This window comes from Vigna radiata, chromosome 6 (genome assembly GCF_000741045.1).
Source record: "Vigna radiata var. radiata cultivar VC1973A chromosome 6, Vradiata_ver6, whole genome shotgun sequence".
NCBI classification, from domain to species: Eukaryota; Viridiplantae; Streptophyta; class Magnoliopsida; order Fabales; family Fabaceae; genus Vigna; species Vigna radiata.
Window position 1 is genome coordinate 1630407 of NC_028356.1, and position 69921 is coordinate 1700327.

General features: G+C 31.6%; 7 protein-coding genes across 17 annotated transcripts; 3 read left to right on the plus strand and 4 right to left on the minus strand.

The window, feature by feature from the left end:
* Positions 1-937: 937 nt before the first annotated feature.
* LOC106764748 (splicing factor, suppressor of white-apricot homolog) lies at positions 938-6095 on the minus strand. Of its 9 annotated transcripts, XM_014649115.2 has the most exons (5): positions 5716-6025; positions 4385-4425; positions 4096-4247; positions 2787-3596; positions 938-2434 (listed from the first exon to the last, which is right to left on the minus strand). In XM_014649115.2, the coding sequence occupies exons 1-5, from the start codon at positions 5871-5873 to the stop codon at positions 1043-1045; spliced, it is 2553 nt and encodes an 850-aa protein (XP_014504601.1). In that variant the 5' UTR covers positions 5874-6025; the 3' UTR covers positions 938-1042. The 9 variants fall into 9 exon arrangements, with proteins under 9 accessions (XP_014504601.1, XP_014504600.1, XP_014504602.1 ...); XM_014649114.2 differs by lacking the exon at positions 4385-4425 and having other exon boundaries at positions 5716-6095; XM_014649116.2 differs by having other exon boundaries at positions 4385-5851.
* A 1659-nt stretch (positions 6096-7754) lies between these two features.
* On the minus strand, positions 7755-24078 carry LOC106764707 (UPF0505 protein C16orf62 homolog). 2 transcript variants are annotated; one of them, XM_014649052.2, is made up of 23 exons: positions 23877-24078; positions 23054-23248; positions 22209-22239; positions 21940-22124; positions 20905-21064; positions 18896-18992; positions 17726-17895; positions 16230-16396; positions 15678-15863; positions 15490-15579; positions 13713-13793; positions 12491-12634; positions 12284-12366; positions 11311-11449; positions 11117-11200; positions 10880-11038; positions 10706-10793; positions 9954-10031; positions 9737-9803; positions 9502-9598; positions 8712-8828; positions 8577-8633; positions 7755-8301 (listed from the first exon to the last, which is right to left on the minus strand). In XM_014649052.2, exons 1-23 carry the CDS (start codon positions 23988-23990, stop codon positions 8152-8154), a joined length of 2739 nt encoding a protein of 912 aa, XP_014504538.1. In that variant the 5' UTR covers positions 23991-24078; the 3' UTR covers positions 7755-8151. The 2 variants fall into 2 exon arrangements, with proteins under 2 accessions (XP_014504538.1, XP_022637550.1); XM_022781829.1 differs by lacking the exons at positions 22209-22239; positions 23877-24078 and having other exon boundaries at positions 23054-23161.
* Positions 24079-24712: 634 nt separating this feature from the next.
* LOC106764708 (U4/U6.U5 tri-snRNP-associated protein 2) lies at positions 24713-31209 on the plus strand. Its single transcript, XM_014649055.2, has 10 exons — positions 24713-24954; positions 26043-26419; positions 26505-26749; positions 27737-27821; positions 27920-28105; positions 28185-28352; positions 28451-28669; positions 30122-30293; positions 30377-30548; positions 30646-31209. Exons 2-10 carry the CDS (start codon positions 26051-26053, stop codon positions 30737-30739), a joined length of 1710 nt encoding a protein of 569 aa, XP_014504541.1. The 5' UTR covers positions 24713-24954; positions 26043-26050; the 3' UTR covers positions 30740-31209.
* A 3830-nt stretch (positions 31210-35039) lies between these two features.
* Positions 35040-36892, plus strand: LOC106764212 (cytochrome b561 and DOMON domain-containing protein At3g25290). The gene is made up of 3 exons (XM_014648454.2): positions 35040-35944; positions 36042-36299; positions 36392-36892. The coding sequence occupies exons 1-3, from the start codon at positions 35270-35272 to the stop codon at positions 36698-36700; spliced, it is 1242 nt and encodes a 413-aa protein (XP_014503940.1). The 5' UTR covers positions 35040-35269; the 3' UTR covers positions 36701-36892.
* A 2409-nt stretch (positions 36893-39301) lies between these two features.
* On the plus strand, positions 39302-46438 carry LOC106764514 (CCR4-NOT transcription complex subunit 9). 2 transcript variants are annotated; one of them, XM_014648792.2, is made up of 10 exons: positions 39302-39619; positions 39931-40002; positions 40709-40798; positions 41015-41057; positions 44309-44415; positions 44930-45025; positions 45468-45658; positions 45758-45827; positions 46023-46129; positions 46216-46438. In XM_014648792.2, the coding sequence occupies exons 1-10, from the start codon at positions 39461-39463 to the stop codon at positions 46217-46219; spliced, it is 939 nt and encodes a 312-aa protein (XP_014504278.1). In that variant the 5' UTR covers positions 39302-39460; the 3' UTR covers positions 46220-46438. The 2 variants fall into 2 exon arrangements, with proteins under 2 accessions (XP_014504278.1, XP_022637551.1); XM_022781830.1 differs by having other exon boundaries at positions 39305-39619; positions 39934-40002; positions 46023-46438.
* Positions 46439-46828: 390 nt separating this feature from the next.
* Positions 46829-48600, minus strand: LOC106764472 (ribonuclease 3-like protein 2). Its single transcript, XM_014648753.2, has 3 exons — positions 48048-48600; positions 47312-47712; positions 46829-47205 (listed from the first exon to the last, which is right to left on the minus strand). Exons 1-3 carry the CDS (start codon positions 48513-48515, stop codon positions 47034-47036), a joined length of 1041 nt encoding a protein of 346 aa, XP_014504239.1. The 5' UTR covers positions 48516-48600; the 3' UTR covers positions 46829-47033.
* A 10809-nt stretch (positions 48601-59409) lies between these two features.
* LOC106764543 lies at positions 59410-60169 on the minus strand. Its single transcript, XM_014648813.2, has one exon. The coding sequence runs from the start codon at positions 60086-60088 to the stop codon at positions 59579-59581; it is 510 nt and encodes a 169-aa protein (XP_014504299.1). The 5' UTR covers positions 60089-60169; the 3' UTR covers positions 59410-59578.
* Between the last annotated feature and the right edge of the window lie 9752 nt (positions 60170-69921).

Sequence of the window (69921 nt, forward strand, 5' to 3'; positions counted from 1 at the left end):
TAGCAAACCCATATATATATATATATATATATATATATATATATATATATATATATATATATATATATATATATATATATATATATATATGAGATATTTTTTAGTGTGTTTTCCATTTTATCCTTTAAATAATTTTTATAAAATCTAGCCGTTTTTGTCTTGAATTTTTTTTTAAATTATTATCTTTTCAAAGGAAAAATTACCTATAAAATAAATGAAAATTAATTTATAAAAATTATTTATATAATAAATTTTATAATATAACAATTTCAATAATAATTTTATTACTTTTTATCATCATTAAATAAATATTTTAAATTCTATTAAGTCTAATTAGTTTCTTATTTATTTATGAAGAACCAATACTTATAGTCTAATAAAAAATATTGTTATATCTTTATTGACACAATATATAATTATAGTTTTTCTTTTTATGAAATTATATATTTTTTTGAGTTAAATATATTTATAATTTATTAACTTTTATTAAAAATTAAAATTAATTTTTCTTTTAAATAGACCAACTTAATTTTTCGTTTTTAATATACGTATAAATTTAATTATTTTTAAACATAAAATAAACTTAATAAATTTTACCAAAATTAAAATACTAAAAATATATTTAATATTTCTATAAACCAAATTAATATAAAGAAATTAATTAGATATGAAATTGAAAATAAGCATATATATATATATATATATATATATATATATATATATTAAAACTTATATATATTCATAACATTAGCGTCTTTTCAATTATAATAATCCACATAACTTCATCTAAATTTAAAACAATTATTTTTATAACCATTATTTTCAAAACTTTTGTGGATGCTTATATAATTATTTTTAATTCTGAATCCAATTATTTTATTTTACAATTTAACTTATTAATTAAAAATAAATAATAATATATATTAAGTTAAAATACTTGTTTAAGTACTAAGTTGATTTTGTTAATTTAGTTTCGGAAAAGTTAGGTAACAATAGCTACATTGTGAGGAAAAAGAGTAAGTAAATACAATCTACAGAGGTTTTACAAGTTAGCCATTAACATGGCTCGAATTTTGGCTCTGAGTTCATCAGGAACATCAGTTACTTCAGGTGATTGAGATGAAGCCCTTGCATTAGATAATCCAGCAGATGCCTCCCTGCTACCACGTCCAACAGCGGACTTTTCCAATTTCATAATTATTTCTCCCTCCTCCAACTCTGTTTCTCTGTCACCACGGGATCTGCTCCCACGCTTTACACTTCTGCTTCGGTGCCTGTGCTCACTATCAGACGAACTATAATGTTTATTAGAACGGCGAGAATGTCTACGTTTATGGTGTTCGTCATCAGAGGAACTATCGTAGTTATGACGACGCCTTGAACGTTGATGTTCATCATCAGAGGAATTGTCATGCTCGACCCCTCTGTAAGAATGCCCGTCTTTGGAAGAGGATTGTCTTCTCTTGTGCTTATGTCTGTCTCGACTGTGGTGTGAAGACCGATGTCTTTTTCCTGATCGTTTGTGTCGTCTTTTATCTTCTTGGTCTTCTTTCTTCTCGTCTTCCTCCTCCTCTTCGTGTTTACTATGTCTTGAACGGTACTTTCTTTTTGAACGGCGTTCGTTATCACCACTAACTTTCTCCTCATTCTTCTGACTTTTATCTGAATTATCGACAGAAATTTTCTCAGAATTTTGACTTTTATCTGAATTTTCGACGTCAAATGGAACAGAACTTCCTTCCCTTTCTTTACCCACAACATTCACAGTCTCAGCATCTGAACCGGAAAGGCCAGAGCCAAGTGGTTCCACTGACAAAGCTCGTGGCAATTCACTTGCTCCAACACAGCTTTTTAGCATGGCTGCAAACATCTTTGCTCGTTTCAATCTCTCTGCTTTAATCTTTTGCTCTTTAGTCATATGTGCTTCGGAGGAGTCCGCTTCACCTGCTGTTGCAATAGCTATCTTTTCCGCAATAGCCTTCGCAACAGGGGCAGAAGCCCCGGCCTTTGCAATCAAGTTTGGATTTTCAACAAGAGCTTGTGGTTGGGATGAATACAGACTCCCAGTCCCAGAGCTAGATAAATACCCACCATCACTTCCAAGACCCTGACCACTACCACTTGATGTCTTGTTAAAAAGTTCTAAATTAGGGTTTTTAATACCCCTAGTGGCAGCCTGAAGAATAGCTGCTGTCGCCGCTGCATCCATGCTAACTGTGTTTTGAGCTTGGTCTTTGGGAATTGGATCTTGACCATCCTTCTTTGACTTGCCAATAGTCATCTTGAACTTTTCTTTTCGGTCCATATCATTTGGTAGATCAGAAGCCATAGATTCATGTAAATGATTGTCACTTTCATCATGTACACCAGAATTATTGTCCACCGCTCGACCTACTGGATTGTGCTTCTGGTGGCCCTTGCCGCGTAACTTAGACTGAACAAAATTAGGAAGATAGACCGTAAGTAGTAGATCAGAGTCAAAATTAACAATAGCTAAATCAAATTTGCAAATAATTCATGGAACACTAGTGCACAAAATGTCTCCAGAACCCAAATAAAATAATTACTAGAAATTGAAGGCACTATTTAGCAGATGACAATGTCTGGCAATTAAAATGTATTTTTTCTTAGAGGGATGGGTAGCGTAGATGGCATTCAATCTTAGAGTGACAAGGATATGTCCTACAAGCGAGTAAAGTGCAGGTGCAATTAATTGCTCGCTTATCAGGGAACAATTTGAACATACATTAAAAATAAGTGCACTTTTATTATTCCGTGAAACTCACCTGTTCTACAGTCTGAAGAACTTTTAGATAGTAAGTATGATATCGATTGGATGGCAGAAGAAAGGGGAACCTTCCATGAGGACGATCCTGTTCTGCAAGAACAGCCTCAAATTGTTTTCCGTTTTTTAGGATGAACTCAACGATCTTCTCTATAGCTCTCTTTAATTCAGATGGAGGTTCAATAACAGGCAGTTCAATCTTAGCTGCAGTACTGGGGAAAGAAGTCTGCGACTTGTTCTGTGTATTATTAGACGTTGAATCCAAGCCATCACCTGATTTTGCTTTAACTGTGGTTGCAGTCTTAACAGTACTGATAGATTGATTCCGCTTTATGACTGGAACTTTTTCTTTCAAAGGTACTGCGTTTTTAGAAACGTTTCCATCCTTCTTGACCACATCTGAACAAGATTCTGCCGGCTCTACTCCAGGAGAAGTATAAGTATTAACAGCATCAATAGCTCCCCCGCATTCCTTTTTCCCAATGTCAAAAGTGTTCTCAGATGTACCATCCTCATCCTCTCCGGATCCATAGACAGATCCAAGCAAAGACAATGCACCACCTATTTGATCAACCCCCTGAGTCTTATTGATGTCCTCGGTTGAGCTGCCATCATCTTTGTCAGCTTTCAGAAGTTCTTTGTGATTAATAAGAAATCTAAAATATGCATGAAGATGATGATCCGGCATCAGAAATCCAAAGGTTGGATTATCTCCTTGTTTCACCCTAAGAAGGATTTCTGACTGACTTCCATGTTTGCAGACAAACATTGCAGTCCTTGAAATAATCTGATGTATTTTCTCATTTGGAGGCTGGAAAAGAACAACAAACAACAAATGTTTCTCAATCAATAAATTCAAATTTCAAGATTAGCATAAGTATAAACTTAGAAAGGGCCTTGCCAAGCAGAATATTAAGATACTTGTATCTTACTAAACAAACACGTGACAACTTCAAATATACTTGGATAATGATAAAGATCAAGAAACAGAACTTTATGTAGACAAGTATCATCCCATTTGCTCTCAAGAGATAAGGAATCAACAAATTTCTATCATCCTAATCCCACCTGCACGGCCCCTTCTCATGACATCAAAAGGAAAAAAAGGTGCCTGTGAATGGCTACCTTGAGTCACAAGAACTCCATTCATGCTCCGAGCATCTGAAACTTAGACATCATAAGCCTTAGAATAACATATGTACCCTAGACAATTATCACCTAATGACATTGGTTAAACAATGAAAGGTCAATTAAGTTAGTAACATTCAAAAACCACACAATTAAAGTATGTATTAAGACATGTTACTCACCAGATTATGGAGTAGACTCTCTGGTACTGGGAAGTTTGGACGAAAACTAGACTCAGCATCATCGTCCTTTGTCTCCATGGAAGCATTAGTATTTCCATATGAAAAGGCAACAGCATGAAAGGCAGCCGAACTTACTGGATCTGAACCATTATCTAAACAAACATAAAGGTGACATCCGACATCAGAATCCAATATAATTCTCAAAGGCAACAATACCATCCAACTAAAACAGTAATTGGAACACAGAAGAAGCCAAAGGTAAATTGAAGACAGGTGAAAACATCCTTACTTGTATTCTGACACACGAACCGTAGCAAATTACATTCCATCCTGCAAATGTGACATTGTGGTTGCACAAAAACAAAAACACTCAACAGTCTCAGGTGGAAGCTGGAAAAATAAAATATTGTTCCAAGTTTCCAACATCAACTGAAAAACACTTGACTTGTAGCCAACAAAGCACCATCACCTAGTTGCCTCAACTAAATGCTGTGTCCAACCAAATATATCAATGTGTCAGAAAGACAATAACATATTGAACAAACTTGATACCTTATTTGTTTAAAAACAGATTTCAGATTGAACAAACTTGATACCTTATTTGTTTAAAAACAGATTTTGTCTTTCAGACACATTGATCTATTTGGTTGGACATGACATTTAATTGAGGCAACTAGGTGATGGTGCATTGTTGGCTACTATTATATTAAAGCTGTAAAGTTAGCAAATTTGTACATAAAATGTGAATTAGATAAATCTTAATTGTCAATTGAGAATTTTGCCATGTTGTTTAATATATACATCCCCAAAGATATAAGCAACGTCAACATTGAAGTTGGCGGCCATATCGATGTTGAAGTCAAATTCAGTATTTCATAGATCTCATTCCTTTTATATAGAAAAACTTATGTTTTTGATAACATTTTTTGTCTGTTTGTATATTACTGTACTTTCATATAGCTGTAGTGGATTTTCATAAAATGTTTTAAAAACTATACAAATCCACGAAGTATCCCAAAGCATAAGCATCTATGGAAAAAAATGAATTATTGACATTTCATAGGTTGAATACTTCAGCGATACCTATCAGATTAGATATACAAGAATATCGGTATTTGAGAAATCAAATTGAAGTATGGTACTCTATAGCTCACAATCCAATATGTCACAACACAAACTTTAAAAGCCTCGGTTCTACAATAAAAAGTAGAAAGCTATGCATGCAAGCAAAAATTCTTGCTAAAGCCCACAAATACCAAAAAGCTTTATCTTAAAGCTTGAGTTCTACGGAAAACCAAAATTTCAATCCAAGGTTTTCTAAGGACTGCCACCAACTTGCATTTGATTGACTTTTTCTCTGACTATAGCTTCTAACGAATGGGAATGAACCTTAGAAAGCAAAAGTCCGCAATTTCTCTCCAGCAAAAGAACATAAAATAAGCTCGAAGAAAACATCATCAAAATAAAACTACCAGTCATACTTTTGAGAGCTTCTCATAGAGGAAAAAAAAAACTCAACAACTAACACAGTACCAATAAAAAACGAAATCATATTCAGATAATATCAAATAGAAGGAACTAGAAAGAGAAACGAAGAGTAAAATTATACATTAGGTTTACCTTGTGGTTCTTCCTCGAGAGAAGAAGAAGGGAGATCGAGATAGCGTAGGTGATCGAGGTCGGGTTCGGGCTGAGGAGGGCGGCGCTTGAGGCGCGGAGGAAGGGGAGCGGAGAGAAGGTGGCGGACATCGTAGCGATCGATGGAGAGGGAGTTCCATTCCACCAGAGCTTCCGCTGAATTCACGAACGCCGCCATGCCGTCGTCGTCGAACAGCATCGCGTGACGCCCAACCACCTCCAGATCCATCGCGTCTGCACCTTGATTATCAAATTCAACTTCGCGGATCGCACTACTCTCTTTCTCTCTCAAATTTAAAAAAAGATGAGAGAACAAGTGTATGAAGCTATGAATGTAAAGTTATGGATGAACGAATTTTGGGATGTCGTTTTAGAATTGGTACCTGGGGACGTGCCCTATCTGTAATGACTGGGCCCGAATTTTGGTTGGATTTTGGGCCTTTGGCCTGTTAGTTATTTTGTTTTATTTATTGTCGACTTTTATTAAATACTATAATCTATTTTTGTATGATAAAAACAAAACTATTTTTCATGTATTCATATTTTTTATATAATAAAACAATAAAATTATAATTATAAAAATAATATAAATAAATGTTATAATTTTATTATCGATAATTTTTTTTATTAATTTTATAGTAAGTTATTACAAATAATTAATTTAGTTTAGAAATTAACTTTGCAAAAATAGCTATTTAAAAATAAAAATTAATCAAATGATTATTTTAATTTAAAAAATAACTATATATTAAAAGAAAAATTAGAAAATTAATATATACACTGAAAAGGTAAATTCTATTGTATAATATCATAGATTATAGATATTATAGGTGTGAAGTAAAAGTTCCATGTTACTTATATTCACTTTTTTTTTAATTCCAGACCATTTATAAGGTTAAAACCGGACTTTTATTTTGAAAACTGGTTCTTTATATGTTTTATTTGAAATTTTAATTGTTTTGTGGATTAATGTAGATGAGACTTATTCTCCCATTTCTGCCGACATTACAAGGACTTATTTTTCTTTATGTCTCAATAACATTTTTTGTCTAAAAAGTTCCTTAAGAAAATATAAAATTTTAAGTCTCCCTAAATATTTTATCTAAAACGCCCTTTTCGTGAAGTTATTTTAACCCCTTTTAATTATTCTATATTATTTTCATTAAATACAATGCAACTCTGATTTGCAAGTGAACTTTCTTTGAGATAGTTCATTTTGATGCATGCACTGCATCAAAATTAGAAAATGAGAAAATGGAAGGATCTCGAAATATAGCTACAAACACTTTCTTCTACCTAATAAGTATTATTGGTGGATGAACTAAAAAAAATGAATATTTGAAATAATGTACCAGAAGAATGTTCTAAAAGGGTAAGAAACAGCAAAAACTAGTATTTTTTTCCCAAAAAATAAAATCTGGAAGAAAAAACTTTTCTAATAACACATTCCAAAAGATTTTACTTTTCATATTATCGAAACAATTATTTGAAAAAACATTTTAAATTATTTAAAAAACGATATTATATACTAAAAATGTTTATTATAACGTGTTCCGAATAATCAATCCAAAATAATTATAAATTACACAATTTCAAATATTTATTTCAAAATATATTTTTCTAGATCACTTCCTGGTTTTTGATGCACCCGTAAGCATTTTAGGAAAAGTACAGTAATTTTAACCTATAATTTTCGTCAATACCATGGTGAGGTGGTAAAAAAAATATAAAGGTACAAAGACCAGTTAGTGATTCATTAACAAATTAGAGTTAGAATAAAAGAAAGTCCCTTCCATATTCATCCTTTCATTCTCAGGTGAGAACTATGATAAGAATTTCAATATCAAAACATATAATAAATACAAATTTATCTGATAGAACCAAAGAAACTCTGAATTCTCTTGACCAAAAAGTCTGATACATTATTGGATTATTTACTCGATCTTTACCCTGAATGTTTCTTACATATTTTTGTTTCGTGCATCGAAAATAGAACCAGAACAGTATGCTTTCAAATGGGGATCGGGATCAATAACTGGATAATTCTGAGTTAAAGGCACTTATGGAAAAAATTGGAGAATCAATGACAAGAACTCAATCGTTAATAATTTTGTTAGATGCATTAGCTAACCAAAATTAGTCAAATATTCAGTTAGGGAAAGTATATAATAGGGACAATTGAAAACATGTAAAAATTAATATGGAGCCTGTTTTTATTTGGTTCTCCATATTTAGAAACAATATATTTGATTCCTATAAAAACGAAACGACAACCATCTCCTTCAAAAGAAAGAAAAATAATGAAAAGGGAGAAAAGGGCAAGAGCAGGGAGAAAAAAAAACGTTTTTAAAGAAAAAGGACAGAAAACAAGGTCACAATAGAGGTCACGAGTAACCTGTCAACCTTGATGAACGCAAATCATACAGAGGACACCATTGTCTCTACAGAAGTTGGACATTGTTTGTTTAAGAGTTGAATGGTAGACTGAAGGTATCTGTCTTGGGCACTCAAACATGACTTGGCAGTTTCTATCAGTGTAAGGCAAACAGGTGATAATTCACTGTTTAGCTGCCGTTAATCAAGAAAGAAACCGTTATCAGAAGGCTGTGGTAGAATCTGGGCATGATTTAGATACTACTCCGCAAAACATATAGACACGCTACAAACCCAGTTAATGGGTTAACTTCATTTTGATTTAGATCCCCATTGGTCTGGGTAGTATTCCTAAACCGGAAATAGTTTTGTAATGTTTTTCAAGAATTTATAAATTGAAATTTGAATCCTCCTTTTTCCCACGTCAATGATAATGAGAAGAAAGTTCAAACAACTAAAGAACAGCTTACCATAAAAGATGATGCAATGCAATTGCAAGCTTCAAGTGCCATAATTCCTCGAGCAGCCTTTATTTTAGCACAATAAACCAGTATTTATAATTGGTTAAATAAATCAAACAACAAATTTAGATAAAATGATGATACCTGGGAAGGTTCTTGTTGAACAGCACTAAGCAGGTTCTCAAGAACGAGCTTAGACAAAGAAACAAGTTCTTGGTTGTAAGATGAATCCCCATAGTATAACATGTCATTGCCTGGAGTCTGGAAAGAAAAAATATATATTACTCTGACGATTTAGATACATAAACCATAAACGACTACTTGTCAGGAACCTTGATTTACAAAACTAGTGTAAGATAAAACAGGTGAAACTAAAGAAAATCTTGGAAAAACTGATTATAAGAACTAACATCTGAAACTAGGGATTATGACTTCTACGGACTATCTTAATTTCAATGATGAGTGGATATAATACAGTAGTCTCACCTCTCCACCTCTAAGTTCCTGCAGGCTGTGCCTAAAGGAAAAGAAATGCCCCCAAGTGGTAAGATGTGATTAAGTATTTATTACTTAACTGGGGAAGATGAATTCATAGGCAGACAAGGACAATACTAATCTTTTCTGATAAGACAGCAAGCACTGGAAGGTTGATTCACTAACCGGCTGAGAATATCGTACTGCATAAGCTTAAACCTTAGACCTATACTCGTACTGGAGCTATGTATGACCACCAAATGACACTTAAATCCATCACTTTGGACATAAAACAAAAGCAAGACTTCTCTAAATAAATACTCTTTTAAACTTCAATTTGTTTTATCCATCTTGGACTGGAAGAGCAGATGATATGTTATCTTTATTCCATAAATGCAGTTGAAAATTTCCTTTTAATAGCAAAGACAAAATAAGGAGATGCAAAGCTTTACACCTATACCTGTGTATTTGCATGATATGGCAATCTCTTTTGTGATTGTGTTGTGAGTAATAATATGATAGCTGAAAAAATCTGCGTCCTCATTTTTGGTTCAAACCTGCAAGGGTTTTCAATTTTAATTCATTCATCAAACAAGACACAGAAAGGGAAAATAGAGGTTTAAATAATAAGGGAAGTATTCTCAAAGGAGGGTGGCAAGAAGCTTCAATCATTATATATCCCAAAGAAAACTTACCAAGATCGGGAGCTGATTAGTGTAAACAAGTTATTTGGGAAATAGGTGACTGGTAGACTAAATGTACCTTCAGTAAAGTATAAGAAATTCATAGTAAATACATGCATACAAAGAAGAGGAAAAAAGGAACTAGATCCTAATGGCGGTGAAATCCCAAAAGAGAGATTTTAAAGTGTCTACGCATATGAATGTGAAAAACTTAAATAATTTTTACAACCTGGAACCATGATTAAGAAGCCACATAACTTTCTAATAGATGAAACTAGTCCTTCAACATCAGTTGGAGTTCGGAAGCCTGCAAAATCAACAGTCAATCAGATTTAGATTCTAAGAATGTCATAGAGACAGACAAAAAATCAGTCTTAGAAGCCACGGTGGCACAATTAATGTATTCTTTTACATGTTATTGGAGACTTATCTGTATAATATAAAAATTTCCACATTAGCTTCTAAGCTATATGTTATAAGAAGCCTTGGTCAGATTTTGGGCCTTTGAAAGATTTACAAAATTCATAAATGCATTAAAATCATTAGATATACAACAAAGGTATAAAATAGAGAAATAAAAAGCTGTTTAAATTATTGCCTTCAAATCATTAGATATTTGACAAAGGGGACAAAAGAGGACATTTTTGAAAGTTCATAAATGGCCACAAATCATCAGATATTCAACAAAGGGGATAAAAGAGGGAAAAAAAATAGGCCAAAATTATTTGGCTTTCTTCTCCAGCACAATTGACTGAATTGAGTTATCAAAATGTAGAATAAATTATAGTTTGGAATTCAGATACTTGTTCTGAAAAGTTTAAGCATCACTGTTTCATCATTGAACACAAAATTAGCATTGAATAAATTCCACAAAATAGACATGCCACAGATAACAAATTACATGCACTCAATTTTGAAGTATTGGTTCTTAATACTTCACAATGAGTGAGCAACTAATTTAGAGTTTACATATCAACTAACCATCAATTATGTCTAAGGTATGCAAACATGTGATCGCTGAATCAATTAACCCATCTGAATGAGAAACCAGTCCCCCTAAGAATGCAACCTGAAAAATTCAAATTATGAATCCTTGAAAATATAAAAGTAGCAAGTATACAAGAAATTTTGACGTGCCAAAATAGGCATACCTACCTCTGCAGTTTCTAGAAAAAGATCAAATTGCCTGTGAGCAGAAACAGAAGGTATTGTGACTTCACTAAATGTAACACATGCCTTGAAAAAGCTCAGATGTTTCTTGGCACATTTCAAAGCTTGAATTGCTAAAGAATTGCCAGAGTGAACAAGAGTTTCCTGCAAGAAAGTATGATAACTTTATCACTGTGTAACGAGGTTTTTGGCCAACAACTGCAAAGAAAAACAAGGACAAACCTTAAGTTCATTGAATCTACCAAAAGCTCCTCGACAATTAACCAAAAAAGCTAAATGCTGTTCCATCTCTGCTCCATAATCTACCTAGTAAATAGAGGCAGTCAAGAGTCAACTAATCAATCATGAAAAAAAAAAATTAACACAACTAAAGAAAGAGATAATAGACCCAAATAATATCAAAAGGATCGTGTTACCATGAGCACAAATCGAGATATTGAACGTGCCACTTGGCCATCATTATCTTTCACATTCATAAACTCTATATTATCATGTAGTGTCTGAGCAATTTCAAAAAGCAACTGTATGCTTGTTGGATCACTAATGTGATCATTCCTGTTTGACAAATTATAACAGATTACATTGTAATGAAATGAATGCTTAACAAATCACATTAACAACCAGAAGGATAGAATCAACAGTATGTTGCGGGCAGCTAGTATATCATGAAACACAAATGTGAAAAGGAAGAAGTAAACTCAGCACACATGAAAGTTTTGATTCAGGATCAGGATATAATTTCCCATGTAAATTTTGTACAGAAAATAGTATCCCATTAATTTTATTGTTTTGGAATGACCTTAACTATTGTTACCCAAGCTGACTTGATGCCTTAGCCTTATATTAAATAATTCATATTTTCAAAATTAGATCTAAGAATGTAAATTAGAAATTCAAAATTCACTGTCCAAACACCACTTTGAAGTGTTTTACTTCGTTGATCAGCACATTTTTCTCCCCATACAATTAGTATTTTCAGTTTTTTCCTTCTTCTGACAAAGAAAAAAAGAAAAGAAAATATGATGTGTAGAACCTTGAAATTTGAAGGAGGTGATTTAGAAATGATTCAACGGTACTGCCTGATAACTCAATTTCCTTTGGTAATTGCCTTAAAAGTAAATGAAATTGTCAAATACTTGCATAAAACTGTTCATTTCACTTCATCTAATAGCAGAAATTTTTGGTATAGTTGGTTGATCACATAATATGAAACCCTCCAACCAAGTCGTCTACAATTTGATTCTTGGCACACCAATTCTTCTAATAAAAAAAATTAAACTTCAGCAAAAGATAAGTGGACTTTCACATAAAAACTAGAACATGAGACAATAAGGGTCATATAGATTGAAAGGAGTAGAATAAAAACAAAATGCTTGTTATAAATGGTACCTTGTCACCATATTAAGGATGTGCAGAAAGACAACATCCTGTGACTTGCCATACATTACATCTAAGATTTCAGGAAACTGAACCTACAAAATAATAACAACAAAAAACCAAATCATCACTAGTACTTGTATCACGTGTAATGAAGAATGAATGACGGAGACAAATACACAGAAAGATGATTAGGTACAAGATACTATTGGAACCTACCAGAGAAAAAACATCTTCCAGATGCTTAAAATGAGACAGAAGCTTCACAATGAGAGATTGCAAGCTTAACATTTCATCCTCTGTAACTCTTTTATTCAAAGCTCGATTTGAAATGCCTTCCAAAATTGCATTCAAATGGTTATTCTGGAATAATGGGTTGCATTTAGAGGAAAGATAACAGAAGTATAAAATAATAGTCATTTGAAAGTGATAGGTACATATATAATCATACAAAACTTTGTAATTGGATAACACTTAATCCATCAAGGAATAGAGTTTAAATCTCAATTTTTTCTATGGATTTCCTTTAAATATAATATAGATGTTTGGCTAACGATTGTCCACTTAAAGAACATACTAAGAAATATCAATAGATAGAAAGAAAAAATGCAAATAAAGGGGGATAGTATATCGTCCTTGCACAAAGGAATTGCAAACTTAGCTCCAGAATTTAGAAATAGATCTTTTGTTACTTCTGGGGAATTGTTTGCATTCTTAGCTTGCTTATCATTTCAGCTCATAGGAAATGAAGACAATTACTATTGGTAATTCAATAAGACCTTTGAGATTCTTATCTTTTCTCATCATTCTCTTGTAATTCCCTCCCACCTCCTTTCAATGGCTAAATTTCATTCATCACTAAGAAATCAAATTTAGTAACTGAAAACATCAATCCCCATTTTGAAGGACCATGTTCAATCTCAGAGAAAGGCATTAAGCAAGTTGTATATTAAAAACTTTCAAGCCCCAGATTGACCAAACTGGAACTACTGGGAAGGAGACATTGACATTAAGCAAGAACCTTTGAAAGAATCATGTAAACCAATTGATTGCTGAGGCTTGACAAAGTAAATAATGACAAATGGTATCTTAAAAAAATTTATTACGAGAACAAGGAATATGATATATAACAATAGTTCTTTCCTTCAATTCTTCTTTTCAGTTTATATTGCTGTATCAAATTTACATTATAAAAAAAATGATAACTAAATATCTAAACCTTCAAAATTTAATATTTTAAAACGGTCATAGAAAAAAAAAAGTGATTACTAAGCTTGCCTAAATAAGCCCAAATCATCTATGCTCTGTAAAATAGTCAACATATTAGTGCATCCAAAAAAGGAAGAAACATAATCTCAAAATAAACCTTTACTTAAAAGTTTTACACAGAAGATGTAGAGAACTAGTAACAGTTTGATTGTACTCACCCACTTGAACTTACCATCCGATTCTGAAGAATAAGATCAGTATAAGCATCTACAACCTTCAGATATTCATCAAGGCTATCATACAGCCCAATAACCTAGAATTGCAGCCAAATTAGAGAACAAATGAAATACTAGGAGGAAAAAAAATGACAATTGAAAATATGCTTATAAAAGAAGTTCAGACAAAATCTCAGAAAGTAAACATTTTTTATTCAGGTAAAAAAATTACCATATACTCGAATTGACCATGAGTGGTAAGCTTAGATGTTGAATAAACCACAAAAACAAATCCTTTTTGTTTTAAAATACAGGGGAGTGTTGGTATCGTATGTTAAATATAGATGTAGGTATCAGAAACAAGTGGATGTTTACATTATTTATAAAATACTAATGGAAAGAAAGAGTATATGATTACTTAGCTTTCAATTAGTTACATACAAGGTAGAATCAACCTCCACTCCCTTGATTTTTGGGTCTATCCTTCCTTAACTCGATAGACTTTCCTTAAAAGTCAATATCTAATAATAATTACATCTAGCCAAACAATTTTCATCAGTTAGGAAACAAATGTTAATGACTTATCCTAAGCCTCCTATTCTCATGTATAGTTACCTAACCAATAAGGAAACAAATACCAAGAAAACAGAGCAGAGAAATAGATGTAGAATATAATGTGGCTCAACCAACAGTTTATACATGCTTTTACATTTGGTGTGTCGTTTGATGGAGACACATCTCCAAGACCTTTAATTTGAAATGTTTATTCTAGAAGAGGGTAGTGTACCAAATGGCAATTATGCCCTGCAGTATGTGATTTGGTCAAAGTGAGTGGGTAGTACGATTTGAGGTTAATAGCAGTTATGGCATATAGCATTTTTCCTTTGTAATGCTTAATTTAGTATAATGGAAAGGGAACATTTATGGTGATGTTGTATTTGTAAGTTTCAGAACTGATATGTTCTCTTTAGAAGTCTCTTGGACGATAATAACACTGCAGTAGTATGCAGTTCAAGTGTTTTTGTGTTTCAATAAATATTTCAACTAGTCCTGCTGTTCTGTAGTTATTTTACAAGAATAGGTCAAGGATTATCTTCATTAAACATGCAAAGATTAGATAGTAGATAGATGTACACATGTAATTTTTCTGGGTTTTTATAAAGAAAGAGTTTCTTTTTTTTTGTTCTTTCATCGTTTATATTTTGCACATTTAAGAGAATTATATATCTTCAGCATATACTTCCTCCTTCTATACGTGTTTTGGTTACTTTTCACTCAAGAATTATTGGAGAAGTGAATATGTTGAAGAAAAGAGTGCAAGACCTAGCAATAATACATTCTCCTAGAAGAAGCAAGCAATGAAAAACAACCAATACAAAGACACACCAATTTTGGTCCATCTCTTGCCTTTTTCTACTCCTTCCTTGCATTCTAAAGTCTATAACATTTGACATAATAAGAGATGACACTCCTTTGATATCATATAAAGTCTACTAAACCAAATAACACTTATAAAATCTATTTGAGATGTTTACTCTCTGATTTGTTTATCATTTATGTTTTTCTGTTTTGAGGAGATTCCTTATCATAAGATATACACTTCCTCCTCCTATATCTGTTTGGTAAAATTAAGAGGAAGAGGGATGGAGCAGAGAATGTATTAATGAAAGAAACTAAAATAATAAAGTTTCCCTCTCAAGGTGTAATAGACCAAGGGTGGAGATTAAAAGGAATATACATCATTGTGAATGTAACTCTGAAATGATGCAAGGTGGATTATAATTCTATAAATACCTGGATAACTTTATCTAACACAGTATTGACAATATGAACAGGGGATTTTCTTTCATACAGCCTGAATCCAAGCAGTCTGTAATTCAAGTGCTGTATCACCAAAAAGAAAACAATAAAACTACAAATTGGAAAAACGAAAACAAAGATGCTGTTAAATTCAAGGCATCATAGAAATTGCAAAAACTTACCTGACCAAAGGAATTATCCTTGCTAAATTCAATGAGATGAAGGATCTGCACAACGTTGGTACTAACTACTTCAATAGGGAGCTCCTTCAGTAAATGATGAAGAATGATTGAAACACATGAAACACTACCCAAATCCTGCTGATTCTTCATCAATCCAAGCTCTAACAGAACTTCATTGACTTGTCTCTTCAGCAAAGACATACTTAGATCAGCATAAAACACAGGATATAGAAGAAAGACAAGCAGAAAAGAAATATCTGACTTTCTTTTTTCTACTGTCTGACGGAGTATGTAGATGACATAATAAAACTTGACTTTTCAATATTATATCACAAAACCCACAACCATTTAGTTTACTATGTGTGCTTACCCAACCTTCATTTCCACTCACTTGAAATGTTCATGTAAAAATCACAATAGAAGAGCAAAGATACCAACCAATCAATGAAATTTCAATTATACACTTTTGCATAACCAAGATATGTGGAAACATGATCATATATAATATTGCCCATAACAAGTATACTTTTGATGAGAAACTTCATTACGTACCTCAGTCAACCCATTAAATACACACTTCATAATATACTCAATGGTTGGTTCCATCAAACTCACTTGCAATTTTTTGTTGACTTCAACATTTTTATGAGATCTTTCATTGGATGACAAGATTTGCATTAAAATAACTCTGATGTCATTCATACATGTAACAAGATAGCCTGTTTCAGGTGCACAACGTATGAAATAAGTTTTATGAAAATAAACACAAGAAAGAAGTATGTTGCAGGAATCAGATACATTAAATTCAGAACGAGCAAACTCAGCGTCCTTTTCATCCAATTTTGGAGAAAGAACAAGAGAAATTTATTAGAGGCAACTAAGCACTGCTATAGTGCAGAAAATTTTGTATAAGAGAGAGTGTGTGAAGCAGACATCTAGATTAATTGTTTCTGTTTTATCTGAATAACTGGTAAATAATGTCTTTACCAGCTGACTTTTCAAATTCTCTATAGCTTTCTAAATTTGGAAAATTTTGAAAGAAATACAAAAACTCTAAACCAAAGTATTAGTAACTTGACTGGCACTAAAGAGTATATAATATTTCACACCTAGGTCTTGGATCGCTGTATGTGGGGGTGTTAGAGCATTATGATGAACCTGTGATGCACTGATACATGGATCAGGCCTGCGCATCCGTATGTAGGACATATCTAACTCGAATACTTTTGGATACGTTTAAAATACGTATCAGTAAAGTGTCAGTCAGCAGTTAAAAATGATAAGAAAAGGTGCTTCAGAAAAGTGCTATGAAGCTAACACTATTTCTTATTGGTGTACAGCTAATAATCATGTTTTTTGAATTTGCATTGTCCTTTGGGTAAGACTTTATTATCCATGTTGTATAAGACAACATATTCCTACCCGATTTTCCTAAACTAGCGTCAGATATAACATTCAACTAATATATATAACAGTCCAATTTTTTCCTATAGCCATTTTTTTCTTTCTAGTGTTTAACTATCATTGTTTTTATTTTTTACATTATTCCAAACATTAAACAAATATAAAATATATAATTTTTATGATTTATTCTATGAAACCATTTTCAGGGTTTGATATTTGAGTTACACATAATTAAAAAAAGAAAATACTGTGATAACAAATATGGATAAAAACAATTCTCTCTCAATATTTATATATACATTTAGAAATATTTAATAATAATTTTTTCACATAGTTTTTAAAAAAGCTATAGTAATATTTGTTTTATTTTGTGAACTGTATATATGCATATATTTTTAAGCATATCTCAACATTTGATCTCCTATATTTTCAAGGGTGAGATGAATTGGTGTATGCAATACATGTCGATGTGCATCATAGTGATGAACAATTGCATATGCAAATATGCATTCGTAAAGGTTAGACCAAAACATGTTTGGAAACACACAGATTTATTTTAACAGTTAAATAAAAGGGCCCCTCTGTTTCAATGTACATGTTTTATACATCCTAAGGATACAAATATAATATCAGAGAAGAAATACCTATATCATGTGAAGGTAACTTCTGAGCACAGTGAGCCATATAAAGACGGCAATACGCAGATGCCACTGGATCTCCTAATCCTCTGGTCATCATTACCAAACGCCGGAGGCTGTCTAAAGGTTGGTCAAGCAGAAAGCACCAGCAAGGCAAAATTGCCAGCTCCAAGTAACTAGTACAATTTCAGATATCCATTCAGAAAACACCATCAGAGAGAACATTCTTCCAGGCTACCGCCTTTCAAATGTTATTAGCAAAACCTTTCAAACTTTTCAGAAGAAAGGTCTATTCCGTAGCAAATTTTCAAGCATTATTGACAGACAAAGTGTTTGACAGTTGTCACATTAGACCTAATCTTCACTGTATTAACAGTATATAAAAGGTTCCAACTAAAGTCACCCCACACAACAAAGCAAATATCTGCAAACTAGTGGTAACTCCATATTACTAGTAACCCATTAATTTTCTACACATAACCTGTCTAACTTTTTACTATTAAAACTCATGTATCTTAAAACTATTTACCTTCTGAAGTCTCAATTTCTAACTGAAACCTAATCATAACAAAAGCTTAAGCTGCTATTTAATGGGCTTGATTGCTTTTCTTTCTGACACACTACAACACCCCAACTAAAGTCCAATCTGTATAGAATCATGGATGAACCGCCACCGGCCAGCCTACTAAAATCATATGCTGAAATTATAATTTAATCAGGAGTGAAAGAGAAATGACTAAAGGGCAGAGTACTGAGCACCTGATCAAAGACATATGATAGCATATCAAGAACCAAATTATCTTAAAAGCATAAGCAATTAGGCACCTAGGCCCAGGCCCATGGACGAATGGTTTTTACATATAACAAGGCTGTATTTCATCCAAAAATATAATTTTTGTAGCCTAGTTGTAACAAGGTGATTTTCTTTGTTGAAGTGGATTTAGGCTTAGCTTTGAGATTATGGAAATATAATTATAGATGGCTATGATTCTAGAGAGATCACAGCAATGTGTCTTTCAAAGTGAATTCGTAGAAAATTATAACTGTGATTATGAAGAAACTAAAGGTAAACATGGCATCAGAAAGTTTCAAACCAACATAAGCTGAAAGAGAAAATAACTTTGGTGGAAAAAAAGTAAGGAATAATTAAATACAGGACAAAGATAAGGTCTTCACATGCGTGGAAGAAGCTCTTGCACAGCACCAATTTTGCTAAACCAGTTATAGCAAGTTTCTTTGGCATCAGCACAAATATCCGTTGCTTGAAAGTTTTCTACAAGATTCAAATACATCATTTAAGAAAAATAATGTGACTTTTATGAGATCCATCAATCTCATGCAGATCATCAAGCTTGTATGACGTGTACAAATTAGTTCCAATAAACAAGATACAGAATGAAAATATTCAGCGAGTCTGATGTTAGAGATGGTGAGAACCCTTTTGCAGGTAGGATATCTCAGTGAACATATTTTCAATCATTCATCTTATATCTGAGAGGCTATAATAAATTACTAATTATGATGTCCCTCTAATGGATAAACCTTCCAATGATGCAAGGATACTCCCACATGTTGGCATATATAATCACATACTTATCTAACGTAGATAACAATACTCTAATAGAATGGCATTCACATTTGTGGTATATCTTTCTTTCTCTGTCCACTATGGTAAAGTGTGGGCCAATCTCAAAATTATTACCCAGGAACATGTAGGGGAAGTGCCCATGGAACTTGTGATGGGATAAGATATTCATACAGCAATAAATTTCATTTTAATTGCTTAACAAGTATAACATCCAAATTTTGTTTGATATAAATTGGCATACCCATTGCTTCATTTTAAAAAAAAAATTACATTTGTGTATTGCATCAGATACCTGTATCCAATACCATGCAATATTGGTACTTCTACCATTTTAGAAACAATTAGGCCTTGCATCAAAAGAAGTTCATAGATTATAAGGCATCGTTAAGTTTCAAGTCTTTCACAAATTGGATATTTTCAATTGAGTCTATTAATTTTATTTTATCTATTATTGATTACTCAAAATGTGTAAATTTTCAATTGAATCTCTGCCATAAATTTTTGTTAATTGAGTGATATGGATAACAATTTGCCCGCATTTTGCTTACTTGTCTCTATGTGTCAAGAAATGTGAGTTCTGTGATTAATATAAAATGATATCACTGTTAATGTAAAAATGATAAGTGACTTTTATTGTTTTCAATGAAAATATGTTGGATAACAAGGGACTATCGTCTCATGTACATTATGGTAATGATGGCAATCAACCCTTGGTCAATGTAGGTAATGATGATGTAGAAGATATACAGGAACATGACTATCTTGTTATCCAACACATTATCAATAAAAACAACAAAAGTCACTTATAGTTTTACATTAAGGACAATATCATTTTATATTAACCACAACCGTTACATTTCTTAACACATGGAAACAAACAAGCAAGATGACGAACAAGATAACAGTTACGCCAATCAGGTAATGCAAAAATTAAATTGAAGGGGCTCAATTCAAAAATCTAAAATTGAGTGCTCAATATAACAAAAATGTTTAATGGGGACTCAATTAAAAATATCCAAATTTATAAGGGACTTAAAACTTAATTAAGTTATTATAATAATATTTGTAAATATTTATATTACAACATCCTGGTCAAAGTAGTTCAATTAAATGGTTTTCTGGTTAGTCTGGTTAAGCATCATGACAGTAACAGTTTTGTTGAACCAGATGCAACATGGCTGGAAGCATCTCACTCAAACAAAAACTCAGTGATTGACTGTGACCTTAAACCAAATATCTGACCACCCATTATTAACATGAGCTGAGAAAGTAGTACTTATAGTTTAACATGCACAAAGTATTGTATGTTATTTGTTATATATTCTTCTTCCTAAATGTACAAATTTATTAGGATTAAAAATTTAGGTGTATTTCATGGCAAGCATTGGCACAACAGTATGTTGTGTAGTAACACTTTCTCCTGAAATCACCTTGCAATCCTTACAATCCCTATTGTCAGACTTTTAAGGAACTAACATGCATTAATAAATTAAAACACAGAACCCTAGTCTTCAAAACTTTGTCATGAAAAAAATGCCACGTCAAACAATTATTAGCATAAGAGCCATAGTGAATGAGCTTCAAATTAACAGAGGACCTGCTAAGCTGCAGCGTAAAGTTCCATCTTCAGAAAACTCAGCTTTTTGCTTTATTCGCTGCCAAACCAGGTTTCCAAGCATATCCATGATATCTGTGACAAGAACAAAAAGCGTAGGATAAAACTCAAGTACTGACGTATCCATCAGAAGCTTAGCAACCTGCAAACAGTATAATCTGTTTTAGACCTACATAATCAATCAAAATCAAGATAATCTTAGACAATAAATGAAAATAAATCCGTATCTTTTCACTCCTACTTCAAAACTAAGTATAAATTGATTTATATTTCAAATCGGTAGAGCCCTCTCTCAAAGTCCCTTATGTTTTAAATTATTGTTAAACAAAATTAAAGAACATTTGTACTCTTTTTCGCATATAAAATATTTCCAAGAGTGAAGAAAGTACAGGAAGAAAAGAAAATACAAATTGATTAATCCCTAAACTATCTAATGAAGGGAAAACCATGTGCATAAACCTACAAGGCTACAATCAAAAAACAAAAATGGTAAATGAGAAACCTGCACAAATCCCAAAGACATTTGAACACTTAATATGACCACTTTTTGCTCCTCTAGATCAAGCATGAGGTTCTCTTGAATGATGGCAGAGAAAACTCACCAGAAGAATACAAGTTAGTACGTCATTCAACATCTTGCCAAAACCTTTCTTGGTAAGAATCATTAAAATCAAATATAGCACCTTTCAAAATATAATTTTGCAACAAAACTCCATGCTTCAAGTAACTTGATCAACAACCTCGTCAATAATAAAAGCAGCATCTAAGATTTTCCTAGATTCTAATACAGCACCTAATGAAACTAAATATCACTCAACAAAACCAAACATCAATCGACGAACTAGATAAAACCTTCAAGACAATCAATTAAACAACAATCATACATAAAATCATATCTAGCAGAATGAACTAACTATAAAACAAAAATGTATTTTTCATGATTTCAAAACCAAAAAGGTTATTTCACAGTACAAACTATAATGTTAAAAATAAATTAGTAAATACATTGAAGTTTACCTTTATTGATAACTTTAAGGATGTCACCCGGTCTTCAGCTTGCCAAGAACGAGTAATCTCATCTTTGAGCTCATGTAGCCGAGAAACATACTCCTGCCAAGTAATAGTCTTGACACCCTCATCTGCAAATTTTTGTGGATCGTCCAATTCCTCCAAGTGCATTGCTGTTGAAGATTTCTCATGTACTGAAAATTGGGATGTCACATAACTAAGTGAAGATAAATAAAGGATATTACAAAAGTAAAAACAATGTAAAGGTATAGACATACATTTTCCACTTCTCATTAAAACATCGGGCATCTGTAATTTAAAGAAAAAATAATTAGATAATTATAACAAAAAAACTAAAAGGGTTAAAATAAAGGATCAAAACTGTTTTTAGAATGTAAAAGATTATTTGCCAATGCTCACATCAAGACCTACTCTCTAACAATACTATATTTGCCAATTGCACAATAAAAATTATAGATGTTAACAGTAATTAACTGCTATATCCTACAATTTATAAGAGTATTTCAAAGTTTGTGAAAAATTTCCAACATAGCATCTGGTAGATGGCTAACTCATATGCAGTGCCTTCAAATGAAAAATCACAGCAATGCCCATACCCAGGCTCAATTCACTATCTCTATAGCTGAAGGCGAAAAAAACAACTAAGGGTACTAACAAATAGTTGAATAATTAGTAATATCATGGTCAAGATTTCTACTCCAGCCGGATACACCTCTTCATTAAAAATATATAATAATTAATATCCACCAATGCAGACAATTAGACAATGTCTTAATAGCAAGGAAACCAATAAAACAGTATCATGCCGTTCTACAGTTTTCCAAACAGAAAATGTCCAGCTTTTCCGCTAGCCAGCCACAACAAAGTATCTAAATTGTCAAATCTCACATCTATCATCTAAAATGATCTACTCCTAATGGCAATTAAGAACATTCAACGACAACTAAGAACATTCAAAGCCAATAAGAACTGTTTGCAGTCTCATACTGACATGCTTCTAAATGCTCCATAGTTTATTTTCTCTCAGCCATCTTAGATACCACAAAATATGTAGTACAGTTTCTTATTTAAACAAGAAATAGGAAAATACTGTAGCACTTACTGAAGAAACTGAAACCATCTTGGAGACAGGAAACCTCTGCATTAGTAATCTCCTGAAAGAGGTCCACTCCTTCGTTGGTTGAAGATCAGAAGATTCATTCAGGTTGTCATGATCAGGAGCAGCAGCATTTGCATCATTATCAGTTCCTCTCAGTGGATCAAAAAAATCACTGTTCCCACGATCTACAACATCAACCTAAATTGAGAATATTAACAAAGAAATGAATATTGTCAAAAGTGAAATATATGTAAAATTCTGCGGTCACAAACCAACTTAAAAAACATAACCACAGAGCTTTTGAACACTTTCACTTCAAGCAAGTCAACAAATATTTTCATTAAGCAAATCAACAGAAATTACTAAGTCTTATATTGTATTAACTAAATCAAATCATTACCAGTCTCGCCCTCACCCTCTTTCCCCCGCTTTTAGTGCATTATTTTAGTATTATGCATGCTAATAACTTGCAATTCATGACTAAGATCATTTAAATCTTTATCCAGATTACATCATATTTTAGTCATATGATCATATCACTCGGCTCAACAACATCGATTTCGAACCATTGTACGACATTGAATTGAACAAAGGCTTCTAAACGAGGAAGGAACAATAGAAATTAATTTAACTGACGGATTCAAATCCTAGGCATGTTCTTATTTCAGGTTGATAGAACTGAATCTTATATTTCTTATGCATTCGGAACAGTGAAAGCAGCACTGATTTTGCATAGTCACGATCACTTTTTTCCACGGTCAAGGTACCGTAACTGTTAATAGAAGAAGAAAAAAAAATGCGAAATAAGTTGTGATATGAGCAGGACCTGGGCGAGAGGTGGAGACGGAGGTGAAGCAGACAAAGGATGAGCAGCGGCGGTTACGCGAGGGAGGGCGTGAGATTCAAGCTCAGCACTGTAATTGCGAGGTCTGAACTCCATGGAAGCATTCAACAACGAGAGAGTGAAGAGCTGTTCGGGTTTTGTCTTTGCTTTTCGCAGACTAGGAAAATGCAAGAACAATGTGACTAGGTGAACAAATTAACTAAAGTCTTAATTTTACTTAATTACCCTTTTGAATTGTATTATTTATGTAGATGTATATTATTTAATATAATTTTCTCTCATTACAAAATCTTCTATTTTCAAATAGGGAACATAGCAGTTTTTTACTCTATTAAAGGCAAAATTAACCAACACAAATATCATCCAATTTATAATCTACCAGTGAAATATACCCATGTAACCGCATATTCATTTTTTTATAATAATAAAAGATAAAAAAAATAATAATATAATAATGATTAAAATTTTAAAAACATGTTAAGGGAAAATAGTTATAAAAACAAAATAATTTTGTTATCTTTTTTATAATTTTATATTGGATAAATTTTATAAATAATAATGTTAATGGTCAAAATAATTAAGTTAAAAACAAAATAAAATGTACATAACAATCAATTGCAAAATATAGAAGTCAAAATTGTAAGAAATTATGTGTATAAAAGAGGGGTTAAATTATTATTTTTTTCAGATGGCAAATTATAAGCTGAACATTAAATTCAGTAGACAAATATTAGATTGATGTATTTTTTTTTTAAATTCAGATAATTGATTCGACCTTAAAATAATTTTAACCCTTAAATGGCTTCCAAGTGAACCTTAAAATGCATCGTTCTTAAATTATCTTACATCAAAGTGACCCTTTTTCAGTTTTCACTAAACCTTGTTCTAGGGCCTTCCTAAAACTCTTTCATTGGCAAGCTTGCATTCAGAAACCAACATCTCCCACAAGGAGAACCGATTGGTCACAAAACCTATCGCCTTTTGTTCAATTCACAGCATATGCTAATTTCCCCTTGTTTGTGACGCGAACTGTCAAGAGGTTTTTCTCTTCTTTATTCGGGTAAGGTATTTTATTAACATTATTTGTTAAGTCGCATTTTGTTATTGTGCAGATTTTGTTTTGAATTGTAAGACTTAGTCGTAGAGTCTGTGGCGACGATTTATTTCGGAATACCTTACTTTTTTCTTCTTGTGCCTATCAAGTGTTCGAAGGTATGCATGATAGAAATTGAAAACAGATTTGTTTGCTGAAGCCTGAGTTTTTTTCTCTCCTTATCGAGACAATTTACATTCGGACAATTTCATTTCCTTGCAAACCTTAACAGTAGTAGAATTTGAACACGGACCTGTTTCTTGCATGCTTATGTGCTGAAACGAGTGATTTTTTTTTTCTCGAGCATGATATGCATATGTTCTTGTTATATGTGTAATTAGATTTCATACAGAGTTAAATTTCATTGTTACTTTGGCTTAATGTATTTTTTAGAGTTTAATTCGGATTCTGTGGTAATGGATATATATATAACACAAGCCAGAAGGAGTGCACCTGTTTTGTAACTCTAGAGGATCCTGGTCCAATGGTACATTATTCTAAACAGTGTAGTGTTTCGCTTTTTTACTTATAATTGGCATGAGGTCAGAAACAATTTACGCATTGTTTGACCACGTTTCATCAGTTTTGGAACAATCTAAACAATCCAAATGATTACTTTGTTACTTGTTTGTCAAACAATTACGGGTAGATACCCATTAATTAGTTAGTTAGGTTCCATGGTTAAAGAAATAAGGCATGTTGTCTATAAGTATAAGGGGAGATGGAGAGAGAAGATCTAGTAATTTTTTGATAGAATTGGGGCATTGGGAGGTACTTACCCAAGTTGTACAAGCTAGGCGTGGTATTTAATACCAGATACTATTCATGTGCTTGTAGTAGCCACAGCATCTGTAGCTTCTTTCACTGCTCCATTTGAGGCCTTTCGTTATATAAAAGAGAAACTTACCATTTTGTTGTCTTGTTGTCCATGTGCGTGTTTTTTTTTATCTTTCTATTAGTGCTTATATTTATAGGTGATTTGAGTTTGAAGTTTAATGTCCTAAATTTACCCTTTAACTAAGCTTTTTTCTGCTATTGATTTCAAACTGTTTTAGGAGAGAACATGGCATCAAAAAGGGAAAGGGAAGTTGATCATAGAGTAAATGATAAAGGGCTTGATAATGAATCGAAAAGGCAGAAGCTGGATGAGGATTCTTCTCCCTCTCCTCCTCCAGTCTCCATTGCGAATCCACTTTCTGGGTTAGCTAATAATTATGCTGACATTGATGAGGAGGAAGAATATGTTCGAAGGGAAAGGGATTCTGTTAATGAGAGTAGGAATGATGGGTCCCAGCACAATGGGCATAGATATAGAGAGGCCGATGATAGTGACGAAGAAGATGATTCACATGAACAATTATTTAGTGGAAGAAACAGTCGCCATGTTGAGGTTCGGAAGGATTGTCCTTATCTTGATACTGTTAATAGACAGGTATTTGACTTATCTTGTCCATCGTTGACAGTAATTTTACTGGTTTTCATGCATATCTGAATTTTTATGACATTTATGATCGCAGGTTTTGGATTTTGACTTTGAAAAATTCTGTTCTGTCTCCCTATCGAATTTGAATGTGTATGCATGTTTGGTTTGTGGTAAGTATTACCAAGGGAGAGGGAAGAAGTCTCATGCATATACACATAGTCTGGAAGCAGGGCACCATGTTTATATCAATCTCCGCACTGAAAAAGTCTACTGTCTTCCTGATGGTTATGAAATTAATGATCCTTCATTAGATGACATTCGGCATGTCTTAAATCCAAGGTTAGTCTAATTTTTTTATTTGGCTGTGCTTGCTGCAGAAAACATTTTAGCAATATCTTTCTGTTTCTATGCTCATCAGCTTTTGGCTGGTGACTATATTGATATTCCAATCCTTTGTACAATTTATGTCACTTGTTGTTAGCTGGTTGGAGTATTTATTTACCATTTGTTCCCCAGAAAAGTGATTTTTTTTCACTCTGGTAGCTCAAAATTTATGCTATGGACCTTCGAAGTCTATTATTAACATCAAGGATTGTGGTTGAAGTTGTCATCTGCTAACACAGTTTGTGAGGTTTCAAGATTTAAGCCTTAGCTTGGACACTTTATGAATAGATAGTAGATTGGATCTCCCTGGTTTTAAACGTATCCCCGTCCACTCTATGGTAGGGCCAACAGGAAGCCCTCAACTAGAACAATCCCTCTACAAAACATCTAACTGGTAGGTAGGGGTTTTGCTCTGCTGTTCAGGCCGACCTTGGAATCCCTTCTTTGTATCAATTAAAAAAATATTTGTTTTGCATGGTGGTATGAAGAATAATTCCTTTACCCTTGTTTATTTCACTGATGTTAACATCTTTCTCTTCATAATAAACTAATTAAACAAGGGCTTTTTTTTATAAGCAATTGGTTTGGGCTTTGTATTATGTGTCATGAGTATTTTCTCAATAAATTCAGTTTTCTTCTTAGCATCTTCATGATTTTCCCGTTGTCATAATTTATCTTCCTTGTTCTGCTGTGGATGTGCCAAATTGCTTGTATGATGTTTATCAGCAACTTGCCGTCACCTTAAAAGATCAAGCTTCAGTTTTTCTTTAATTAAGAATGACATAGAAATATTTATTCACCCATAGTGAAGTTGTCATAATCATTATCGTATATGATTTTGTGCTATCTTATTTTTTTTATTACCTTGAATTCTTTTAACTGATCCCCATTGTCTATTAAAATGCATTGTCTACGGGCATTCATACTGTTCTCTATATGCAGATTCACTGGAAAAGAAGTTGAACAACTTGATAAAAATAAGCAGTGGTCTAGGGCACTTGATGGTTCTAGTTACCTTCCTGGAATGGTATATTTTTCGTGCATATAAAAATCAAATTTTTAATATTATAAAAAGGTTGTTAGGTATTTTATGACCTACATTTATATATTATACTGACTTTTCAGGTGGGACTTAATAATATCAAGGAGACTGATTTTGTGAATGTAACTATTCAATCGTTAATGAGAGTTACCCCCTTGAGGAATTTTTTCCTCATCCCTGAAAATTATCAACACTGTAAATCTCCACTTGTTCATCGATTTGGTGAACTCACTAGGAAAATATGGCATGCACGGAACTTTAAAGGACAGGTTTGTTTCTTATAAATTCATTGTATGCTATATTATTTTAATTCGGTAGTGACTTGTCTATCAAGATGCATGCCAACAGGTCAGCCCTCACGAGTTTCTACAAGCAGTGATGAAAGCCAGCAAGAAAAGGTTTAGGATAGGTGCACAATCTGACCCAGTTGAGTTCATGTCATGGCTGCTTAATACTCTACATGCAGATCTTAAGACATCAAAAAAGAATACCAGCATAATCTATGAGTGTTTTCAGGTTCTTTTTTATCCACTCCAATTTTCCTTTCTTTTGGTTGACATGCTGTTACTGGCTGCAGCTAGTCACAAGTTGTATGTTTTTTTACTGTGCTGCAGGGTGAACTTGAGGTTGTGAAAGAGATTCCTAACAAAGGTATCATTGATAGGAAAGAAAACAACGAAGACCAGAACAATGCCGAGAAACTTTTGGATGGGGTAAATGAGCGATACGCATTTGTCAAAGAAACTTCAAAAATGCCATTTCTAATGTTGGGGTTGGACTTGCCACCACCTCCTCTTTTCAAGGATGTGATGGAAAAAAATATAATACCACAGGTACTACTCCACCAATGCTAGTGTCCTTGTTGCATGAGGTGTTATAGTTGATAATGATAGAATCTACCTCAAGGTGATCTAGTTTGAAGTTTAAATCTTGTTATTTTGTCTGTGACTGTTATATCCGAGAGACTTGTAAAAATAAAGATATTGTGGATATTAATGTACGGAAGGATATTTTAACATCAATGCTGGTAACTTATTGTAACTTTTAAAACATTATTTAAGAGCTAAATTATGTGCTGTGGACTGCATCTTGGCTGCCAATATGCTATTTACTATCTAACTTATACGCACATACATTTTGTTTCATATAATGCATGTTTTAATTTAGAAGACTTGAATGAATAATCCAAATTATGCATTTACAATGAATATTTTTCTCATGTTTTCAGCATTACTCACTACATGCATTGATTTTGACAAAATAATTGGATAGAAGAAAATTCACAGTTCAAAGAAAACATCCGAACTTGACCAATGACTCTTTGTGGTCCATGATACAAGTAATAACCTTCAAGTTCTGCTTCCATCTAAACTATTGCATCTAAACTATACAAACTTAATATTGTCCGAGTTTTATGAGGGAGTGTGTTGAATAATCATATGAGCAGCACGATCCATACATTTTTATGGAATTAGAACCATGACTCTAGAGTCTAGTGTAATAAATGCTCTTTTTTCATTTTTTCAGCACATTTTGTTATAGCCAGTATAAAATGATTTATCTTATTTTCCGTGTTAAATGTTAGTAAGAAGTGTATTCTTTGTTTCTTTTAATGTAATTCAGATTCCCCATTACATTCCCATTAGTAAACATGCTCCTAGTTGTATTTTGTCTCAGTTCCAATAAAATCCCTTGCCATGAGAGGACCCTGTTCGGTTGATCTCCACTTGTTCTGATTCTTGTCGTGAGCTTTCAACTTCCCATACGACTCATCTTTAAAGCCTATATACAAATATTATAGTCATTCTCCTTGTGGAAAAACTCCCAAGAATTTGTGTAAACACTAAAAATGACCGGGGAGACGAATTTTGAATACCATTTCTGTTCACAAATGTATCTAATTTGAACCACCAGTGCACCCGTTTGTATTTTGTACTTGAAATCCCATCTTCTTATAAGGTAAGTTGATGCATTCATTTCAAAATATCTGGAAATACCATTGGGCTAATGACTCTCCTCCCCACGAACCAGTGATATCTTGTGTACAATGAACACCTGAAATTATTTTGCATACCCCCTAACGATTATAGTCCAGGTGGCATGATGTAAAACTTTAAAGGAAAAATGGTAGAGTTCCCTTTAAATTAAGGATAATTAATTCAATTTGCAATTCCACATTTCCACTTGTTAACTTGAGTTTTGGTTTTTATGTTTATAGCTTTTTATTTTGAAGTTCTATCTATCTTTTATTTCCTACTTGCCTGCTAATAAGGCTTGATTTTTAGGTTCCACTCTTTAACATTCTGAAGAAGTTTGATGGTGAAACTATCACAGAGGTGGTCCGTCCTCATATAGCAAGGATGAAATATCGAGTTACCAGATTGCCCAAGTATATGATTCTTCACATGCGGAGGTTTACCAAGAATAATTTTTTTGTGGAAAAGAATCCCACATTAGGTAAGAATTTATGTCTCAATGTGCTGTAATTTATTCAAGTTAACACCCGCGTTACTTCTAACTTCACCCTATACGTGCTTCAGTAAACTTTCCTGTGAAGAACCTGGAGTTGAAGGATTACATTCCCTTGCCAACACCAAAAGAAAATGAGAAATTGCGATCTAAATATGATTTAATTGCTAATGTTGTTCATGATGGCAAACCTGGTGAGGGTTTGTATAGGGTATTTGTACAACGCAAATCCGAAGAACTATGGTAAGTTCTATTTCTCGATAATATAAAAAATCTCCATAAATTTGAACGGATTTATGGATGTACAACAAAGATGAGGACTAAGATCTTGTTTCTTTAGGTATGAGATGCAGGATTTGCATGTCTCCGAAACGCTTCCTCATCTGGTTGCGCTATCAGAAACTTATATGCAGATTTATGAACAGCAAGGATGAGTTCGGATCATTTCTTTGTGCACCTCAACCTGATACACATTGTGTGCTGAATGTTTGACTAACATTTAGTTCATCTGGGAAGCTCACAAACTGTAGTGACGAGCTTCAGTAGCCACTTCTCTCAAGGAGAACCCATTAATCCCAAACCCTATCGTCTTCTATTTCAATTCACAGCATATACTAATTTTCCCTTGTTAGTGACGCATGGAAAAACTCTATTGACGAGAGGTTTTTTTCTTCTCTATTCGGGTAAGGAATTTTATGAACATTATTTGCTCAGTTGCATTTTGTTATTGAGCAGATTTTGTTTTGGACTATAGTGTGGATAATTGTGTCACTCGTAGTTATTGTAAGACAGATTCGTAGAGCCTGTGAGGATGATTTATTTTGGAACACCAAACTTTTTTCTTGTGGCTATCAAGTATTCGAAGTATGCATGAAAGAAATTGAAAACTGATATATTTGCTGAAGCTTGACCTTTTTTTTCTCTCATTATTGAGAAATTTCACATTCGAACAATTTCATTTCCTTGCAAAACCTTAACAGAAGATTTTGAACACGGACATGCGTCGTCTATGCTTATGTGCTGAAAAGAGTGATATTTTTTTTATCTTGACCATGATATGCATATGCTCTTGTTATACGTGTAATTAGATTTCATACAGAGTTGAATATCCTTGCCATTAGACAATGGATATACGTTGGCTTAGTGTATTTCAGTTTACTTCGGATTCTGTGGTAATGGATATATAGATATAAAATACAAGCCATAAGGTGTGCGGTTGTTTGGTAACCCTGGAGCATATTGATCGAATGGAACATTATTCTAAAGTGTGCTGTTTTGATTTTTTATTTATAATTGGCATGAGGACAGAAACAATATGCGAATCATGTGAAAACATTTCATCAGTTTTGAAATAACCCAAATGATTACAACTTGTTGGCTAAACAAACATTAAGTAGTTGGAGAGAGGATCTAGTCATTTTCCATAGGATTGGGGAAGTGGCATTTGAATAGAGCTAAATAGCTGTTGAAGATTGCAACTCTTCCTTTTCTATGAATTTTGAATTATGTAATCTAAAATGTATTTTCAGGTACGAAAACATGGTTGCAAATGTCATACGGAATGCATTCAAAAAATATATTTTGGAAAGCATTTTTTAATGAAAAATGTTTTTTTAATAACTTTTTTAAAATGTCTATGTGGTAGTTTGTAATTGATCCATTTTAAATATATAAACTAATAAAATAGTGATAAATAGTTTATTGTTAAAAATTGTTAAAATATGATAATCTTTTTCTAATTTGAAAATACTTTTTAATTATACATCTTAAATGTTTTTAAAAATAATTACATTCTCAAATGCATACTCTATAATATATTTTTGAATTTGAAAATATCATTTTAATTTATAATTTAAAATGTATTTAAAAATATATTTTAAAATACATATTATGGAAGATATGTCTACATATAGAAATATGGTTTAAATATACATCTCGAAATATATTAAAAAGATATTCCGGATTCGATATTTCGGATTTGTCCTGTTGAATCCTTGACAGGGTTATCTAATGGAAAGAAGTTTACAAAAGTTTATATGTAGATTTCCAACGGAAATTATAAACGGTTTTATTAATAAATGAATGTTTATAAAATTCTTTCTAATCATTTTTTAGTGACGTATATAGTTTTCGATCTTAGTTTAGCTATGAGTACATAAATCTCTCTCCAAAGAGAAAGAAAAAAAAAAGAGAAACTATTGGATTTGAATTATAAGTAAGCACTAGTTTAAACGTTTGGATTGTTCTCGTATTTGTTAGGAAATTTCAAATAAATTCTTGTTTTTTTAATCTATATTTATAAAATTGAGTCAATTAAGTTATATCGATTAAGTTTTCACACTTAAAGTGTTATATTATGTAAAAAAAATTTTAAGTTAACAGTTTATAAGATTTAAAAGAAAATTCAACAAATATCCGAACGTTTAAACCTATTAAATATGAAACTGTGATAAATATTTATTTGAATATTTACTCGTAAAAGAATAAAAGAGTCTGAATTCAGACCAATAAAATATGCTGTTAACAATAAGTTATTATAATGGCATGAATTACAAATTTGTCAAATTTGCTTTAAATAACCTTTGAACTTAATGTATTAATCGATCTCATAATATTTCCAAGATATAAATTTTTTCATATTTTTTTAATTAAAATGGATCATTTACTTTAAAAAAAATTAACGATATGTATACAGGCAGACATGTCAAATCTTCGTTAGAGAGTAATATATATACTTTTCAAAAATACATAAATTCAAGAGGACTGAAACCATATATACAGAAAAATATATATTTGAAGACAACTAAAATTCGTTATATTTATAAAACATTAAACGCATTTAATAATGTTAAAGCGACAATTGAATTACAAAAAATACCATAATTAATTTATCTATTATGTACACCTCTATGGTCTTTTACATTGTAATCACTTACATTTCATTTACATCTTAGCCGTCTTTCTATAATTAGTAAGGGTGATGATATAGAAATAGCATATTTTTCACTCTACACATATTTGATAATAATAAAAAATATTCTTTTAAAATATAAAATGAATTAAGATAAATCAAATTGAAAAGTTAAAATATTAATATTTTAAAGTTATTTGATAATAATAAAAGATATTCTTTTAAAATATAAAATGAATTAAGATAAATCAAATTGAAAAGTTAAAATATTAACATTTTAAAGTTTATTGAGAGGTGAATGTTATATGAAAAATGTTTTTTTATAATTCTTTTACAAATTTACGTGATGATTTATAATTGATCCAATAAATTTAAACGAGTGAATAAAATAGTAATATATAATTTATTATTAAAAAATATTATAAAAAATTATTAATATATCAAAGGATAATGATATTTAGACAACATTTGAACATCGTCTACGTGTCATGTAATTGGTTCAAAATTATCTCACAATCAATAAAAATAATCATAAACACCACTATGAACCAATTACAAGATGACACGTAAGATAATGTTCAAATATTATAAAAAAATATTGTCTAAGTATCATTATCCAATATCAAATATGTTATATAGAAAACGTAACGAAAGACGATAGTGTGCTAATGAGACTAATTATGGATTGCTTTTTTTGTGCATCGCAGGACAAACTTTCGACGGAAGCATGAAACAAAATGTTAGAGACTGAGTCATAAGTAAGGAATATAAGAATAAGAAAGCAAGAAAACAAGAACTGGAGTGTCATAACTCGGCAGAATTTACCTAAAAAAGCAGAAAGTGATCGAAGGGAATTTCCTACAGATCACGTAAGCATAATATGTTCCAACTTTTGTTTATCCTTTTTTTTAAAGCAATGATGTTGCACATAATACACGAGTTGTCGATCTCTCTGGATATTACATGGCTTTTAGAATCTTATTGCAGACTCACTTTAGTTAAAGCTCACCAAGTTATGTCAAACTGTCTACACAATTATAGGCAAGTCTATGATATCTATATGCATAAGGAGAGGATTACATAATATATATAATTACACAGTGTATAATGGAAAAGAAAACAAAAATGATAATTCTTCTAAAATTAAAATTGTTAAGGTCAATTATCTTCAAATACTATTTTGGTCTTCTTTCCATCGTTTATAGGTGAAAAATGAAGTGTGAAGGGAATAAAACTCTCAATACATCATGAAAATATAATTAAATATTTATTTTTCACGTTTTTTAGACTAACATACTCCCAATAAGCTGATCAACTAGCCCAACAAATGAAATTAATGTTGAAAGTCTTATTTAAAAAAAAATCAAAACTTTATTATTCTCTTTGCAAAAACATATAAAAGGATAAAAAAAATAATTAAATATCTTTTAAATTAAAACGGAGGCTGTTGAGATATCTATGTCCCATCTTGTTAAGAGTAATAGTATCATTATATACTTTTACTCATACAAATGATTATAAAAATATAATTTTTTATATTTTTTAAAAAAAAATAAAAAATAAAAAAAATATTATCGAATGTAAAAAAATTAAGATGTAATAAAAATTATTTTTATTTTACTAAATTAAAAAAATAATTATTTAACACAATTTAATATTTTTTATATTCATTTAACATTATCATTCTTTACTTTTTATTCAATTATTTTTATGATAGAATACCAAAATCTACATTTTTATACTATTTTATCTTTAACTTTATGTTAAAAAAGTGTGTAGGTTGTTAAAAGAAAAGACAATTTCTGAAGAAAATGGTGGGAGGAAGGAAAGAAAGACGCACTTGAGGCGTGAAAAAGTGAGTTTGAAGGTTGTAAATTCTTATCCTCTTTGGGAAGTATGCCACTACTGACTGATCCTTCTTCTAAAGACTAAAAAGACTCCACACAAGTAGAAGTCATGTTCCAAACCAGATATACTATAGAGCTGTAAGCTCTTTATATATATATATGGCTTACATGAAAAGACCACCAACAAAAAAAAAAAAAAAGAAAAGATGAAAACCCAACAACAAAGCATGCCATCTTCACCCTTATTGCCATTAACGATCTTGACACTGACCCTTCTCTCCCTTACCCTCGCTGCAAATGCTCAAGACTGCACTGAAGCATTCCTTAAACTTGCACAACAAAAAAACATCTCAGACTGTAAGAGATTACGCACTCTGGGGGCCGAGTTTGCATGGAAACTCCACGCCAACAGTTCTCACAACTCCACCCTCGTTGACATCTTGTTCGGTGCCACACTCAATGCCCCACAGGGGTGGATAGGCTGGGGTGTCAACCCTGGAAGAAGACCAGAGATGGTTGGCGCCAAAGCCATCATAGCCGTTAAACGCTCCGATGGAACGTGGCTTATGGGCACATACAACATCACCAAAGAGATCAGAAACGGCTGCAATCTTCTGCCATCAGAAATCGGAATCGTGTTGGATAAGTCGGTTGAGCAAGAGGTCGACAACTTGCACACCATGCATGTGAGATTGAACCTTTCTTCTCACGCCTATAACGTTACGAGGCTGAATCATATCTGGCAAGTTGGCTATGATATTGAAGGTGGCCGTCCCCTTGGACACCCCAAAACTCTCCGCAACGTCGACAGCACAGAGGTCATCGACTTGACCGACAGCAACGGTCGTAGCACCGGACAGTACCGGAGTTATCTTAGAACGGTGAGAACTATATATAGTTACACAAATGAACAGGATTAGTGTCATGTTTTATATTTAATATTTATATATACAATGGTTGGTTATGTTTGAAATTTAGATACATGGAGTCCTAAACATTATAGGATGGGGAACACTGTTGCCGATTGGAATCATAATTGCAAGGTACTTTCGGGTGTTTCCTTTCAAATACGACCCACTGTGGTTTAACCTGCACATTGGTTGCCAATTAACTGGTTTTCTGGTTGGCACCACCGGATGGGCTATCGGACTGAGCCTGGGCCATTCTTCCAGATACTACACCTTCCGCGATCATCGAACCTATGGCATTCTCATATTCACCTTTAGCACAATCCAGGTAATTAATATATTCTCATTTCGTATGCATTGTTTGATGAGTAGAAGTGAGAAATGGTGATGGTGAGAAAAGTTTGGTTAATTGATTTTCAGATGTTGGCTTTTCGGTTGAAGCCAAAGTTGACGGATGATTACAGGAAATATTGGAACATGTACCATCATTTTCTTGGTTATGGACTGTTGGCTATCATATTCATAAACATATTCAAAGGAATTCGGATATTGGAAGGAGGTGATGCATGGAAGTGGGGGTACGTTGCAGATCTTGCCTTTCTGGGTGCCATTGCTTTTGGTTTGGAGGTTTACACGTGGATTCACTTCTTCGGATTGAAGCAGAAAGAGAAACAAAAACAGTTAGAAGAGGCTATTAAACCTAAATCAACTCCACATTACCAGATATAAGTCAGAAGATGTGCTTATATAAGTCAGAAGCAGCAACCAAAACAGACTACCTAGTATCTTCCTATGTATCCATCTCTATATATATGCATCACCATTAGAAGATGTTTAATATTGCCTCAACTAATAATGTCTATATCGTGCGTGTGTGTGTTTTTTTTATATATTTGATTCATTTTTATTTAAATTGAAATATCAAGGAACAATATCCATTTCTTACATTCAATATTGATCATTTATTGTATTTAAGAGAGAAGAGCTAATACTCGAAAAAGGAAATTGATATTTTGACACCAATTTTTGACACTATTTTGACACTGCACACGTATCAAAACATGGTTGGATGATTTCAAATTAAAAAAGCCGAAATAAGAGCATATTTGGAAGAAAAAAATCAAAATTTTTTTTAATTTAAAATCGTCCAATCATATTTTGACACGTGTGCAGTGTCAAAATAGTGTCAAAAAATTGGTATCAAAATATCATTTTCCCTCGAAAAAATAAGGACGCGGGAAAAAAATCTCTTTAAAAATTATTTTTTAATAACTTTTTGACAATGTATATATGACAGTATGTGATTGATCCGTTTCAAATATTGGGAAAAACGAAGAAAGTGAGAGTCTCCTTAGAGAAGGAAATTAAGTTTACTATTATTGGTATTTCCGGAGGATTCACCCTTAAGATTAAGACTCGTCACGTTTAATTCATGAGCTATTTTGAATTTATTTCTAAATAAGTCCCTACTGTATTGGTATACTAAATGAGGAGTTTCAAAAAGTTTCAGTGCCCAATGTCCCTTGATAAAGACGAAAATTAAATTGATTTAGACGAAAGGACCAAGTTTTCATTCGAAAATGGTTCAAATTCATATTTTTGACTAAATTCAACTCACCTTCAAACTTTAAATAGAGGTTTGACTTATCTTTTAAGATAAACTGATTTTATACTTTCCCTTTATTTAATTCATCTCAACTTTTACTTCGATTCAATTCACTACATATTTTAATACAGACTAACTTAGTTTGTTTTTCTATTTACACTAACTTAATTTGTTTTTAAGCTCGAAGCAATTTGATTAAATCTTTAACATAAACAAACTCAACTCATTTAAATTTGGATTTACTCGATTCATCTTTAGGTCTAAACCAACTCAATTTGTTCTTTAAGATGAAATGACAAATGTTGATTCTTTAGTCCAAATTGTTTCAACTTGAACTTCAACCTTATTTTAGTTCAATTTTTCAATCTAAATAACTTTATTTGACCTTTAATTCGGACTTCATCTTTAACCTAAATATCTCGAATTAAATTTTATCAACATTGATTCGACAATAACATGATTTTAATCCAATTTAAACAATCCTAACCTACTTTTGTCTATCTTATAATTTATGAACAACTAACTATTCCATAAACTGATACATGAAACTTTCATTTATATTTTAGTGTTATGAACTTTTTCTTGCATAGGCTTTATGTGAGAACTTTTTATTTTTTTATTTCAATCCCGTGGTCAAAATCAAACCAGCTTGAGACTCAAAATAACTTTCTTAAAATGTTGAACACATTATTCCAATTTAAATATTTAAGACAACGTATTTATAACCTTTTTGTTTTATCTATTTTTTTAATTTTACACAATGTATTATTTATACTCATGAATTCTTAACCATCCACACTTTATACTGCAATAATTAAAAAGCATGTAAAAAAAATTATAGACATATTTGATATATTAACAGTTAATTTTTTTTTAAAAAAAAGCCTGCATTAATCAAATAAATTTTAGTTAAAACAGTGTCTAAATAATTTCTTTTTACTACTATTTTTAAGTAATATCATATTATTATTAGTGATGTAATTTCCTCCCATTTACATTTATAGTTTCATAGTTATTGTTATAAAAAACAGATGATATTTTTGGAAATAACTATGTTACATGCTATATTCCCAGTTATATTTCATTTTCTGAAATTTCCCATAGGATGATGTTATTCACAAACTTCCTCCTCGTTAAGAAAATCAACCTTTTCTTGCAATAATACTCAGTTCGCCAAATTACCATTTTCTAAAAATTTTCAATAAAAATTTATCATGTATAATAAAATTGTTAAGAATGTTAATTTTTTTTTAACAGACACATATTAATATTATTTTATTGATTTATTTAAATTTATTTTTAAAAAAATATTTAAAATAAATTAATGACACATTATTATTTTATTGATTTTTTTGAATTTATTTTTAAAAAAAATATTTAAAACTAAATAATCAAGGATTATGCACAAGTTTTCAAAGTCTTATAAAAAAAGTTGTTAAAAAAAAAGTATTTTTCAATTTGTAATTTAATTATGTAAAAGAAGTTTAAAGGTTTATATTACCAAACTGTTTATATTCTTAACAGACAATAAACTAAGTATTGGTATTAAAGATAGAAATTAAAAGCGTATTGAACTTTTTCTGCAGAAATTAAAACTGAAGTCCAATTTTGTTGGCATAAAATATATTTTAGTTAAATAAAAATGATTGTAATATGGAAGTGTGAGAATAATGTATTCGAGGGGGCACGCACGGAGCAAGAGAAACAGGCGTTAGCATTCTCTAGCATGCAAAACATGTGTCTCTGTCTCCTTCCATTACGCACCATTGCTTCGCATACGCACATAAATAACAAGAGGAAGTTGGCATCAGAGGAAGAAAACGTCGCATTGGCATCATTCGCACACAGAATATTAGAACATTGCACACACTCAGAGTTAGTCAATGGCGAATTTGCCACAATCAATCTCAATGAGTGGTGCGTCCTTTGGAGCTTCTTCTGTCTCTGCAACGAAGGATCGAAGAATGGCGTCTGTGGAACATCTCGTCCTCGAACTCAGCAATCCTGATCTCCGAGAAAACGCACTCCATGAACTCTCCAAGGTATGCTCTATCGATTTTCCTCTTTCGATTTCATCTGTCCTTTCACTGGAACTGTTCCAACCACTCCAAACGCCGCACTCCCTTGCGGCGTGTCGAAAATGAAACCTCTCGTTAGGGATTTTGTTTTCTCTGGTTCTAAACATTTTCCGCTATGTTCATATACTAAGCATTTGTAATGTACAGATTATATTGTAGTTATCTGTCTCTATCTCTATCTCATGCATGTATTCATGTGACGTCGTTTCAGGATTTTTACGGTTTAACTGATAATTTTATTTTTTTCATTTTTTTTTTCTTCTTGTATATATTAGAAGAGAGAGTTATTTCAGGATCTTGCTCCATTACTGTGGAATTCTTTTGGTACTATGGCAGCACTTTTGCAGGTATGCTCTGAGTGAGTTGCATTAGCATTACGTATTCCTTATCACTTGGCTTTCTTTTGCTTCATTCTTTCACGTATTTTATATTTTATACCATTGGAGTTTGTTAGACCTTATTATTACTTGTAATTTTGGAGTTTTGAGAATGAGGTTATAAATGGTGGACGGTCAAAATTCCATCACATAAGCATGTCTCTGTTGCCTGTGACACGGTCCTAGAGGACCTCGCTTCACAAATTGCCTGCGACGGAGAGAACCAAAAACTCCTTCTTATGGTATAACCGTTTTTTGACAGCATTGAATCATCATTATTCACGAGTGCATTCGAATAGTTTTCTGCTTTCTAAAATTTGTTTCATACTGTTCATCTTGGGATTTCTTTATTGTTAAGATTGCTTTATAAAATGATCCTGTCAATATTCTGTGTTAAGGGTCATTACTACATGAAAACTGTAAAGTTAAACAAATATGCTTTTAGAATGTGAATTATATAAATCTTAATTCTCAATTTTGATTGAAGCTAATATATTTTGGTTGATGAATTGCTGTTGAGTAGTGTATAATTGTTTTAAAAAACGTTTTTTAAAACAAAGTGAGAAGAGCATCAAAATGTTCTTATGTTTTACTTTTTTTCTGAATGAAATAACGCTCTCTGTCGCTCACCACTAACTAGGATATGTTATATTTTTATTCACTTATTTTCTTCCAGGAAATAGTTTCAATATACCCTGTTATTTCACCGCCAAACCTTACTCCAGCACAATCAAACCGAGTCTGCAATGCTCTTGCCCTTCTTCAGGTAAGAATTGAGATGATCATGCCCTATCAAATTTTATATCTGAAATTCAACAGATAGACACATTTAATAAGCCCCAAATATTTTTCTTAGCTTTGAAAAGTTATTGGTTTGGAGATGTGTCCAGCCACATATAATATACTCTGTCTGGTCTTTAGCTCCTTTTCTTCAAAGCATTCTCACCAACGCATCTCTTTTACCCCAATGGATTTCTTACAGTGTGTGGCATCTCACCTTGATACAAGGATGCAATTCCTCAACGGTAATAATATATATTTTAATTCGTCTGAAGGACTGGGAACTTCTGTCTGCTATTCTGATTATCATTTTAGGATTATTTTAGTGATGGAACAAGTAACATGTTTTTATTTTACCATTTGTTTAGTACGAAGATGATTTTTATTTTTTTTTTATGAAAGTTATCTTAAAGAGTTTTTTAAAGTGAGCTGGTTTGAACCCAAAAGAAGAGTTTTTTGGCCAAGTACCAAGGGGAAAGAGTACTCGAGTCTAGAACCAGTAGGAACAGAGCATGGGAGGAGGGTTAGAATCCAAGTTCATGAGCTCAGTCGTTGCCGCACTTGATATTAACTATATCACCCAAATGGATAAGAAAGGTGAATTTCTCACATCTAGGCTTGAGAAGACATGTACGATGAAGGGGTTGCTAGAGTGAGGATTCCTAGAGATGGGACTAAAAACTTTCTTATAGGGATAGGGTTAGTTAAGACTCAGCCTAAACTCCTTACTTATGATTTAAAATCATGTTAAACATCACTATGAAACATTGACATCCCAACTATCCCAACTATGTTAACATCTTAAAGTTTCACTAACCATGTGCTACCACCTGAAAAATCTATATAAGAAAGAAAAAAAAAAAGGATACAAAGAGCATGAGGGGACCAAACTAAACGCATGCAAAGAATAAACAGCCTCCAAGTAGCTATCAAAGCCTAAACTCCCAGAGGCTTAAACGATTTCTATAAAAGTAAAATCGAACACTGGAAGGTAAAGAATCAAACCAAAGAAAATACAATCTATTAACAAGACCAATGTTAGCAAAACGATCAACTGATCTGTTACCCTCATGAAAGATATGAGAGACTTTAAAATTCATATCTTTGCAGGTGTTAAGAGCTTTCTACTAGCAAGCTTCCAACCTCTATGATAAACCAAAGAGGAGTCACATTCAAGCCAGACAAATCTGTAATTGTTAGCTTTAGAAATCTCTATTGCAACAATGACAGCAATCAACTCAGCCTAAATAGAAGACTCGATGCCCAGATAGACAGTAAATCCTCCAATCCAACAAACTCTCTTCTACTGCCTTTGAAAACACCGCCATTTGCAGCATGACCCGGAATAGCCCCTGGAAGCACCGTCAACATTAACCTTTAACTAGCTAAAAGCATGCAAAAACCAAATCAACTTGTTTAATTCTATTACCTTTGGAATTTCAATCTGAACATTGAAAAGCTTCCAAATGCAAAGGTTAGTTATATCATTATGCATAGATTTTTAGAAGATTTTTTACCTGCCATCTGAACATTCCATTCAACCAAATGAAGCACCGACTGAAAGTAAATAGGTTTTCTAAGTCTTATGATTTCTAACTTTCCAAATGATCCAAATAACAAAGGTGATTGTAGCAAGACTAATTCACAAATGATAGGGCTAGCTCTTTCAGACATATTATCATTATTAACATAGGAGCAAGAGAAATTAGGAAAAAAAATAATTTAACCAGGCCCCAAGATTCTTAGCAAAAATGCACTCAAATAAAAGATTAATCAGACTTTCCTCATGAAGATTGCACAAATACAACTGGAACATAGGCTAATACCTCTTATCTAACAATGCTTATCAAACAATAAAAAATTATGCAACAACTTCCAAATAATTAAAGATTTAACTGATGGAATGATATTGGTCTAGATAATATTCCACCAAGAATGATAAAGAGAACTGGTGCCAATAAAGTCATGAGTTGTCTTCATATTAAGTAAACCAGGCTTGTCCATCGTCCAAACAGGTTCATCAACCTTATCAATAATACCAGCAGAATTGATGTTACCAATATCTCCAATATTGCTTAAAGAAATTGGAATGTATCAAGCAATGCCATTCCAAGCATCACAAACCTTAAAGAAATCCTTGTTAATCTAAATCCTTAAAGTTGTATACTCTTTTTACAGATCATAAAATAATGATTGAAAAACCATGGGAAGGAATTAAACTTTAAGCCCGAGCGTTAAAGAAAGACATTGGAAACAAAAACTTTCACTTAAGTAAGAGTAAGACAAAGTATATGCATCACAATTTTAGTAAGAGAATTGGAATTAAATATGGGAAAACATGTCAGACCATAAGCTTTTAAAATTAAATATTTGGAATTCATAATACAAAATTATGGAGAAATTAAGGAGGATGTTTGCTAGAAAATTGGGTATTATGATGTCCTTGTGTTGCACATCCAGTAGTATGGAATGCTCAATGAAATTTTAAAGTGTTGGTTCAGCACCTTGACATGGGATGGGAGGGTTTTCAAGTTTTTGAGTACTCCTCAATTATTATTATAGTTTGCCATTGGTGTCTCAAAAGTTGTATAGTGTTAGTCACCAAGGCATAAGTTCTACCAGAGTATATTGGCTATTATGGATCCTATATATAGAGGATTAAATGTTTTCTGGATTATTTAACTGTTTTGTTTACCTTCAACAATAACTTTTAAGGGAGGGTCCTCCAAGTAATTTTGTGCCTATCACTGTCACACCTTTGGTATAGGTGTGTTGACTAAAACAGAGAAAGTCATTGGGGTCATTTGTAATTGCAAAGTACCTAGCATGTAGACGACTTCAGCGAATAATAAGGCTTTCGTTTGTATCGATGTCTTTCCCAGACCTTTTGCTTTCGTACAGTATATGTTCAATAAATGCTAAATGATTGATGATATCTTATCATCTCAAAGTCATACTTTCCCCTTTTTTTCTCTCTAATTAAATTTATATTTTTTGTTTAAAACTGTTATGGTATGTTGTAAAAACGACCAATTACTAAACAATTAAAATTTCATAAATTATGTTGAACTACAAAATTTATCGAATGATGGTTAGACAATATATATTCTGAAAAGTTCGGTATAAAACAGAATCATGTGGTTAAATTTTAAATTCAACTTGCTCTCTCGTAATATTGCCCATCTTGTCATAGGACTTTTACTTTTTCTTGCTAGAAAATGAAGCTTCTCTGTCACGCAGTTTATAGGTCATACCACTTGCTCTTAGTAGTTAGTCATCCTTGTTTTATTGTCAATATACTGTCACATAAATCTACGGACAGGAACTTTTGGGGTGAGTTGGAAGACATGTAGGATTTTTTTTTGTGCATTTATATGTGAAGAGATTTCATCGACATCATATCTATTCAGCAGGGTTTTTGCCCATTAAAAGTAACAGTTGAAGAAAAAATATATTAGTCTGTTCACTCTTTACACTTACCTTGTCTCATCTGCAGCTCATATACCTCTTTATCTGTATCCCTTCCTTAATACAACAAGTAAGTCCAGGCCATTTGAGTATTTGAGGCTTACCAGTCTAGGAGTCATTGGTGCCTTGGTAAAGGTACTGCCGTACTACCTCCTTGTTGATTCTGTTGTTGGATACGCTATATGGGAAGAATTTATACAACATTCATGCTGAAAAGAAAACAATTGCAATCAGTAAAAGTATTGCCACAAAAAACTCTGCCATAAAAAAGTATCAACTGCAATCACCTCAATTAATGCCTTCTCTGAAAACAGTATTAACTAATTAATGGTTATTGTAAATCTGTGACAAACAGCTAGACGTGTATATAGTTTAGTTGCCACAAATAGTTAGTTGTTTTAGTCTTATAATGTTCATGTCTATTTTCAGTTATTTTGTTAACTTTCCTGTGAACATACAAACCCACTTGTTAGGATGTGTTTATCACTACTTTCTGAGAATAAAATTTTCCAACTATTTTAAGGCCTTCGCAATATTGTTGATATTTTTTTTTCTTGTGAGATGAAAATATTGCTTTTTTTGCTTACCACATGTACATTTGTACTCTTTTGTCGTGTGTTTGATTTCCTTTCTGTTGATATTTCATCAGGTTGATGATACAGAAGTTATAAGTTTTCTTCTTTCAACAGAGATTATTCCGCTGTGCTTGCGCAGTATGGAAATGGGCAGTGAATTATCCAAAACGGTTAAGTTTACTGATCTTGTTTTTAACCAGTGTGGTCTGCCAAAATATTTTGTTTGGATGAATTGAAATTGACTTCTTTTTCCTTATTCATTTTTCTGAGCTATTTGGTTGTGTGATGAACACGTGAGTCTGTGAGGTCTGTTCCAATACCGTGCTACATAGGAAGTGAACTATAGGTCCTTTATATTCTTGGTTGTCACGGGAAGGTTGATACTCTTTTTGGCATATTTGGTTGTATCAAAATGCATCCAGTATTTGCAGTACATGGGTTGAAATACCGTTCTTTATACTCGAGATTTTCACCCTTGTATTTTACTTAATCGTGTTCAGTAAATGCTAAGTCACATGTTTGTTTTTGCCCCTATCTCGTGATCCTCTACTACGCCTATCAAACAATTGTATATAGGAAAATTTGTGTATAATGAAAACTCCGTTACTACAGGTTGCAACCTTTATAGTCCAAAAAATTCTGCTGGACGAAATTGGTTTGAAATATATTTGCACTACAGCAGAGCGCTTTTATGCAGTAGGTCGAGTTTTGGGAAACATGGTGGCAACTCTTGTTGAGCAACCGTCATGCCGTCTTTTGAAGCATATTATTCGTTGCTATCTTCGCCTGTCAGATAACCAGAGGTTCTAAATAATACTCCAGTTTTCTAAGTGCTCCTCCTGCCTTGCCCCTTTACGTTCTCTTCCCAAGTTTCTAATAAAGCTTTGGTCATTTCAAAACAGTGCTTGCGAGGCTTTAAGAACCTGTCTCCCAGACATGTTAAGAGACGCTACATTCAGTAGTTGTCTTCGTGTAAGTGATAGTAGAAAAGTTTGACTTAATCAACATGATTAGAGTGATTTGATTTAGTAAATTGAAGATTAAAAGAATGATATTTAAAAACTAAAGCTTGCTTTCTTCTTCAAATTTCTTAGATAGAGATTTTTCTCATCCTTATGAAGAGATTATGATTCATAGTTTTATATTGGTATTGTTTCATGCATGCAGGAGGACCCAACAGCAAGGCGGTGGCTACAGCAGTTGCTTCACAATATCGGAGTCAGTCGAGTTCCTGCACTTCAAGGTGCAGGAGGATTTGATCATATGATGGTGTCGTGAGACAGAGACCTTGACTTGTTGCTTTACTATCATTCTGAAATTTTCTAACTTGCTGTGAGCGAACATTAAATGGCATTTTCAGATGAGCGTGCACTAAGAATGAAAATTGATACGGAAGGATCTACCTTTTCCGCTTGATGTAAACAGGTCAGCATCTAATCTGACAATTACATGGGTAGATCACATGAGAGCAAGGACATGGACAAATTAATCATTAATTTTTCTTGTATTTTTAATAACATTGTACGTACTAATTCTCTCCTTAAAATTACTTTTTGTTTATCTTATAATATTAATTAAGAGTTTGAACATATATTGAATATTCGATAAACTATAAATTTTAAAATCTTAATAAATTCAGTATTATATTCTTTTATTAAATATTTATAAATTTAACAAATTTCCTTAAGATAATATTTATACTAAAAAAATTTAAAAGTTTTGGTTCAAAAAAAAGTTAGAGTTCAAATCATAAAAATAGTTTAGATTTCGGCAAATTATTTTTCAATTTCAGTAACTTTTTTCGCAATTCGGTTCAATATTTCTTAATACTCTTTTCTTAGTGATTCTAAAATATTTTATCAATTTTCTTTTTGTAAAATTATTTATTTGTTCAGATCCTGCACAAGAAAACTTTATCTTTTAGTTTCTATGACTTTGAATAGTAAGGACTGAAGAGAAACATTATAAAGGTATTTGCCAGAACTAAATATTCAGATTTATTGCCAACGTCCAATTATAAATAAGATGACCAAACTGAATTTCCAAACGAATTGCTAAGCATCAAACAGGCCGTTTTCAAATGCGAAGCTACGCTAGCGAATGATTAAACAATAACAGATTACAATAGGAGATGGGAGTCACCCCAAAAAAAATTACAACACCACTCATTCTCTGATATTACATCTCAAATAAGGCCACAAGCATCATTGAAGCAGCAGAGTTTTGTGCATCTTTCACCCTAGATTTTTCGTAACCAGATATTTGAAGGATCCGCGCCTCTTCTTTCATAGTTATTTGAACAGAACAAATAAATCTCCTTTCATGGGAGGGACCCGAATCCTTTTCAATACTGTGAAAGATTACGAATAAATAACTAATTAGTCAACATGTAAAAAGTTTCACAAATCAATATTATATAAATGTTACTCTTTTAATAATCCATCTGAAAAAAGTACCTGTATACAGGCTTAGACCATTTTCTACTCTCACAATATTCGTGTAGTCTATGTTTAGCTGCTTCAATACTCATATTTCCATCTTCGTCGGTAAAAAAATTTAGCTCTATATTACGGCTGGAAGGCTTTATACTGGTGGGAGGAGGAACCAGAGATGCTAGACTATCCAAAGCAATCTTGGCAGCTTCAAGTTTAGCCAAATCCTTTTGTGCAGACGAGGCAGAGGCTATAAGCTTCCCATCAACAAAGACATTAGCTATACTAGCGGTTTTGGTTCGCACATGTTTAAACTCAACATGCTTCCCCCTTTTCTGGCATATTTCAAATAGTGTCGATACTGGTTGAGGTTGTTGCTCCAAATCACCAGGTGTCACTATGGGCTCCAAAATTCTTCTAAAATACTGTCAAAATCATAATAACAATCCACAAATCAGCTTTTCATCATCTTGAATTTTACAAAACATCTAAAAAACTGCAAGTTACTGATTTTAAATGCAACTTGAAAGAATTTGAAATCACCATCCCTGCATTGCTATCTTGAGCAAAACCAAAAACCTCATCCAAAAATAATTCTTTCTCAATTCATCATCACTATGAATTGATTCAAAACAGCAAAAATAATGCAAAACATCATCATATAATCACCTTCGAAACCTCATATTGCAATTTCAAAACTCAACAAATTTCCATCATTCACTATCATCTAAGAAAAAAATCAATGCAAAGACCCACGAACCTTCCAGAGTTTCTCCAGGTCGCATCCCACGTCAACGTATATAGCTCCTGCGATCGACTCGACGATATCAGCGAGAATCTTAGGCGCCTTAACGGAACCACCGTGCGACACAACGGAAGGATTCTCCAGGGAAACTGCCTCCACAAAACGTTCGACCTGGTCCATGAGGGGCTGAGCGTGGTGGCGGACGAAGACGTGGAGACTGTAGCGAACGGCAACGCGTGCCAGCTTCTCGGTACTGATGTTGGCAGCACGGAGAATAGACAGACGGCCAGGATCGAGATTGGGATAAGCGAGAAAAAGGTAATTACTGATTGCGAGACTGATAATAGGATCTCCAATGAACTCAAGACGCTCATAAGAAACACCTTCGGTGAAGGATGAATGAGTGAGAGCTTCTTCTAGAAGCTTCCGGTTTTTGAATCTATAGCATAAGATTCTCTCTACCTCAGCCACTGATGCTTCCATCTCTCTTTGATTTCTTTCAACCCTTTTTCTCTTCTCAGGTGAACTCAGAATCTTATGCTTTCTCACTGCATGTGTCTCTCTCCGTTTAAACTCAGCCCTGTCAATCACTCCTTATAACGGGATTAAAGGACATGCATGTTGCTTTTAAAGTAAACAAATTTTGTTTTTTTTTTTACATATCTTATAAAACATTTAGTTCGTTAAGATTTAAAATTATATTTATTGTATTATAAGTTTATTTATTTTGCATATATCTTATGATATATTTTGTTAAGATTTAAAAAAATAGTTTATAAAATATATTTTCGTAAGAATCCAAAAGTGTATATAAACATATATAAAAAATGGTAAACATGTACATTAAATTGAAATAATAGAAATATAAATTTAATGTTATTAAAATAATATTAATATAACAGTTCATATTATTAAAGTAGTATTAATATATTATTTAATAAAGTAATGATTTCATTGATATTATGTGAATAATTATATAATATCTATATTACATTAAGATCACGGAGATGCAATAAATATAATTTATACAATTTAAATCAAATATTTTTAGTGGAGTCTCTGCATAAAAGTCATAATTGGATAGATTGAGTATTGAAGATAATTCAACTCCTTCATCATATACTATTTTTTATTTTAATTTATTGTTTTTTACATTTATAAAAGATAAAATTGAAGAAAATTTACATATACTAAATTTTTTTACTGTCCTGTATTTTTATCTAAATATTTCTTAGAATAAATATTTTACTAAAATGGTGAGAATCATATTACAAATATAGTATATGAATTGATCTTTAGTAATTCTCAAAAGATATTATCTATATGTACCAACTTAATCTACATAATATATTTTAAATGATGTAACGGTCAGACAATAAGTTATAAATAAAAAAAAAAAAATTGATTCCTAGAAAGATTGAAAATAAAGTAAAAGAAAAAACACTATCACCACAATTAATATTTAACTGAAAATTTTTAGATAAATACAAAAACAATAATAATTTATATCTAAAGTAAATAAGGAAAATTAATATTTCACAGTATTATCTTCTTTCATTGGAGATGTTTTAACATGTACTTCTCACCAGTTCATACCACTAAGATGATCGTTGCAAAACAAACAAATAAACATACAAGAAATATTAAAAGAAACAAAAATAAGTTTTTGTATAAAAGAGATTTCATGAAACAAATATAGAGATATTATCACACATCACTCATTCATAAAAACAATCATATTATATATAAATACTCATACTAGATTCAATTACTGGATATATGTATTGATATCAGATTCTAGGCATCTACTGTTCTACAAAGTCATTATCAATGAGTTTTACCCTATTACACATCCGTTAACATATTTGACCAAGGTAAAGTCCCTAGATCAAAACCTCTTACGTCTCTCATCACATACTTCTCCCTTTTTTACTTGAGATTGAATGATTACTATAACTCTCAATACTAAATCCATAAATCAATACATACACTAAAGAAACGTCACTATAAAATCTCCCCACAAGATCCCTAAAATTACATGAAACACATACAATGCTTATATTCATCATCATCATCACAATTTCATACATCATTATTCGCATGCAGATTTATCCATAAATCTATCAACCATTTTCAGATAAACATCATAAACCAATTATCATTTTAACATCACATGGTCCTAGTTTAAACACACCAAAAGAGTACCTATAAACTAGTATCAAACTTTGTTAATTTCGTTCAAAAAGAACATCTACTTGCTTAGCGAGTAATGTTAAAGGCCCACTCGCCCAATGATTAGATATACCCAACGAAATTACCATTGGAACTCACAAATTTAATTTTCTCCAAAAGTCAACCAACGAGACTTGTCTTGTCCAACTACTGCTAAGTTAGTGAATTTTTTGACTTTGCTTCGTTCAGCGAGTAAATCCTCGCTCAATGACAACTAGAAGCTCTTTGACTTTGGCTTCCCTCAACAGGTATATTCTCGTCCTACGAGTTGCCAGAACATAATTCTGCATATTTACGCCATTTCAACCCTACAAATTCACTTTAACAACAATCACAAATGTCAAAACATACCAAATTTCATATTATACAATCTTCACTAACTCAACAATTTATGTGCAACACCAATCAGGCAACAATTTTACATTTCAACATACAATTAATTAAGCCAATTTAAGAACCTAACCACAATTCAATTAGTCACACTTATCATACAGATCAATCATCCAATCAATTCACCATACAATCATAAAATTAGAAATTTCAAGTATCTATAACTTAAAAACAGTTAGCTTCTCTTACTTGATCAATAACTCGTAAGATCCTAATCAGTAAAACTCCTTCCAACTTGCAGGATGCTCTATCTATAAATAGAAACATCACAAAAACGAGAAGGATATTCAGTTATGATCACTAACCAGTAGAGATTTATATAGAAGACTAAAAAGACGCGTGCAAGTGAAACATGCAACATATATCAGAAAGAGACCAAGAAAAATGATTGAAACTCAACTTACACGAATAACTGATAAGTACAAATTAAATAACTCACAGCAATAAGAGATCATATTTTTCTATCAAACGAACAAAGAAGAAGAACTCTCATATAACCCTAGAAAAGTGTTTTAAAATAAATTATGTTTTAAAATAATAATAATTATTTTTAACAAAATTATTTACAATAAAACATTTTAATATTAAAATAATCGAGTCTCATTATTTTTAAATTATTATTGTATAATATGATTTTTAAGATTTTTAAAGAATTTATTGAAAATATAAAAAAGGTAAAATTAAAAACATTTTAGAAGAAAAATTAAAATCTATTTATATAAAATATTTAAAAAATAACTTAATCTATTAGGCTCATAAATATATTTTATTAACAAAATCAAATATAATGAAATGAAACAATCGAGTTATTCGATATAAAAAAATATCAAAAACAAATAATAAATTCTCAGCTTGTGGATCTCTCCTAAAAAGACCCTATTAATAAATAAGTAGTAAATTCCAAACAATTCAGAAACTGAAACTTAAAGCTGTCCAAAATCACATTTCCCAAAGAATACATTAATTGAGTAGAGAATTCCTCTAATATACCTCTCTATCAGAATTCCTCCCATATCTCTCTCTATATTTATTGATTGACTTTTATTAAAGGTTCTTTCTCTCTTAACAAAGTCTATGAAGAACTTTTTTATTACCTCGTGATACTAAAAATACTAGGTTTAAACTTTTTTTTGTCCCTAAGTTATGAATGGATGTTTAGTTTAGTCTTTGTTTTTAAAAATGTAAATTTTTGGTTCCTAAGTTATAAAAAATGTATTAAATGTGTCCTTTTTTGATGTTCATGGTCAAAGTACAAAGAGCAATCTAAAGTGTTGTTATTATTAAGAAACAAATCAGAGTAATCTAAAGATGTAGCAGTTGTTAAGAAACAGTATTTCAAGTCAGAAAATGACTCATTTGATACATTTTATAACTTAGGGACCAAAGATTTACATTTTTAAAAACGGGAACTAAACTAAACATCCACTTATAACTTAGGGACCAAAAAGAGGTTTAAACCAAAATATTAATATACTTAGATGGAGATTTATACCAATTTGAATAAAGTTGATTTGTACACAAAAATGTTAATATACTCAACCTTATATATATTTTACAATTATATTAGACAAACTAAATATAGTATGAATAGGAACCGCTTTAATAATTCTCAAAATATATTATCCTTATATAACATCTTAATCCTCGTAATATGTTTTACATTATGTAAACAAAAATCACACAAAAAAGTTATAAAAAAGTATCATTTTTGTGCACCAAAACATTGAAATTAAAGCAAAGAAGTAACAACAGTACCACATATAGTATTTAGGTTTAATCATTCAGAAAGTTCCTATTTTCGTAGAGAATTTCAATTTCGTTCTGTTCTTTTTATATTTCTTAATTGAGTCCCAGTTTTCTGAAAATTGTAATAATTGGGCTCTTTCCGTTAAATTGGGTCCAACGGCGTTAGTGTGGGTTTGACATGGCACACTAGACTTTTATCACCCTGCCACGTCAGAATTTCCATCAACCATTCTCCAAACAGAAACCCTAATTCTCAAACCCTAGCTACCATGCGCCGCCACCGCCATTCTCGCCGACAACCATCCCCTCAACCTTCGTCGTGAACCTCCATGGCCACCGCAAGCCCTCTGTCACTCTCGTCCTTCGTCAAACGCAAGCTTCTTCATCCGAAAACCATGGCAGCCCCACCATCCATCACCCTCGCCACTACAACTCTGCCTCACTCAAACTGCAAGCCTCCTCCTTCACGAAACCACTTTCGCCATTCTCACAAGTCATCAACCTCCAGACCTGCAAAGAGAGACTCGCTCAACAACCAATCAAAATCGCAGCGAACATCAACAAAATCGAAATCAGAAAATTGCGATTCAGGAAATATCGCAAGCTCCACCTAAACACCATTGTGCCATCAACAGAGCTCCTCTCCATTCGTGAAACCCTTCGCGTCCCTATCGACCTTGCACCATACCAGTCAGGTCGCCGTCACCTCGCAAGCTTCATTGTCGCTGCCATCCAAGCTTCGTTTATCATCAATGGTGACTTGCAATTACCAAATTCCAGAAACCCAACAGAAACTAAAATCAAAGAAAACATATCGCGCCACCACATTCTCGAAAGCCTCCTCCTTCACGAATTAGGTTTCTGTGTTGCCACGTTTGGGGAATAACTCGCAGTGGGTTTCATGGTTCGATTGAGTTTTCTGATTTGGATTTTTTTGTATTAGGGCTGATTGGGTTTTCTGATTGGGGGTTTCATGGTTCGATTGGGTTATCTGATTTGAACGGTGCTCTGGCGAAGATGAACTGTGGTGGAGAAGTTGTGCATGGTTGACGAAGTATAAGATGGATCATGGTGATTGCTAGTGACGATGGTGCATGGTGACTGACAGAGGAGTTATGGTGGTCCGATGATGGTGGCGGCACAAGGAGGTTGGTAAGAGAATTAGGGTTCAGGAGATGAAAGATGAAACTGATGTGGCAGGGATGATGAGGTGGTTGCCTCATATTAGTTTCTTCACCGCCAATAAAAGACCACAGCGTGCCACGTCAAACATACACCAACACAGTTGGAGTCAATTTAACAGAAAGGATCCAATTGTTACAATTTTCAGAAAATTAAGACTCAATTGAGAAATAAAAAAAAACAATACAAAATTGAGATTTTCTGTAAAAATAAAGACTTCTTGAATTGTTAAACCTAGTCTTTATTCAAAACTTTCTAAAAAAGATAGGAAATTATAAATTATAAGCTTTTTAAATGTTTCTTCATAATATAAAAGAATTAAAATCGTGAAACATTTTATGAGAGAAAATTGAAATATATCTATCGAAATCATTTTAAAAATATAATAATCTAATCTGTTTATAGATTTTTTTTATCAGCAAAAACAAATATAATTAAATGAGATAATTGAGTTGTTCATGCTCTTACATAACAAATATAAAAAAACAATTGTCACGTCTTAGACATCTCCTTACAAAATCCTATTAATAGAGAATGTAAATTTCAAATAATAAAACAACTTAGTATTTTATAAAATTACATTTTCAAGGAAAATATTAATTGAGCAGAGAATTTCACCCACATATCTTGATTGATTCCTGTTGAAAAAATATATATCTCCTCAATAATTGTTAAAGTTATTCTTAATGAATCATTTTCTATTTGTCTTTCCCCATGTTATATACATTGTTATTTCCACAACCATTTTATTATCAAGCTCATATTTCAAAGACACGAATGATAAATGTATTTTAATGCACACATTTTTTTATATTTATTTAACACTATATTTTTTACTTTTTGTTATTTCTTTTCTTTTAAAAATATAAAATTTTAGTTTTTTTTAATACTTAATTTATCATTATAATATGTATATAATAAATGTAAATATATGCACTTTATAATATTTCATTCTTATGATCATCATACTATACTTAAAAAACACAATCAAGAATCACAAGGCTATTCAATTTTATTTTTTTTCTAGTCACTTAGGGTTCTTACCCATTCTTAGTCTTCCCACTCTTTATGATTACCTTTTCTACATTTCATGTCATTCACCATTCATAGTAGATATTTTCATGATTTTCTCATTTGTATTTTTTATCACAAATTTACAAAGAGTTTCGTGTAAACATAATTAAATTGAAAAAACAGTAAGAAGTAAGAAAAAGAATATAATCATTATACCAATTTGAATCTAGTTGATTTTGTACACACGATATTAATATACTCAACCTTATTAATATTTTACTATTCACAAATTTTATATTACAATCATACTATACCAAACTATAATATATGAATCCAAACTGCTTTAATCATTCTCAAAAGATATTATCCATGTGTAACTACTTAATCCACATAATACATTTTAAATTATGTATACAAAATCGCACAAAACGATATAAAAAATATTTTTTTTTTCACCGAAAGATTGAAAGTAAAGCAAAAATAATATTACCACATTTATTCTTTGTTCAAAACTTTTTCAGAAAGATACTACGTAAGCTTTTTAAAGTTTTTCTTCAGAATATGTAAGAGGTAAAATTAAGAACGTTTTATCATAGAAAATTAAAATGTATTTATAAATAAAATTATCTACTTTATTGATTTCTTTTGTCATAAAAAAATAATAAAAAAAATCACCTTATATATGGACATCTCTTTACAAAACTCTATTAATTCAGAATTTGTAATTTCAAACAACAAAACAACTTGGACAAAAACATATTTTCAAGGAAATTATTAGTTGATGAAGGGTCATTTAAATTTACAAATATTTTGTGGCCACTTAGTTTAGACACACACTTTTGTATATAATGAGTTTAGAATAATATTTTCAATTTCAAAAGATAATAGCTTATGAGTTCTTTTAGTTATACGATGTAACATCCTAATAAATATATAACAGAAGCTATAATTTATTTTAGGAGTTATCATGAACCATAAGTGAGATCAGTGATGAATAAGCATAGGTGGATGAAAGAGGTAGGAAATATCATTAAAATTTAAAACTGTACAACAGTCAGATTGGATACAACATTTACAAAATAGACCAAATGGTCTTAGATAAAGTTCATTGACCTAACGGCCAACATCAAAAGAAACTAAAATAAAAGAAACTATCTTAAGGACCGGATGATCTTGCATAACTCTCGGGCACGGCCTTCACGAGTTGCTCGGCCTGCACGACATCCTCTAGAGTAGCCTCCAAGGTATCCTCCAAGATGCCCTCTGCTCACACTCAAAAGGATGATCATTGCATTGAAGGGAATAACCGAACGACAACATACACAAGGACATGACAGATAAGGGTAAGCTTATGTAAATTTAATTAATCATTTCATCATACAAATAAACACACAAACTTAACCAATCAACATTTTATTCATACAATTACTTGTACAGGCATCCTAAGTTCATTCATTTATGACCGACTACTAAGACACTGTCCGGACGGTATGAACCACGTAGCCCGACGTCCCTAGCACTCGGTGTGGTGTAGTAGCTGCCTTTACTTATCAGCTGCCACCCGAGGTTAGTCCTCCAACAATCATCTATTCGTATGACCGCAGACCTCCTGCCATTCCCACACATGAGTAACCTTTCTCTACATGAGAAAACGTCATCACAGAATATCAGGATCAGGACGACAACCAGAGTCTGACCATGTTCATACTTTACCAACCATCACCACATCATGAGATATTCCTCCATTGGAATTCTCTTACTCAATCAAACTCAATAAATTTCACACCATCACTTCCGACGTAATAAAACCAAGTTAAAGACATGACCGAATGATCTAACACAGAAGAGAACGAAGTGTCAAGAAAAATTCAATAGGAGACTGAATGGTCTATCATAAAGAAAACCGAGTATCAAGCAAGACCAGGAAATTCAAAGACAACTGATTTATGAAAAGGACTGAACGCTTAATAACTGAATACAATTTACAAGACCGAGTACTATATAAATCAGATCGAACGTTTGTGAAATAACAGAGTTCTCTTTAATAGACTGAGTGTCAGTACAAGACCGAACACTCTTTGGAAAATAAGTAACAGTATGAGACCAGGCACCTTTACAATTACATAATTTTATAAGCCGAGTACTTTAAAGATTAGGTGTTGGTGTAAGACCGAGTACTAAAATAACCGAAGGCTGGTTTATGATTGAGCACTTCAAAACCGAGCACTTGGTGTAAGACCGAGTACTACTAAATCATAGTGAATACTAATTTATACTAAGCATTTAATAAGACCGCGCACTAGATATATGACCAAGCGCTTCACATGACCGAACATTCTTTAGATAAGTAATAATAAAAATATTATGAAACCAAATGCTTCATAGGTTAAGTGTCAGTCTAAGACCGAACACTTGTAAAGTCGAGCGGTTTAAAGGGGAGGACCAAACGGTCTTGATGACCTTCGACCACAGATTCATGTTTTCTCTAAGTTTCATACTTCATACCAAGTACAGAATTTAAAATTCATACATATCATACAATTCATACAGCAGCATATCATATTTTATCATACCATTTAAATCATACAATCCAAACCATACGAAGAAATTATAATTAAATCTTATAAGCTTCCCTTACCTTTAATCCAGTTAAACTCCTAAGGTAAGTGGACGGCAACAATCTCTTCAAGGTTTCCAAAGCTCTAGTGTTAAATACCAAAGTGGGTTCAGAGAACATGGTTTAACAGTTACATGCAAGCCTTAAGGGTGCATGCATGCAAGAAGACAAAGAGGTTTCAAGGATCATGACACTTACCGGTCCCGAACGGAAATCTGCTTGGTGCAAGTTGAAGGTCTTGATGCCGGTAGCAAGAATCCTGAATGGATGCAAGTGATCGGAGAAGAGATGAAGGTTAGAAATCTAGAGAGAAGAATGGGAAGTTTAGAGAGAAGGAGGAGAATTTTGAGTTTTCAGAGAGTTGGAGCTTTGAGGAAGAAGAAGGTTTGCATGGGAAAAGTGGCATCAGGTTTCAATCTCACCTTAAATACTGCATCCACTTAGAACGTCCGGACCACTCCTAGCTTGCCACCTGACTTCCACTTCCTGGAAGTTCACAGTTCTTCAGCTGCTACACGGATCACGGAGAAAAGGAACTAAATATTTGGCAGAATTGGTCTCTCACTCACTAGGAAAGAGGGGACGGCTTGACAAGTGTACCTCATTAAGGAGGGGTATTAAATGGGGTGTGACATATGTTAACTATTTATTTATTTTTATTCAATATTTTTGAATTTCTCATAAATTGAAAATAAAGTTGATCAAATGAAATTAATACAATAAATATAATTTATAGGTTTTGATTAATTACCTAATTGGTAATTCAGAATGCTGTAAGGCAATCAAATCCTGTATACAAATTTAAAAAAGTAAACAGTATGGAACTTGGTTAAGAAAGATACTACATCATAAAACCTAAAAGATAACATCTTATAGAAAAAGGGATTTGGAAGGAACATAAAAAGACCCCACAGAAATACCAATGTCTTAACTTTTATAGTGCAGAGAAGACAAAAAAAACTTATACTATTATTAGCTGTCAAAAGATTATAACTTATTATATCCTTTGAAAGGACCACCCAAAAATCACTGCCCACCAAGCTCTTGGTTGTCACCAACTTCACCATCCCTACATCATATGCAACATGTTTTTTCACTGTAACATAGTTTTATGTAATGTAATTATTTTTTTTATGTTATAGTTATTTAATTATAGGCTACATTATAAATAGAATTGGCTAAAAATGTAATGGATGTAAAAAACATTATATCTTATTTTAGACCAGTGTTAGAGTGCTTTAAAGTTATTTTCTTTATCTTTTTGGTAGCTTTTATTACATTGTGTTTCAGTTAATATTATTTGTTTACCTTAATTAGTTTAGTTTTTAATGCAAAACTGTGTTCTTTGATTCTTAAAGGGTTTTTATCATATATAACAATATAAAAAAATGGTTAAATTTGTATATTATAATCAAAATTAAATTCTTCCAACCATATATAAATATAAGTTGTAATTTACACACTAAAATTGATCATGCTCTTTTTCAACCGATGAAAATTCATAAAAATTATTATTTAAGTTCAAAATTGTAGTATTTGATAACTTAAATAAATAAAAACTTACAATAATATTTATTTTTTATTAAGATAGTTAATTATTAGTATCCCAAAAGCAAAATAATGTTCTCTTTACAGCAATCCTAAACATTTTGTTCCTTTTGTTCCTTTCTGCAAGATAATTAAAAGACCATAATATTGTGATAATACACATGAACAGATATTCTTCTCAATATTCCTATCTAGAAGGATATGCATCTACCAACTAATAACAGACAAACCATTTTACAAGAGATCCTTTGTTTGATGTATTAGAAAGTTGATTATTTCCATTTATTATTTTTTCTGTACTGATTTAGATTATGCTACCTGCAGAATCATGACAGATGTATAATCAAACATTACCTGCCACTAATTTTGGGTATGAACTATAACACAATGTTTTGAAAATTAGTCCAATCACAAACAAATTCTCAAACGTGCTTTTTTCAACAAGATAATCATAACTTGCTCATTTCATCAGTCATCACATGACATCAGAAAAACTGGAAACTGATTCTTGTGTGTTTTTACTAGGGCACCCTAATTAGTAGACCATCTTTGTGTTTAATTAACTAAAAGCTACTCTATTTTTTCAACATGCAAATAGTAAGTAGTAGTTGATAAATATCATAAGTTCATGAGAATAAGTTTCCAATGTAAAATTCTCTCATAATTGACAAACATTATTCCATGGTTCTAACCTAAAATCTGTACAAATCCATGACAGAAAAATATCACAGAAGCATAACCAGAATCAGTGTTTATACAATTCAGCAACCTAAAAATGATTTATTCTTAAAAACAAAGAAAAAAAAATGATGCATTCCTAAAAGGCTTCCTGATAGATCTCTTTCTGCATCTTTAACTGTTTGTAGAAGTTCCCAATGAAGGCCTCAGCTTTGGCAAACAACTCTTGCTCATCTATCTGTTCATTCTCTCCACCTCCTATGATCAAAAGATTTGTCACTTCACTGACACCAACAATCTTCTCATCAGAAGCATCAAAAGCAAGCACTTCAACAACCTTAGCCTTCATTTCAATGTGGTCTGAGGCACCACTTCCACCTGTTATGTTGAAAGCTTCTTCCTTTTCTTCCTTTTCCTCTTCTGGGAGAGTTACAGGTTTCTGGGTGACAGAAACATGTTGCTTTGTGTCTTCTAAAGGCTTGGAAAAAACTGAGAGAAGACCAGCTTCTGCTCCTAGTGCAATGATGAGAACGTTGAAGATGAAATAAAGGAAGGTTGGCCTCAGAGAAGAAGGTAACAAGGGTGTGATCCCAAGGAGAAGAGCAAGGACAAAGAGCATCACAACTTCAAATTTGTTGAATGTTTTCATGGCTTTGATGAATGCAAGGAAATAATAGAGAGAATGATGAAAAATAGGAAGAGACTATATATAAAGAATCATTTTTCATAGAAGAATGAAGGAGAAGGTGGCGAAAAAAGACAAACAGTGAAAGTTGCTTGCATCAGTGTGTAAGAGTTGTTGCCAGTGTTTCAGTCAACAAAAGTACAAACATATTTGTAGGGGCTAAAGTTCGAAGAAAATTCTCACCAATTATAGGTAGCAAAATATATAATTGGCAAAAAAGAAAAGGAGAATTATCATGATATTTTTTTAATTTTTAGAAAATTTTAATGAATGTGTTTTGTTTTATTTTAACTAATTAAAATTTTCAATTCTTTTTAGTAATTTGAGTGGTCTTGTTTAAGTAAATAAGGTCAATTACCATCAACTGAAAAAATATTAATTACAAAAATCAGTATTTCAACTTTGTAGAAATTCACTCTGTAAAGTGCAATAAAAAAATTGGTTGATATGGTTTCACCAACATAATTGACAAAATAATTTATCTCAACTATAATTACAAATCCTTACATGAGTTGGAAAATGATTATTAATAAAAAAATCTTAATTGTTGTTAATTGAAAATTGAAAAAGAATAAGAAATGAAAACTAATATCTGCTGATTTTCATTAACATTAGTTTATATCCAAAACAAAACTTTAATGATAAAAAATAATTGCAATTGACTTTAATAATAAACAAAAAATCTGTCTGGCACTATTCAAAAATTAAAGTCAAGTTGACAGGACTTAGAGAAAAGAGACGATATGGTGAAAAAATATAAATAAAAACTTTTTTAAAGTTTATTTGGAGTTGAGCTCTTATAATATATATTTAAAAAGTTTAAACTAATTAAGTTTATCTTATTTGTATAATTTGAATAAAGATGAGTCTTTTAAATCAATGGAGAATGTTCATTTTTGTAAACGAAAAAAAAAATAGTTGACATATTCACTTACCTTAGTAAAATTAAAATTATCACTTAGTTTACCATTCAATCTTATTCAAATTTTTTACAACAAATTGACGCATATATAGTTATTCATTTTAACGGGTTGGATTTAAAATGTTTAATATTAAATAATCAAATTATTTTTAAAATGTTTAATATTAAATAATCAAATTATTTTGTAAAGTTTAACAAAAATCTATATTCATATTGTATATTTTATCATAAACTATTTTAAATATCTTATAAAGATGAGTTACATTTAAAAACTCTTCATCCAGATATAAAAAACTACGTGGAGAGTGCAATACTTTGTTAAAAGTACTAGATTTATATTAATAGCATAATACTTGGAAGAATTGTCTCAAGTTTATAAAATAATAAGGTAAAATTTATAGTCATTTATATATTATAAAATGTTTTATATTATTATGAAATTTTTAAATATTTTATTTTTCATTAATTAAAATAATTTAACATTACATTCATTATTCATCAAATTGATTATTTTTTATATACCCTATATTTTATAAGAAATAAATTTGTTCGAATTCAAAAAAGTTATTATAAATGATAAAGTTCCCCAAGTGCTTTTTGAAATTGTCCTGGTTAGTAGGCTTTGTTTATCTTTTTTTTCAGAAGAAAATAAAAGGAAAAAGTGAGTTTTGGACTGTAATGAAGAAGAAGGTGAAAACCAGAAAATAGGTACAATTTAAAAAATAACTTTTAATAAGGTAATTTTCTGTACATAACAAAAAAAGGAAAGGAGAGTGAGTTTAGCAAGTAAAGGTAATGAAAATAGCAAAAGCCTAATATTTATTTTTTTTTGTGAGAATTAAAATTTGGATGAGCCCTAATGAGCCTTGTCTAATGGATTGGTGGGTCACGACAAAGTGACTGCTTCCTGCACCCGAATGTTTCTTGCAACACTTCCATAGTTTCTAAAATAGGAATTATATTTCCAATGAAATAAATAAAAAAGATATTTTTTGTTTTTTAATTTAAGTTATGATTTTTAGTAAACTATCAAATTATGTGTAATATCCCATTTAATAAAGTAAAATTATTAAATAAAATATTATATGTATAATAATCAATAAAAAAAAAATAAAACAAGTCTATAATTAATATATTATAGTTGTCAATAAAAAGTATGTACTTAGTATAAATAGTCATATAATTATATTAATAGAGATTTGAGTTCTTCAAAAAAAGAATAAAATTATACAAAAAATATTATCCTAAAACTATGTCATTACATCACTCTCATCATGCATTAAATCAATTGTGACATCTTTATCTGTTCACATCATTAAGATGATTATTGCAAACAAATAAAACACTAAAAAAAACACATAAGAAATGATAATCTAATGTGAAAAAAACAAACATAAAATAAGTATAAAGACGTTATTACATGTGAATCAATCATAACAACAAACATGTGACATACAAAAACTCATATTAGACTTGATGATCTGAATATGTGTATTGATAGATTCTGACAAGTTATGCACTTGTGGTAACCTCTATTGTTCTACAAATTCATTGTCAATGAATTTCACACTACCATACATAAGGTTAGTCCGTTAACATCTTTGACCAAGGTAAAGTCCTTAAACTAGGACTTTTTGCTCTTGTCACCACATACCCTACCCTTTTATACTTGAGATTGCATAGTTTTTAGAGTGACATGTTAACTTTCAATACGAAATCCATACACACATTATTTTAACCAGTAATAATCCTTCGTGGATTAGTACCAACCATTCTCTTATTACATTACAAACCAATAATCATTTTAACACCCACAAAATCACACACATTAAACATACCATAAGAGACATGAAATTCGAGTTAAACTCTGATATTTTCTCTCAATAAGAATATCTACTCGCTCAGTTAATAGTTCCTAAGAGCACTCTCGTCCAGCGACTAGATAGATTGCCTAATGAGAATATCATTGAAACTTAAAGACTTAAATTCTCACAAAAGTCAAACAGCAAGACTTGTCTTGCCCAATGATTGTCAATTCAATAAACTCTCTAACTTTAGTATTACCTAAAGTGACTGTATTCTCACACAATGACTATCAAGTCAGTAGATCTCTGGTTTTTATATCGCCTAACAAATATGCTCTCGCCTAGAGATTGCTAAATCAACGAGCTTTCTGACATTGGTCTCGTCCAATGACTACCAGGTCAGTAACTCTAACTTTGACTTTCTCCAACGAGTCTACTTAATTCTATGGAAAAGAATTATGCCAATTTATGTTATTCAAGTCCTACAAATCAATTTAACAACAATCACAAATGTCAAAACATACCAACTATCAGATTATACACAACTCAATGACTCAATTCATCTCAATTCCAATATCAATCATACAACATACTAAATTTCAACATACCAATCACTAGAGACAAATCAAAATTGTAACTCAACTCCACATGTCTTATTTCATCAAACAGCTCGATTACACAAACCAACTATTGTACAAGCATACCATCAATAATTACAAGTTATCTATTAGTTAAAAACAATGCAATTAGATTTTCTTACCTGAAAAGATGGACTAAACGCTCAAGGAATCCTAAGAACATCTCCAAATACTCAAAAAGTCATATCTGACTCTATGAACAACACAAACACAATCAAAACACACTATTTAAAACCATTGGTCAACATAGAATTTTATAGAAGACTCATACACTACATGCAAACCAAGATAGTCCACATGCACAAAAAGAACTAGGGATGACAATAGGTCAGGTCAAGCACAGATACTCGACCCGCATGAAAAAATTGCACCTATTTACCCGATAAATACCCGCATAAAAAAGTATGTTAATTTTGTTTCAATTTGTAGGTGTCCATTAGATACCCACAGATATTAAAAAAAACTTATGAGTTTTTAAATGAGAAGATAAAACTCATTTCTATTTGCTTTTGAAGAAAATGGCTTTTTTTGGTTTTGAAAAGAGACCCATTTGATTAAACCCAACCCATAATATGGTAGGTTTTTCCCTCTTTCACCCCAGGAGAGTGTGAATAAGTGTTGGTGCAAAGCATAGAAGATGGTTTTGACGGCCAATTCTACAAGAAAAACCCTCAAATGAGCTTTCTATGCTTCTAGAACCTTCTTCTCTCGTCAATCTTCACACCTAATTAAGCTTAGTGAACTTCCCTTTTCTCTCCCATAAACGTTCCCTCCCGTTTTCTTGGTAAATTTCACTCTCTTTTTTCTAGTGCATCATTTCATTGCATTTGTCCCTTTTTGTTTCAATCTATCGTGAGGTATCCACATGAGTAACAAAATTTTGTACGTATAAACTCAATAGTTGTTATGGTTGTTGTTTAGGCTCCAATGCACTCACACAACACTACGACGACGATAGAAAAAAAAAAAACCTTAGCAACAACTTAAACTTTAAATCTAAGGATAAAAATGTAATTATATTTTCTTAACGGGTAGTACGTTATCCAAACCCGACTCGTTAATGAATAGGTACTAAATTACCTGCTACCCACTATATGCGGTATCGATTATCCACAACAAATTTTACTCATAATACCCACATGCGTGAATAATTTTGTTATCCCTAAAAAGAGCACACCAATTAAGAAAATGACATGAAACCAAGTCAATTTATTTGAAAAATTGTTTAGACATATATAGAAAGTTTGTTTCGAAATCATCCTAACAGTTTTCGATCTTTAAACAGATACACATGTGAGAAAATCTAAAAAAGAAAAGAAAATGCTCTAAACAAAATTTAAATAATAAAAATTCATATATGAAAATTCTATTAATATTTTACATTTTTATTATTAAAATAATTTAGTATTATTATTCTAAACGCATTATCAATTATAAATCTTAATCTTCTAAACTTTTATCCCATATTAAAAAAAGAAAAGCAAAATACGAGAAACAGAACACCCAAATTTATATTTATTAATCGTTATGATCAATAACAGTTAAGAGCTAGTTTTCTTAATACAATGCAATTAATGATTGACATATATATGTTCCGTATTGCAGTATTTGTCATTTTCACATTATTATTAGGCTTCAACAGTTCAGATAATGATCCAAATTAAAAAAAAAAACAAAAATTATTATAATAATTTTTACTGTAGCAAGCTTCTAGTTTTCCTTTGCCTGCAATTTGATCTCTTAGAAGAAAAAAAGAAGATATAATGTATAAGAATTTGTGAAGATTAAGTTTATGGGTTTTATAGCATTTATTAATAAAGAAATTATTAAATTATTATGCTAATAAATTAAATTGTTAGTTTCGGACTGATAATTAATTTGCTCAAGTGGTTTAATTCTTTTTTTCAATTATTTATTTATATATATTTTTTATAATAGGTATTAACTCTCTTTTTCTGATTGATAGTTTCTTTTTTAGCAAATTTACTTTGTATTCTTTTAAGTATGATTTTGGTTTGATTTTATGTTTTCATATTTATTTTTTTCTGTCTATGTTCTATGTAATGTGAAATAATAAATGAACTCTCCGAAACATTAATCTAAATAAGATGTTAAAGTTTATCATTATTCGAAATTTAAGTATAATATTAAGTGGAAATAAAATAAAGTTAAATATCCTATAAAAAAAACTTCATATATTATTATGCATGAAAAATTTATTAAAAAAATTAGTTTTTTATTACCACGATATTGTTTAAAAAGAAAATATCCTGATTTTAATAAGTGGTGTTGAAGAAATTAGGATTTAAATGTTTTGAAAAAGTTTTTCATGGGCCTCAGAAATTTTTATTTTGGTTGCACAGCAGAATCGTTGAATTGTTTGGCCTTTTTTCTATTAAGAAAACAAAAAGAGTTGTCACCTTTTGAAGTAAGAAAAATAAAAATTATAGAATTCCAGCAATAAAGTGATGAATGTGGATGGTGATGGTGATAAGACATGCTAACGCCAAAAACTTATCAAACAACGAACACCACTATGATAATAAACATAGATCAAAATTTGGATGATATTTAAAACCATTGTTAAGTAATTTACCATCACATACTTAAAAACTATATATATATATATATATATATATATATATATATATATATATATATATATATAATATGTTAGAATATATCTTTGACCATAAATATATGGTAACAATTTTTATTTTACTCATTTATTTTGTAAAAACATATGAAATTTAAATTCACTTTCTAAAAATATATATAACAAATTTCACTATTTTAAATATTATATTATTTCTAATTATTAGTAATATTATTGTAGATATTTACACACATACTACACGAAAACTAAATATAATTTATATTATATAAAAAATATTCAATTTTTTGTTTACACGTGTATTTTTTAATTTTATCATTTAATAAGTAATTGTTCCTTGATCTTATATTTTAAGTGATTTTTTTAAATTAAACCATTTTCTATTTTTTCAATTAAATAACTTTTAATAAAATATTATTTACAAAATAAATGAAACTTACTGTGTGACAACCCAATAATATTTGCGTCATGCATATAAATTAAAGACGTCATCAAATATGATAATGGAAAGCAGTCAAAAATAATTAAGGAGTTTAGTTTAGGATTACAGTCATCCACATGCGGAAAAATTAAAAACGTGAAAATACTAAAGTTTCTCAAAATACAGGAGCTAAAAAAAAATATTTGAATAACATTAGGAGCTATGGAATTTCTAGGGGAACTAAGCAGCTGCGTCTTCATTATCCTCCCAAGCAGAGACCTCATTCTCCTCTGCTCACATCCAAAAATGGATGATCATCGCAACAGGAACACATACAACATACACAGACACAAGCAATGCAAGGGTGAGCTAATTATATAAATAAGACAACATGCATCAGATTACTCATGTGACCATACAAAAGTGGACCAAGAACAAAACATGATTAAAACACACAACCTAAGCATGTTAATTTCTAGACCTGACTCGTCCGGACTTTAAAATGATAGTCGGACTATGGCGAGTCTTGCACCCGTGGTGACTTATGAAACTTGGGTTCCCCACCCTGCCACACTCACGAGGTTAGTCCGTTCCGGGCCTTGAGGCATATTGGGAGCCCCCAAGACTAATGACTCCTGAGCCCCTACTTTCATTTTAAAACACTAAGGATCTCACCGAGAGATCTTAAACCTTTGGAACTTGATATGCAACTTGGATCAGACTTCCATCACCTTATAACCATATACTTTTTACTACAATCAACATCCTTGTTTGAACACCACGATACAATACATTGACTCATTTATCACAAGTTATAAAAATAACAGCTTCATAAAATTTAATCTAAATTTATGAGTACTAGACTCTTTATAATTTATCTCCAATGCCTAAACCCCTATACAATTATGAAAAGTTGTTTCCTTTAATTTTATTAAAATAAATAAATCATAATAATATTATAACCTTTAATCAACATTCTCTTTTATATATTATATATTATATTAATGAAAGTTAACATCATGTGCTACTAATTTTATATGTATGGTTATATTGTATTAATATAATTTATATTTACTTTATTTATTTTATATTTTTATAGTTTGTTTAATTTCTAATTAGATTCTCCAGAAAAACTTGTTATTATATTATCATAGTTTCTTCTAACTTCTTATAATATAATATTTAATTATATTCCAAAGGATTTATATATAAAAACACGTTATCTAAAATCTTTATTTTAAGTATATTATATATTATCTATTTAACACATAAACAACACCGTGATTCCCTAAACTAATATCACCAAATAGTATTATAATAATACCAATGAAATAAGAATTATAACAACTTTTTATAATATTATTATATAGCATACAACATCACATAACTGTATAAGCATAGGATATAATTTATAACAATATAATGTACTATTTATCAATCCCACATTGTGCTAAAACCAACAGAATTTCTACAGCAGCATACGTAACCTTATAAAGGTTTATATTTATATTATATTAAACTAATATATATATATATATATAATCTACATTAATAATATAACATATTATGATACATATTATCTCTAAATAACTTAGAATGTTCCCTTAATTATGAAACTGTTTGCTAAATTTTTCATTACTACAAAATACTTGTTCCCTACCTCACATCACTACCCAATTGGTCACCGGAGAGGGTTCAGATGTCTGAACGCATCAGACTCACCTTCGGCGCTAGCACATATGACTAGTCACAACTGACTGGACCAGGCCAGGACTGCTCTATGATCAGGGATTTTGAAATATTTTACTTTAATTATAATTTGTGACACCCTAAATTGGGGTGTTACATTTGTGGTCGCAGCTAGGACTGGCGGTGCCAAGCAGCGTTGGGCCTAAGTTAGGCCCGGAGATCAGCAGGGTTTTCTGATTGGGCAAACAGTTTTAGATTGGACTGCGTTGAACTATCTGATTGGGCCGCAGATCCAGAATAATAATAATAATAATATTAAACGAAACTTCTTTATTAAAATATTTAAATTTTTAATGGAGGGTTTACAGGTCTAGTGGTTTGGACCTGGTTTGGGATTGTAGAATGCATCATTATTGAAAGTAATTTATTATTGACAGTAATTTATACTAATAAACGGTATAAGAAGATAAAAATAAAGTATAATTGGAGAGAGATGAAAACGTTAATTTATGATAATAATTATGAGAAGAAAAGTATTATTNATTATTATTAGTAATTAAATTAGGAAACAAATTAAATTACTTCTAAATAGGGAAGTAACGAGACTTTAATGATTAATTAAAGTGATAATTAAATTATTATTAATTTTGGAATGAAATGATATTTATGTATTTATTTATTTATTGGGAATACATTTAATTATTTGGAATGATACTCTTTTATTTGTTGGAGAGATGTTTATTTATTATTTATTTAATTGTAATTTATTATTGGAGTGAAACCATGAAGGATTTATTTTGAGTATATTAGAATTTTGAACGAGACGGTAGACAATGATGAATGACCAGTATTAGGTGGAGAGTGAGAACGTCTGTTGTACTTAGATATATGCTTTGGAACGAGTAAGTTTTAAATGTACCTGAGGATGTAGTTGATGAGCACAAGAGTGAAAGACAGGTCCACTTTTTGTACCTAGTAAAGCCTGAGACTATCGATCGATCGAGATAGCAACTTCCTTTGGCCTTGTGTGCGAAAAGGGAGCGCTCGGGTATTGAGCCCTCCTTGTNTGGGGGTGATGGTGTTTGCCTTGTCCTTGAGTGGCAGGAAACATGTTCCTTAGCCAGGTAGGCGGGACTACTCGGGCAGACCTGTAGGAGGGGCTACAGGGGACTTGTGGGGAGGCCACAAGTTTGAGGTAGGGTACAGGAGTGTGACTGATTCTTTTCACTATGGAGTTATGGTATTGTGGAGGCTCACGGCGTGATTCATGATGAATGATTCTTGATGAGGTTAGTTGTGATGGAGGTACGTGTAATGTTGATTCATGATGACGATGTGATGGGAATTGATGACGTGGAGGTTATAGTCGCATTATAGTTAACGAAGATGTTGAGTATGTTCATGATATAGAAACAATTATGTGAGTATGGGTAACATTGAATATGAATGGTACTATTATTAAGTTGTGATTTCTTATCTTGTACATATCTTTATTGATGTTGGTTGTGTTTATGGTAGCTTACCCATATTTGTTTATGTTTGTGGTTGTGTGTGTCTTGCGATGATCGTATGACCTTGGTTATACGGGAGCAGGGGGTGTAGCAGATACTCTAGATGCATGATAGCGACGTGAGAGTGGGGGACAACCTTGATTTATTTACAGCTTTGAGTTATGAATTTCAGAAATAATGTAATTGGATTAATTTTT

Bases quoted from the DNA above. Each gene is read 5' to 3' on its own strand.
- LOC106764748 (XM_014649114.2), bottom strand. From the start codon at position 5,962: ATGGATCTGGAGGTGGTTGGGCGTCACGCGATGCTGTTCGACGACGAC. The intron at 4,248-5,715 runs GTAAACCTAATG...ATGTTTGTTTAG, and splicing joins TCTCGAGGAAGAACCACAAG to ATAATGGTTCAGATCCAGTA. The intron at 2,435-2,786 runs GTGAGTTTCACG...AATTTTGTTCAG, and splicing joins TTCTTCAGACTGTAGAACAG to TCTAAGTTACGCGGCAAGGG.
- LOC106764707 (XM_014649052.2), bottom strand. From the start codon at position 23,990: ATGGAGTTCAGACCTCGCAATTACAGTGCTGAGCTTGAATCTCACGCC. The intron at 12,367-12,490 runs GTAGGTTCCAAT...ATTATTTTGTAG, and splicing joins TGGAAGATGTTTTTTCTCTG to GTTCAGTTTCCTGAAATCTT. The intron at 8,302-8,576 runs GTAAGCTGTTCT...GATTAACGGCAG, and splicing joins GCATTGCATCATCTTTTATG to CTAAACAGTGAATTATCACC.
- LOC106764708 (XM_014649055.2), top strand. From the start codon at position 26,051: ATGGCATCAAAAAGGGAAAGGGAAGTTGATCATAGAGTAAATGATAAA. The intron at 26,750-27,736 runs GTTAGTCTAATT...CTCTATATGCAG, and splicing joins CGGCATGTCTTAAATCCAAG to ATTCACTGGAAAAGAAGTTG. The intron at 28,670-30,121 runs GTACTACTCCAC...CTTGATTTTTAG, and splicing joins AAAAAAATATAATACCACAG to GTTCCACTCTTTAACATTCT.
- LOC106764212 (XM_014648454.2), top strand. From the start codon at position 35,270: ATGAAAACCCAACAACAAAGCATGCCATCTTCACCCTTATTGCCATTA. The intron at 35,945-36,041 runs GTGAGAACTATA...TTTGAAATTTAG, and splicing joins ACCGGAGTTATCTTAGAACG to ATACATGGAGTCCTAAACAT. The intron at 36,300-36,391 runs GTAATTAATATA...ATTGATTTTCAG, and splicing joins TCACCTTTAGCACAATCCAG to ATGTTGGCTTTTCGGTTGAA.
- LOC106764514 (XM_014648792.2), top strand. From the start codon at position 39,461: ATGGCGAATTTGCCACAATCAATCTCAATGAGTGGTGCGTCCTTTGGA. The intron at 40,003-40,708 runs GTATGCTCTGAG...ATTTTCTTCCAG, and splicing joins CTATGGCAGCACTTTTGCAG to GAAATAGTTTCAATATACCC. The intron at 44,416-44,929 runs GTACTGCCGTAC...ATATTTCATCAG, and splicing joins TCATTGGTGCCTTGGTAAAG to GTTGATGATACAGAAGTTAT.
- LOC106764472 (XM_014648753.2), bottom strand. From the start codon at position 48,515: ATGGAAGCATCAGTGGCTGAGGTAGAGAGAATCTTATGCTATAGATTC. The intron at 47,713-48,047 runs GTTCGTGGGTCT...TGATTTTGACAG, and splicing joins ACCTGGAGAAACTCTGGAAG to TATTTTAGAAGAATTTTGGA. The intron at 47,206-47,311 runs GTACTTTTTTCA...AATCTTTCACAG, and splicing joins TGGTCTAAGCCTGTATACAG to TATTGAAAAGGATTCGGGTC.
- LOC106764543 (XM_014648813.2), bottom strand. From the start codon at position 60,088: ATGAAAACATTCAACAAATTTGAAGTTGTGATGCTCTTTGTCCTTGCT.